The sequence below is a fragment of the Dreissena polymorpha genome, chromosome 9 (genome assembly GCF_020536995.1).
Source record: "Dreissena polymorpha isolate Duluth1 chromosome 9, UMN_Dpol_1.0, whole genome shotgun sequence".
NCBI lineage: Eukaryota > Metazoa > Mollusca > Bivalvia > Myida > Dreissenidae > Dreissena > Dreissena polymorpha.
Window position 1 is genome coordinate 79,755,820 of NC_068363.1, and position 72,089 is coordinate 79,827,908.

The following is a 72,089-nucleotide window of genomic DNA, read 5'->3' on the forward strand; positions in this document are numbered from 1 at the left end:
TTTCCTAGTTCTTAGAATAAAAGTTAGTTATTTTCGTTAAAGCTGCTTTGGTTTTCACTTATAGATTAATTCTTTGAGTGTATTCAGACGTATCTGACTTTAGTTAATTGAATTACAACCAGTCAGTGGTGTCATCTTGACCGGAAATAAGCGTTCATTGAATAAATATTTCCGCATTACGTAAGTGCTCACAAAGTTACATTACTCCTAACCGTCCCGTGACCGGTTCACTAGCGTAAGCGAACGAGACCGCACGACCACACCAGTAGTGCGTTCAGTTACAGCGAACGTTCGCTATAGTTCGCGAACGGTCGCGAACGTTCGCTATTGAACGCTCGGTTCGCAGCGAACGTTCGCGAACCGAAGCGAACCCTCTCGGGAGGTAGTTCGCTAGCGAAACCAAGATGGCGGATATATAAGTTGTCGTTGTTGTTCAGTGTAACTTCGATATTTTTTGTATTTTTTTGTAGTACATAGAATGAATTGAATTATAAACAAAGTGTATAGGAGGTTTGGGGGATTTCGATAATGACGTCAAGTTTGCGCATGTTCCAGTTTCGGCCGTCAACACTGCGGCCATTCTGCTATTGTTTGCGTTTGATGAACCGCATCGTGATAAGGTTTCAATCATATTCGCGACCCTTTTTGAGAACAAAAAAATACTCAGAAATTGAAATTCTTTCAGATTAAATAGAATCCAATGAACGGACGAAAACAAACAACAAATTGATTATTTTTATGTAATCAACATAAAGAAACTGATTTGAACCTATATGTCTGTAAAAACTTACCTTGTTACAGATTAACTAAATCCTCTTGATACATGTAAATGTTTTATTTAATTGTTCACACCAATATTGACACTCTTTATTTCAGCATTTTTAACCACCCAGTGTTTAATTGCTCCTTTGTTCATCACAAACCGATTATCTCGATATGATCGGATACTGTCCAGACAATTACTAAGAAAACAGGGTGTCATAAACCCAGGGACCTATACTTGTTTGTCTCTGTATGGGGTCATAAACCGCAGGTGTCTGGTCATTAAACACGATTTATGATACCTCCATGTCATCTCTTGGCATGTTAAGCCAAAAACTTAACAGTTGCTTTAATAAAATATTTGAACATATTTAAAAAAATAGACGTACATTTGTCCGAAATGGATGAACAGGAACTATTAAGTATATACAGAGACGTAGATAACACGCTTTATTATATAAAATGGGTGACCTTCCAGTCTCTGTTATTTACGTCTCTGGTATATATATTAGCCAGTTTAAACCAGAGACCTACGTCTCTGTTTAAACATAACAAAAACGTGTTTAATAATAACAATACATTAAAAATATTGTGGAAATTTACTGCTACACAATTAACGTATTTAACGGGTACCTGCAAATAAAACTTTGAAGTGAATGTGGACATAAATGAGATCAATTTACCATAAATAAAAAATCGTGTGCAGGGAACACATCGGGTTTCAACAAAATGGCCATGCCAGGATACTAGCAAAAGAAATAAAACATCTATTATCGGTCATTTAGTATTAAATGACGCGACCATTTACGTAAGAATGATTCATTTCAAATCAACATTATTTATTTCAACTAGTACGTTGTTGTAGTGTTGAACTTGAACGGTTAGTAAATTTGGACTGGCATTCGTACGTCGATCAGTTTCAGGGAATTATTATATCTTTTCAATGTGTCATTTATATTTGTCTGATTAAATTATAATTAAATACTTAAACAGTCAAGATGCGATGTCCTGTGTGTGTGTACTGCGAAAAATAAAAACACGTTATATGACGAACTTTAACAAGACAAAAGCTGATACCGTTTCCTTTGTTATGAACTCGTAGCAAGTGGTTAACTCATACGTCACTTCCGGTTTAAACAAAAATGTCGACTCGATCACGAAGTGCGAAAAATCGGCATAGTTATCGGCTGTATACTCGCTGGATACGATGGTTTTAATCGAATTATGATATGGAAATGCATTTAAACTTTATAATCTCCCATAATATAGGTGTATTTCAGGATTTTTAAATCGGATCCGTTGATCTTTAAATATCGTGCGTTACTGCAATGTTCGAAACATCATCGTGAAAACAAGCAATCGCGTTTGATCATAATATGGATATAAAATACTTGGGTAAAATAAATGTATAGATTTATGGTATAACAAAATGCCAGAATTTTATCGCTCATAACACTACAAAAGAGTTTTCAATATACATGTACATTCAAAGACAGTTCAATTCGCAAAATATGCATGTGTTTGTTTCCATTTAAATGCTAAAATTTATTAATATTTTCATTAAATGAAAACGAAACAAAAATTCATTCAATGTAAAAGAAAGTTACAATTTCATTTGAAGATTGAAATGTATTGCGCTATTTTAGGGCTTTATTTTATAACTGATTCAATGCACCTCTTACACTAAATTTCGATCGCTAATGAAAAATAACACTATCGCATCCACACCACTTATAATTATAATAAAACTATTTTAGGTTTAATTATTTTTGAAATATCTTTTATTTAAAGTCTTAATTTAAAAAAGAATACGGGTATTTATAGTTTTGTTTTTTGAAATTATCAGTATTTAGTCTTCCGACGACCTTTCCTCTGATACAATATTGTAATTCGCGATTTCCTCCATCAAAATCGCAATCAATTTTCTGGGAGCCGCCATCTTGAAGCGTTCGCGCCGAACTTATCGTTCAATAAGACCGAATCGGAAACGAACGATCATTGGCCAACGTACGCTGTAACTGAACGCACTACTGGATACGACACTTGAGTTCGAAAATGGTTTGGATCGGTAAAAAAAACATTGCCGCCAGGGAAGGGGGAGTCTTTTTCCTTATATTAATATAGTAAAAAAGCTTGTGAACACTCTAGAAGTCACATGTTTTGCCTAATAATCATGAACTTTTGTCAAAACATTAGTTATGTGGATGTTTCGGACGAGTTTGAATATGGTCGTGATCAGTGGAAAAACATGGCCGCCAGGGGGTGGGGCAGTTTTGTTTATAGGTATATAGTGAAAACATGTGAACAGTCTAGAAGACACATTTTTTGTCCAATCTTCATGAAATTTGGACATATCTTGGAAGGGTTCAAAAATGGTTCAGGTCTGTTAAAAAACATGGCCGCCAGGGGCCATTTGTTGTTCATTCTTCATGAAACTTGGTTAGAACACTTGATATCTTGGGCTGCAAAGAACAGGTCATTTGTTTTTATCTCAGGTGAGCGACTTTGGGCCTTTCAGGCCCTCTTGTTTGCGAATTAAGTTTCGGGCGGTGCGTTATGGTGCATTTCTTAATTTAGCGACGTGTGGTGTGAAGAAACGCAGTAGCTCCCGTAATTACCAATCTCATTTATTTGCAAACACAAAATCATGATTTAAAATAGCAAATATGCAAACGGGCATGGCGCATAGGATTACCTTTTATAAATGTCATGGTGTATATATTGAACCTGATACACGAGATACGTCATCAAATTTAATATGCATGCTTTGACATTGAGAAAAAACGGACTATATGCGTAGTACGGGATCGCTGATTGATAAATGTGCTAAAACTTTAACATATGGGCCGTGCTCTGTGAAAAGGGGTCTCAATGCATGTGCGCAGTTTGCACAGGCTAATCAGGGACGACACTTTCCGCCTTATCTTGACTTTTGCTAAAAAAAGACTATTGAAGCGAAAATATCATAAAATATCATAAAAGCGGAAAGTGTCGTCCCTGATTATTTATTGCTTTAGTAAACTTATTAAATTTTTACCAAACCTCTACGTCATTTCTACAAAGGGTCACATGAAATCGCTATCCATTCCCAGTGTGCTGTATATTTTGTATTTGTTAAAAAGTCGCATTTGTCGCTGTTCTAGGAAAACAGCGTGATTGAATTTTCGCGCGATTTGGGCATATTATATTTTAACGGCGGCTTCCTGATACATTTTCTGCGAAAATACTAGATATTGTAACCAATTATAAGGCATAGCTATGGTCTGTGCTAAATTCCTGGAAAACCATTGGTGAAAATGTAGCCGCAAAACTGCGTATTGTTTAGTTAACGGGTTTTTAAGACTAGAACAATGCGAATTATAAGTCGCGTATACTATGATCAACGGTAAACTTCTGGCAAAACGTGAAGTTTTAATTTTCCTTCATATCAATGTCCATGTCTCCTGAAAAATAAGAAGATATCTGACTCACGCGGTTTTCAAAAAAGGGCTAAGATTTTTTAGTCGTTTGATAATGTTCATATGCTTATTGCAAAATAAACATTTTTTTTGCAGCATTAAAGATTTGTGAAGAAAAGACGTATTGTGGATTGTCAATATTGTTGAATTTATTGAATTTGTGTCTGTAGATTAATATTTATGTTCATAAACTCACTTATTGTTACACTATGCATAGTTAAACGAAGACTTTAACAGAGGACCACGCCGAAAGGTTGATTTCAGTTTTTCTGCAGGTATCACAGCGCTAATATTGAACGATACTAACTGAAGTTGTTTTGGTGCGAAATACAAGCATGATTTCATGAATAAGCTCTTAACCCAAAATCCCAACGGCGTCACACATGATATGTATATACTCTATATATGAGCCTCGCTCTGGGAAAGGGGTGTTAAATTCATGTGCGCAAAGTGTCGCCCCAGATTAGCCTGTTCAGTCCACACAGGCTAATCATGGACGACACTTTCCGCTTTTATGATATGTTCTGTGTAAAGAAAGTCTCTTCTTAGCAAAAATACAATTTAGGCGGAAAGTGTCGTCGAAAGTGCACAGGCTAGTCTGGGACGACACTTTACGCACATGTATTAAACCCCATTTTCACAGAGCGCGGTTCATATACTTTCAATGGGTTTAATTTACTTTATTTATGCACACAGATACGCGTGTAGCCGGTTTGTACTTTATCATGTAAGGTACTCGAGGCAAGTTAAATTCTTAAACATTTGAATGAACGTGTACGTGTTGAAGAAATTGACAAACACCATGATATGATGCTTTCTTTTCTGTTCATTTCAACATTGTTTCGTTATAATAAAACGACGGTCGTTTCATGATATTTCGTTGCAGTCCTCTTCGGAGAATCTGAAATATAATATAATGACTTTAGTACATGTATACGGTGTACAAATATTTATTTTATTAGCTCTCTTGGACACGCAGGGCTCAAGGTGAGCTTTTGTAATCACCTTATGTCCTGTCTTTTAGTAAAATAAAAAAATTGTATCGCCGTATTTGTGGTATTCCAAAACAAAATGACAAAGAAACTAGAATCAAAATACTCTGCATGCACCGTTAGAACAATGATTATGTTATCGTTTTATAGCATAGTAATGCGCAATAAGCGACTCAGTATTTTTAAAAATAACCAAACTATGTACAATTATGCAAGTGGCAGTTTGATATTATAGAAACAAGGGCGCAAAAGGTCAATCCCTATACACCGAAACTGTGCACCTTAACTCTCTTTACGAGCTGTTCTTCAATGACTTAATCACATAAAGTGTGTTTGATGAGATTAGATCTATGCTCCGAAACAGTCAAATCTGTACGGGGAGGTTGACCTAACAAACGGTTGTCTATTGAAATCTGACCTCAATGTGAGCAGTTATGAGATTAACGATTACAACGAATCGACATCTCTGCATTGAAGCTATAGGTTTAATTTGAGCGATAACTTACGTCGTTCGTGGTGAAGGAACAAGACGATTCCGTATGGAAGCTGTACCATATAATTTGTGTTATAAAAAAAACACCGTATGTTGTGAAAGGAGCAGTAATTCTATGTGGAAATAAAGATATGATGAATACTTGCCATTATGGACGACCACCATAACCTTTGCAGCAAGATCTATATGGATCGTTTCACGTCTTTGCGCCCTCATCATGTTCACGACCTTTACAGACCGATTTGCACACACAGCGATTGTCATCCACTTAAACGGGATATAGAAAGCGAAAGTTGCGCAAGTCATAGAGGCATATCGATGTAAGTAAAGAAATATTATTTTTATATCAGATTTTTTTCTGTCGAAAAAACTACGTTCAGGAGTATGGATGCGTAGAAAAATAATTTCAAGTGCGACGTATCTATACTGGTTAGAGAGTAGTTTTCGGACGAAAAATATGTTTTTTTCTTGGATTTCTTCGTTAATAATAAGAAATATGTCATGACAAATTTACAGATATTCTGGGTTCGTTTTCTGCAAGTGAATATAAACAAAACAGTTGTTCATGTGCGCATGCGTATGTACGAGGTCCGTATTTGGGGTCAGTAAAGGGAAGTGATTTCACACTGCACAGGATTATTTTCAGGACACTTTATTAACTTAGGTAAATGAATAAAATTTAAAGTTAAAATGATACTTTTTTATCTGAATTGTTATTATGACTTGAATATTTTTATTTAAGGGTGCAAAATGTCATAAAACTCAAAGAGCCAATATAACGTAATATTCATCAACACTTTAATGAATAAACATGCTAACAGATACAGCTTAAATAAAGATAAATATAAAGATTTTATTGCAATATATATAGTATTGTGTTACATTACGTTAAATAGAACGTTCAGTTTCTAACGATGTGATAGGTTGTGTTTTAGCAAGTGCAGTTTTCGGTTTATTTTTACGGAATTTTTAAGAACTATTGCCAAACGCTATGGCTCCTTCCATAATCGTTGCATAAAAATCCAAATTTGATTACCTTCCTCTAAACAAATAGACACGCAGAAACAAAAAGGACAGACAGACAGACAGACAGCACATCGTCTTCATGCTTAAATTCACAAATTATTTTCTGTCACGTAACTAGGCATAACAACATTACATTATATAACAAAAACTAGTCATTGAACAACAGGGTCTGAAAGGCCCAAAGTCGCTCACCTGAGATTCAAAGGAACTGACCTGTTCTGTGCAGCCCAATATGTCATTAGAACAAAATGTTCTTACCAACTTTCATGACTAGTGAACACCCTGGCAGCCACGTTCTTGAACAAACCAGAACCATTTTCATACACATCCAAGATATCATTTAAACAAATATTCTGACAAAGTTTCATGACGTTTCATGAAGCCATATAAGGAAAAATGCCCCGCCCCCTGGTAACCATGTTTTTAAAGCAACTGGAACCAAACTTGTCCAAGATATCATTGGGACAAATCTTCTGACAGAGTTTCATTATGATTGGACAATAAATATGGCTTCTAGAGTGTTAACAAGGTTTTACTATAGTAATATAAGGAAAAATGCTACGCGCCCTTGGCGGCCATGTTTTTCCACCAACCGAAACCATTTTCGAACTCATCCAAGATATCATTGGTACAAATCTTGTGACCAAGTTTCATGATGATCGGACAATAATTGTGGCCTCTAGAGTGTTAATAAGGTTTAACTAAAGCAATATATAGCCATATTAGGAAAATGAACCGCCCCCTGGTGGCCATGTTTAAAACAACCGAAACCATTTTTGATCTTATCCAAGATATCATTGGGACAAATCTTCTGACCAAGTTTCATGAAGATCGGACAATAAATGTGGCCTCTAGAGTGTTAAGAAGGTTTTACTATAGCCATATAAGGAAAAATGCCCCGCCCCCTGGCGACCATGTTTTTCAACCAACCGGCATCATTTTTGAACTTGTCCAAGATATTATTGGGATGAATCTTCTGACCAAGTTTCACGAAGATCGGACAATAATTGTGGCCGTTATAGTGTTAACAAGATTTCACTATAACCATATTTAGCGATATAAGGAAAAATGCCCCGCCCCTTGGCAGCCATGTTTTTTAAGAAAAGGTAACCATTTTCAAACCCATCCAAGAAATCATTGAGACCAATCTTCTGAACAAATTTCATGAAGATTGGACAATAAATGTGGCCTCTAGAGTGTTAACAAGGTTTTACTGAAGCCATATATAGCCATATAAGGAAAAATGCCCCGCCCCCTGGTGGCCAAGTTTTTCAAGCAACCGAAACCATTTTTGAACCTATACAAGATAACATTGGGACAAATCTTCTGACCAAGTTTCATGAAGATCGGAAAATAAATGTGTCCTCTAGAGTGTTAACAAGGTTTTACTATAACCATATAAGGAAAAATGCTCCGCCCCATTGCGGCCATGTTTTTCAACCAACCGGCATCATTTTTGAACTTGTCCAAGATATTATTGGGGTTAATCTTCCGACCAAGTTTCATTAAGATCGGACAATAAATGTGGCCTTTAGTGTGTTAACAAGATTTTAATATAGCCATATATAGCCATACAAGGAAAAATGCCACGTTTACCATTTTCGAACTCATCCAATATTTCATTTAGGCCAATCTTCTGACCAAATTTCATGAAGATTGGACAATAAATGTGGCCTCTAGAGTGTTAACAAGGTTTTACAAAAGCCATATATAGCCATATTAGGAACAATGCCCCGCCCCCTGGTGGCCATGTTTTTAAAGCAACCGAAACCATTTTCAAAATCATCCAAGATATCATTGGGATAAATCTTCTGACCAAGTTTCAAGAAGATCGGAAAATAAATGTGGCCTCTAGAGTGTTAACAAGGTTTTACTATAGACATATAAGGTAAAATGCCCCGCAACCTGGCGGCCATGTTTTTCAACCAACTAGCATCATTTTTGAACTTGTCCAAGATATTATTGGGTTCAATCGTCTGACTATGTTTCATGAAGATCGGACAATAAATGTGGCCTATAGAGTGTTAACAAGATTCTACTATAGCCATATATAGCGATATAAGGAAAAAAGCCCCGCCCCTTGGCAGCCATTTTTTCAAGTAAACGTAACCATTGACGAACCCATCCAAGATATTATTGAGACCAATCTTCTGACCAAATTTCAAGAAGATTGGACAATAAATGTGGCCTCTATAGTGTTAACAATGCAAATGCTGACGCCGCACGACGGACGACGCACGACGGACGACGGACAAAAGGCGATCACAAAAGCTCACCATGAGCACATTGTGCTCAGGTGAGGTAAAATTACAAATACAGATGAATGAATTCGAAGTTGAGAACACGTAGTTTCTATCAAGGCGGTACTGAAGTTTATTGAACAGTATTATTAAGAATTGTATTTCTTTTAACAAACGCTTATTTAATCAATTAACACACATTATAAATTATTGATTTATCACATGCAACTATTAACTTGTGGAATTTATATACAGATGAATTGATATATAAAATTTACGGCTTATATATTTGATTTTATTTTAATTTTATTTATAAGTAAAAACGTAGAGTCGTCAATATGACTATTCGACGCCATCATCTCCAATCACGCCAATGTTTTATTGATAATGTTATTGTTAATATGAAAAGTTTCACGTGTAGTTGTTGTTACAATAATAATGAAGTTAAAAATAAACAAGCCATACATTGGAAAGACCTGGGTTATAACGAACGTACTTAGGTGATTTTTTTTCTCAATTTTAAGTTTTTCTCAATCTTTGAGATCAGTATGACCATCATGCTAAATTTGATGGTCAAAGATGATTGAGTTAGTATTGAGTCTGACTTAAACCTGAGTTTCAGGAAGAATATGTGCAGGACTTAGTATCTTGAGTTTCCTCTCAGCTGAGTTGGAAATATAGGTAGGCTCTCTCACAATCTCAAATCTCAACTACAAGAATATGACGTGAAATAACGAGCTCATAGTGCCATTACATGTATTTTTTTAAAGTTTAGCAGTGAATCGCTAAGACCAACTTTCATAGCCACGAGCTTTTCTGGGAATGCTATTCTATGCGTAGAGGTTACGTCAGTGCCTTCCCATTAGCCTGTGACTCCGATCCATGTACGAGACTGCCCACTATGGAACGGCAAAACTGCTTCTATTTGAAAGAACTCTATATGTTTGGTCAGTTAGCATTAAGTTTATAAAAGCAGGCATTTTATGTGTCAAGTTTGCTTTTCGTATTGTCCAGTTTTAATTGAGCCAAATTTGAATTGTGTTTTGTCATATGATAAATTGTGTTATGTCAATTAGGCGTAATGCGTAGTAACTTTGACATACTGTTAGGTCAGGTTAATTAAACGTTTTTTGAGGCAAAAATCACATATATGGCGTATAATTATTACTATCCTGGTTTCAAATTACATTTGGTTGAGGGACAATGGTTGGATATGCATTCTTATTGTATCCTTATAAAATAGTACTATTCTAAAACAATTTAAACAGTAGATTGATATTTCAATTTTAATGGGCGCTGTCCTAATTTTATTGCCAAATCAATTAATTCCCACGTTGAATGTTTTAAAATTGAATTTATGTTATCTGCTAACCTCGTAATATCTTATTAAAATGTACAGGACGTAATTAATGTGTTTGCGATTTAGGCAATTTCCCCATTTGTTGTGAATACTTTGCTGCAATTTCACATATATTGGTAATATATTAAAATATTTGATGATAACATTTTAGTTCTGTAGTTTTTCGTAATGAATCGCCTTCGCTATGATTTGATAGGTTTATCTTAAAAGACATGTAATGTACTTTAATGATCGGTGCCTTTTTGATGTTATATTAGGCGAGTCGGATATTGCTTATGAAAAGGTTTGATTTGATATCAAAAGTCATCAACCCATATTATGATAAATGGACCGTGCTCTGTGAAAAGGGGGTTAAATGCATGTGCGTAAAGTGTCGTCCCAGATTAGCCTGTGCAGTCCGCAAAGGCTTATCAGGGACGACACTTTCCGGTTTTATGGTACTTGTCATTTACAGAAAGCCTCTTCTTAGCAAAAATCCAGTTTAGGCGGAGAGTGTCGTCCCTGATTAGCCTGTCCGGTTTGCATATGCACATGCATTGAACCAACTTTTCACACAGCACGACCAAATATATATTATATTGTATACATAACATTTTCAACTAAAATAAATAAACAAATGACATTAACGCATATATGGTACGCAAATGGGCAAATGATGTGCAGATCATTGGATCTCCATATGTTACTCATACTAAATATTTGTATTAACTCTCTATATCATAAACATAAAGAACGTAACATGCATTTATTCCATAAACAACAAAAAAAAGCTTTAAAGCTAAAAAGTGTAACTTATCGGGAGACTGGACATGCTTGAAGTGGGTATGCACGATTTTGATATGTGTTAAATTGTAATATATTGATAAAAATATGTTACAATAACACACAATAGGCAAGAAAAAATATACATTGAAGACGAATTTCATAAAATGCAGCAAAGACAAATTAGCGCCCCGAGCCGATTGTGACGAAGATATTTCTTACATATTTTCCTACAATAACCGAAGCATTCGTCTTATTTATTAGGATCGGTGTTAGTGTTCGTGTGTCGTATGAATAGAAATCGTTGCAGGAAATTAAAATGATCCGTAAAACTAAATTCAGATTCACATATCGTACATGCATGATATACATACTGTCGAATTCGACCGTAGAGACATTTTAGATTTCAGAATTAAATATCTGGCTTATTTCGCATTTTCGACACATGTTCTTCTTAACTTTTATTTTAATTTATATTGATAAATATGTATAGTAAGTTTTTAACACATTTTATATAAATTCATAATTAAACAAGAGCACCGCCTTGCGGGTGCAGACCGCTCATCTATTTTCTTTTTAAAGGTGAAGGGACTCTCATTTTCAATCACAAAGGAGGGAGGAGTGGAGTGAAGAGGGGTGTGTATAGTGTGGGGTTGTGGACATTTATTACATTATCTTCCAAAAAAGCGAAAAAAAAAAAAAAAAAAAAAAAAATCGGGGGGGGGGGGGGTATAGTGTGAGGGTGTGGTGATAATTTGTGAGATGATCTTAAAAAAAAAAAAAAAAAAAAAAAAAATCAAAAAAAAATTTGGGGGGGGGGGGTGGGGGGGGTGGGGTGGGGGTATAGTGTGAGGGTGTGGGTGGTCATTTGTGAGATGATCTTATAAAAAAAAAAAAAAAAAAAAAAAATTAGGGGGGGGGGGGGAGGGGGGGGGAGGGGGGGGAGGGCACGGGGGATGGTTAATGGGTGAAGTCTATTGTGGTATGTCAGGTAAGAGTAGTTTCATCAAAGTATCAATCAAATCTAATCATAAATAAAGAAGTTATGGCAATTTTAGCAAAATTTAATAATTTGACCTTGAGAGTCAAGGTCATTCAAAGGTCAAAGTAAAATTCAAGTTGCCAGGTACAGTAACCTCATGATAGCATGTAAGTATTTGAAGTTTGAAAGCAATAGCCTTGATACTTCGAGTGGATCGAAACACAAAATTTAACCATATATTAAAAGTTACTAAGTCAAAAAAGGGCCATAATTCCGTAACAATGACAACCAGAGTTATGCAACTTGTCCTTTTACTGTACCCTTATGATAGTTTGTGAGTGTTCCAAGTATGAAAGCAATATCTATGATACTTTAGGGGTAAAGTGACCAAAACATAAATCTTAACCAAATTTTCAATTTTCTAAGTATAAAGGGCCCATAATTCCGTCCAAATGCCAGTCAGAGTTACATAACTTTGCCTGCACCGTCCCCTTATGATAGTTCATAAATCTTGCAAGTATGAAAGCAATAGCTTTGATACTGTAGGAATAAAGTGGACCTAAACACAAAACTTAATCAAATTTTCAATTTTCTAAGTATAAAAAGGGCACATAATTCTGTCAAAATGCCAGTCAGAGTTACATTACTTTGCCTGCACAGTCCCCTTATGATAGTTAGTAAGTGTTGCAAGTATGAAAGCAATAGCTTTGATGCTTAAGGAATAAAATGGACCTAAACACAAAACTTAACCAAAATTGTCAATTTTCTAAGTATAAAAAGGGCACATAATTCTGTCAAAATGCATGCCAGAGTTATCTAACTTTGCCTGCCCAGTCCCCTCATGATAGTAAGTAAGTGTACCAAGTTTGAATGCAATAGCATTGATACTTACTGAGAAAAGTGGAACTAAACGCAAAACTTAACCAAAATTTGCAATTTTTTAAGTACAAAAAGGGCACATAATTCTGTCAAAATGCACGCCAGAGTTATCTAACTTTGCCTGCCTAGTCCCCTCATGATAGTAAGTAAGTGTACCAAGTTTGAATGCAATAGCATTGATACTTTCTGAGAAAAGTGGACCTAAACGCAAAACTTAACCGGACGCCGACGCCAACGCCAACGCCAACGCCAACGCCAACGCCAACGCCGACGCCAAGGTGATGACAATAGCTCATAATTTTTTTTCAAAAAATAGATGAGCTAAAAAAATCGTGCATATCCGCTTTAAATTAAAAAAACAAATACCAGTATTTAAATATAGAACTAAATAATTAGGAAAATTAGAAGTTTAAAAAAATTCGTGGAAGGTAAATGGACTTTTGTAAAAACTAAATGATATTGACTTTCTGGAATATATTAATCAATATGATATTATTGTATTAAGTGGAACATGGACCAACAAAAAAGAGTGCAAAATTTAAGCAACCAAAACTTTTAAAGCACACATGTTTATGAACTTTTTGCGCTAAAAAAGGCCGACAAGCCGGAGTTATTTCTTTTTTTTTTTTTTGTACCTCTATAAAAGTTAATATATCAATAGTAAAAGTCAATGATTTTGGCAAAATATGGTACAAATTAGAGAGAAGAATGTTAAATTTTATTTAAAATGTGTACATTCCACCATCGAATCAAAAAGTCTTGAGAGATGTAGATTTTGATTTTTTCGAATAAATTGAGAATTTCATAGAACAATATTGCACCTTATTGTAGGAGATTCAAATTCAAGAACTGGCTTATTATCAGATATATTAGAATACAATAAACATTTAGATGATTATGTCAACGTTAATACAAATGCAAATGAACTAAATTTTGGACACATTCCGAAGCGAATGAACGAAGATCATACGACTGACTGTCAAGGCCGAGCATTCATCCCTTTTGTGCAAATCAAATAACCATATCATAGCTAACGACCGTATGCCTGGAGATAAAGCAGGTACACTTTCACCTCTTAGCGTAACCGATTATTTACATCATGACACATACCATTGGAATGTCATTTATGAATTTGAAACACTTGATTTGACCGAATTCTCTGATCATGCTGGGCTTTATTTTAGTTGCTAATAGAAAACAATATTAACTTCCAAAAACAAAAAGAAACAAAACAACAAGAAATAAAAATAATATTTGATAGTAACAAATCACAAGAATTTAATTTATTAATAGATGAAAATATACAATTATCAATCATTAGTTTTACTGAAATTAATGTAAAGTACCAAACTAACATTCTAACACAATATTTACACGAAAATAGCATTAAGATATTTGGAAAAGAATTAACAATTTATAACAATAAAAAATCGCTCCACAAAGCGCCATAACGGTTTGATAATACTTACTCAACTGCAAAATGCAACTTCCGAAACGCAAAAAATTTTTTTTAATAAGAATAAGTCCAACTCAAACAGACAACAATTTGTGCATAATAGAACAAAATATAACGCTATTCAAAGACAAGCAAAATATAGACTTAAGATTAATGAAAGCGCACGGTTATGTAACATTGCAAAAACACAACTAAAAACGTTTTGGAAAACATTTAAAAAAATCTATAAACCTTATATATAAATACAGATCAAGCGCACATTAACGAAATCTTTAATGATGTAAATGTCTTAATCGGGAACGATCCATGTGATAATATAGATAATGACATAAATGAACAAAAATTAAATAGACCCAAACCGAAAATGAACATCTTGATTCACCAATTTCAGAGTCGGAAATATATCAGGCAGTTTTCAAACAAATAATGGCAAATCTAGTGGACCCGATAATATTTCAGATGAAATAATTAAAATAGCACATAATTCTATTAAACCGTGTCTCACAACTATATTCAGTAACATTTTTGATGCCGCAAAATATCCTGATACCTTGGCAATGGGTTACATCAAACCAATATTTAAAGGCGGAGACCTGAGCGACGCAAACAATTATTGCGGAATAACATTAAATAATATTCTTTTATCAAAGATATATTATAAGGTTCTCTTAAAGCTACTGACCAAATGGTGTGATGAAAATAAAATTGTATCTGACTTTCAATCTTAAACTCCGGTAACAATTATCTTGCATTTTTATTGATTATGCTCAATGTTATGACAGTATAAATCGTTCTTTACGATGGTTAAATTTAATTATCGCACAATTAAGATCTAAAATGGCTTCCGCACTCAAAGCCATATATACATCATTGAAATCAGCGGTTAGGCTAAACAATCAAATATCTGAAAACATCAATTCATACTCTGGTGTTAAACAAGGCGACCCGTGCTCAAGCATCCTATTCATGATGTTCGTTAATTACATAATTGAAACTATTGAAAATATTAATTCTAATATTGAAGGAATCATATCGATCAACGATATACAATTCTTGTTATTATCTTATGCCGATGGTCAAGTCCTATTTTCAACTTTCAGCCCACATCAGCCCAACTAATCTAAAATGACATTGAAAACAATTGTAATAGATGTATATTGAAAATCAATAATAGCAAAACAACAGTTGTTATTTTCGAAAAAGTAATCGACAAACAAGTTTCAGCTTTATTCTATATGGTGAAACGTTAGAAGTCGTTACATCATTCAAATACTTGGGTGTAACTTTATTTAAAAACCCCGACACCCCTTATATGTAATACGCAAATTACACATATTAAAATTTTGGTGTAAATTGATATTATCATAAAAATAGCATATGTATTACTGTTAAATGACACAAATCAAAACATAACGTACAACAAAAGAAATTGGGCTTATCAAATGAAATCAATATGAAATCTCTTATGAAGCGAGTGCTTCGGGACTCGAAACCGGAATCCGACGCTTACGTTGCTAGTGCTCAGACCGGGGATGAAACCCTGAACCCAGTCGCTAACAAGGCAAGTGCTCAGACAGGGGCTCAATCCCGGGATCCATAGCTTACAGGGATAGTGCTCAAACCGGCTCTTGAAACCGAACACACAATAGTTTGAATATAAGGGTACTAACAGTAATAAAACGGTAAAGATGAAACGACTTATCTAATTGGTTAAACTATGTTGTGGTCCAAACTTAGTAAGTTGTTTCCACAACTAATTAAGTTGTGGCCTCAGCTTAGTAACTTGCGGCCAGAAGTTATTAAGTTAAAGGAACAACTTATTATGTTGAGACCTCAACTAAATAAGTTGTAGGAACATGCTATGAGTTGTGGCCACAAGTTAAGGCCTCAACATTTTATATTATTTTAATCTCTTTTTGCGTTCATCAATGCTATAAAATGTACATCATTGAATTATTCTATCAGCAAAAGTTTACGTTTCGTCAATTTACCTTAAAAAATACATGGCTACTGCTGTAGGTGGATGGTCCACGGCCGTCCACAAACTCAAATGACCATATATGGAGAAAAAGGCGGGACCAAACCAAATAGGCTTGCAATGCGCATGCCCGAGCATAAGCGCTTGTTAGCCATTTTGAATTGTTTGCGTGAAAAGAATGTGCTACATTTATTGGATATTTTAATATGATGAATATTCTAGGTAGAGACTTTGGATAGTATTATCATTATTACGTCAAAAAAACTCAACAATTGTATTGACTTGTTGACACAAAGAAAAAGCTATTTCGAGGTTGTTATGACCATTGAATCGCTAAGTTTGAGTAAGTAGGTCAAAGTTTATTGATCATGACTTTCATATTAATAATGTATATCTAGACTTTAGTAAAGGAATCTTTGAGTAATATTAACAAGAAATATCTTTAAAAAAGATATACGGTGTTGATTGTGGTCGATGTTTATGAACGATCAAAAGTTATCTCTATGAGATAAAAAGTAGCGGATGCCTTTTTTCTGCGCAGTTGTTAGCTACATCATAAGCAAATCAATTACGGGGTGTTGCGCCAGATTTCGTGGCTTATTTTGCTTTATGTGATTACTCAGATATCTATATTTACAGAATAGAAAAACACAAGAAACATGAAAATAAACGAGTGCATATAGGTCAGCCGGCAATACTCGAATCTTATTTAATTGCATAATAATAGTATAGCGAATTATTGTGGTCATGCTTAATAAACTGGTCTAAATGGATAAATATTTCTAATTAATTTTATCAAAATTGGTCCTTATCATGCAAATTTTGAAACCATATTAAAAATCGATGATTGACATACCACAATAATATCGCCGAATATCTTTATTTAGTATCTTTCTGATCAAAACAGACTTCAAGTGCACAAAGTTTACGAGACGGCGTTTATATAAAGATTTCTGCAACTGACCGCAAACTGACCTTGATACCTTGCGGATTGGAATGCAATGCATTACAGTCAGTACGTTATTGTCAGTAAGACACAATGATCGCAACCCCTTTTGCGAACTCCGGTGATGAACTGTATATAAACTCTGACTTTCACAAAATGACCGCGTATTGACCCGAAACCTCGCGGGTTGAAATGCAATGCAAGTAAGTACTAAATATGACAACATAGCCTTTAGTTAAACGCTTTTGCGCTGGTAATTCTCTGAAAATAAAAGGTGAACGCACAAACTGTATTTATGTCGAAAATTGATTGTAAAACTGTTCTATCTATTGGGCCTTTTCATTACAGATAAAATTGTTTCATGCAGTAAAACAGTGTTACAAAGACGCGGATATGTTTCCAATGTTCTGGTGTTATACTCAAATCAGCCAATGGAATAAATGAAGTGTATTCATTCGTACCTAGCCGCGGGAAATTTTATTTGAGTATTATTGGACACTTACAAAGGTCAAGTCAGGGTGAAAAGCTGGCTTATTCAGCTTACGCCGAAAAAATCTTTCGCAATCTATAGCTTAGTCATGTCTTGTTGTTATATTATAAACGTTTGTGCGTGAGCCATTTGAATATGCCCATGCCGTTTGCATTACTTTTTTAGTTGTTTCCCCTGGAAAATACTCTTCTTGCCTTCACCAATCGATAACATATTGCCGATTGTTGACTTGTTGTTGTTTTTGGGTAAAGCTGCATGCTTTTGTTAGATAATGTTTAATGTATCATTCACATTTTACATTTGATTCTGTTTAAACCATAGTTAATCGATGTTTTGGCGAATTTCGTACATGCTTAACTTTCCTTATTTCGGACGTAATTTACTTTCGGATACATGCTCCTCTTGTGTTTTTTTTGCAATGTTTTCTTATGTATGCAACTTAAAAATAGCCCATGCTAAAATGTGTTATTGAGCAAGTGACTACATATTAACAAAAAGTAAATATGGTCTCATATATCAGTAAGAATTTTACAGCCCTTCATTATATTAAATACACCGGTCTAGGCAATAAATTCATATATTTGCTGGTTTTAATTTAAATTGATGTTATTTTTAATAGAATGGAAATAAACCTGTAATTTTGTCTTTCATTATGGTGTGTAAAATCACATTTAATGGAATCCAACCTACTCGATTTCAAATACAGTAGGCGCTGTGACCTGGACGCAGATTCTAAGCAAGATGGGCCAAAAATGGGGGTAGCTTAAGAGACTTGCCCATAACAGACACGCCTGGAGGAATCTGGTTGGCGGCCTATGTCCCCAGGGTTTTTTTTTAGAAAAAGGGGAAGACGCTGGACGCTGGGTAAAAGGGGAAAATCGAGCGCGAAAGAGACATATTTGGGGAAAAAATAAAAACTGTTCATTTCAATGTCTATAACTGACCTACAGACTTCAGGTTTTTTTTTAGAAAAAGAGTCATGTCTCTGACCTTTTTGTTCTTAAACACATGAACAAGTATGATATTAAAGTCAAAGTCCTAAATAAAGTTGCAGGGGTAGATCTAATAATGGGAAATGTTTTCAACTTGGGCCGGGGAACGATGTCAATATTGTGATTTCAATTTCATGATGAATGGGTTGACGATCTAGATCTGCTACAGTATTGGAAGGGAAAGGTGCGGCAGCTGCCGATTGTCTACTTTCACTTTCACAATAATCCGACAGTATTAATCGATGTTGATTACATGTACCTCCGAATCCTGCTGGGTTTCGACGGTTTTTGATGATTCATTCTTAAAAAATACGTCAACGCAATTAATATTTTCCGAGTCCGAAAGTTTTATTTTGTTCGTGTATGAACGCCAATTGTGAGATTTTTCTGTTTTAACGTTTATATCTTGGCTTTCACATAACCCGGATGAAAATTCGACTGGTTTCCGGTAATTAATTGACGAAACACCCTTCTCGCGCAAGACCGGAATCCAGTAAAATAGTCACATGATTAATACGATTAGTTGCCCGGTTTCCATGACGTAATTTAAGAGCTATATATAGAATCACTGGGATTCCCAGATTTGAGTGTTCGTCGGGAGAGAGAGAGAGAGATCGTTGTACATGGTACAAATTGGATAAGCGTCGACTTCCCAAAAGAAAAAAAAATTTCTTCGAGGGTAAAATATTATATTTTGGTGAAAAATTATATTTTTGGAGGGGAAATGGTATTTTTAGGGGAAAAATTCTGGTAGGGGAAGACGCCGAATATCGGCGTCACTTTCTTAGTAAAAAAAACCCCTGGTCCCAGATGGGACAACAGGCGAAGAAAAGATGAACCTACTTGATTTGATAAACATTTTTGTAAGTCATTAAAGAATCAAGCAAACATTTTGTTTCCAATAAGCAACCATGTATATATCTGAAATACAAATAAAATGTTTCAGGTTCCTTGATCCTCATCTTGGTATTTAAGGGACCTTTTAACAGATTTTGGCTTTTATTGAAGTTTGTCATTAAATGTGTTATATTTATAAATGTAAACGTTAAAACTAAAAAGCTCAAGTAAAAAAGAAGAAAAAAAAGTAATCCTCATCTGGGCTCGAACCACTGACCTCTTGAGTAAAAGTATAACGCTCAGACCACTCGGCCATCCGTGCTCATACAATATTTAATACTTTCTATAATCTCGTAGTGTCACAAAATAAACTACAACAACAGTACTCCAAATTATTCAATTGTTTCGCTTTGCAACGCTTTATCATTTTCAGGTTGTTAATGTTAAGTATTACTGTTTTCTCACAAATATCAACTGCAACAAACATGTGCGAGTCTGAAACATTTTTTTTATTTTGTCAATTTACCAAAACATGCGAAGGCCCCTTAAAATACATGAAGTTATGTTTACAGTTGTCCATAACCACATATTGAAAAAGAATGTTCAAGCTCTATGTATTGGCATACAAACAAGTTAACAACGCCAATTGGACAGCCATCTTTGATAGTTACGTTAACAAGAAACAATGTGCTGAATCTGTTGGATTATTACTCTGGGCGAATGGTTCACGGCAAGCAATATAATGTTCTATAATAATGTGTGCGTACTTTAATCACATTAACATTTGCAATACTATGGAAGTACAAAAATGTCACAGGGCTCCCTCTGGCTCAAAATTTTCTGTAGCCAAATTTACCTTTTTATGTCTTAATTCTTATTATTTTGGATATTTTATGGGTGATGCAGAAAACCTTGCAGCCAAATGATTTTTTTGTAGCCAAATTTCCTTATTAGTAGCCATTGGCTAATTTGGCGAATGGCAGAGTAAGCCCTGCGTCAGAATGATAACAAACAGGTTTGTAATGGACATCATCTTGCAATTGCTATTTGTGTGAGTTGGATGGTAAAAAAATTCTGAATTTGTTATATGCAGGACATTTAGTAACTTAGCAACCCATGCATGTTGCAAGGGTGTCAATTGTCTGGATTATTTGGAAATCCCAATTTGAGTTCAGGATTGATTTTTAGATCAGTGTAAATCCAATGGTTTATTTTAAGGGGGTGAGAACAAATATTGTAAAAGCTTCCTGGACATGCCGGAAAAGTGCGTTTGGTATTGATTTTTCCAGGTCTTTTTATTATGCCCCCCTTTGAAGAAGAGGGGGTATATTGCTTTGCACATGTCGGTGGGTCGGTCTGTCGGTCGGTCCGTCCACCAGGTGGTTTCTGGAGGATAACTCAAGAACGCATGGGCCTAGGATCATGAAACTTCATAGGTACATTGATCATGACTCGCAGATAACCCCTATTCATTTTGAGGTCACTAGGTCAAAGGTCAAGGTCACGGTGACCCAAAATAGTAAAATGGTTTCCGGATGATAACTCAAGAACGCTTAGGCCTAGGATCATGAAACTTGATAGGTAGATTGATCATGACTCGCAGATGAACCCTATCCATTTTAAGGTCACTAGGTCAAAGGTCAAGGTCACAGTGACCCGAAATAGTAAAATGGTTTCTGGATGATAACTCAAGAACGCTTATGCCTAGGATCATGAAACTTCATAGGTACATTGATCATGACTCACAGATGACCCCTATTAATTTTCAGGTCACTAGTTATTGTCTGATTGGTATGCCGCTGACACAGACATGAAACGTAACTGACCAAACCTCTTGGCTACTTTCCGAAAATCTTACATACTACGAAATGTTGCATATGTCCCCCATCTTTAAATTTCCATTTTCTGCTGACAAACTAAATGCATATATTATTTCATTTTGCAAAAGACGTATCTGGATATATTTTTGGACAGTTGTTTTCGGATATGGTATGGTTAGTTGATTAGCATTTATTATCAATGTTTTTTATAACATTTATGTAAAATGGCAATTACACATTGAGTGTTGCTGGTGGTCTTGATAATAATATTTTGCATTTTACTCACCAGAAATAGAAACTAAAAGACTATAAAAAGAACAATAAACTATGGCTCGGGGGCTCTACCTGTAAGGGACCAACGGCCTCAGACTCCCGACTTTATTATTCGGATTTCAAATTTGGGACATTTGACACCCATGATGTTGTGTCATGTATCAAACCGTCTATATATAAATATTTATTTTATTTATAGGATATGTAGAAGATTTGGTGATGCAATCATTGGATTTCATTTTGTTGTTTGTCGACCTACTTTTAGTTTTTAGTGCTCAGCATAACTATGGCTGTCAAAACACAATCGTATTAAGATGTAAAAAATTAATAGTGCTTCAAATTATACAAGACTTTCTTTTTGTTTCAGATGTTTTTCAGTTTCACCTGAAGACGTTTCCCACCAACCATCCTGTCTTGAAAGAAATTACTTTTGAACCCGATTTTCTGGTAATACTACTTTTTAAAAATACAGTTAATATTAATGAATTATGAACATTTCATAAGGATCTCAAGGGTCACAACAGGTATATATATATAATATATATATCAAGATTTTCCATAGGCAGTTAGAGCACAGCCGGCTGGCATAGGCTGGACAAATTAACAAAAAAATTTTTTATATCTCATGTTTAAAAAAATACTTTGCATTGCAGAGAACATGGTTTTACAAAATTATATCCTGAATGCTTTTAGGGCCTTAAATGATATATGAAAACAAGCATATTTAATAATAAAAAGGAATTGTTGAGTTTTTAATTGGTACTCTTATTAAAGATTTACATAAAGACCGTTTTTAGCTCACCTGAGCACAATGTGCTCATGGTGAGCTTTTGTGATCGTCTTTTGTCCGTCATGCGTTGTGCGGCGTCAACATTTGCATTGTTTACACTCTAGAGGCCACATTTATTTCCAATCTTCGTGAAGTTTGGTCAGAAGATTGGTCTCAATGATTTCTTGGATGAGTTCGAAAATGGTTACCGTAAAACGCTGTGTATAAAGCGCATTTATGTATAGCGCGCATCAACTTTTCGAAAAAATATCGGGAAGGCAAAATTTCCGTACCATAGGCTCACTGAAAATTGTTTAATGTATATTGCCAATCTCATGTGTTATTTGATTTTTCAATAATTAATTATCTTAAAGACGATAACGATAAAGATACAACTTGTTTGTGTGTGTTTTTTTTAAATTATAATATTACGTGTAAATGTTTCGATTTAAATGAATTATGCATGAAATGCACAATTTCCACGAGGATACCATCGAGGTTTTCATCATAAGTCTCCAAAGTAACTGTCCACGATTTTATCATGGAGGAGTACACATTGCGGACCAATGAGTGTGCTTAGTATAACTAAGACACTGAAATTTTTTATTGGTATTGGCACGGGGTTATTCACACATGACTTATTCACAACCGCGCATTTTATTTACATTTCCCATCTCACACTTTCTTTTGGAGCGTCTATAATTGACAGGAGACTTTGACAACTCAAACTTCTCAACACCATTACTGACATTACCGGCGTTAAACAAACAATGGAGGTTTGAAGTCGTTTGATGGTTTGCATGTTTTGATAATAGCCCAGCTACACAAAATTTGACAGGTGACGCAAATTTCTCGATAATCACAACCCCAATCTTGACAAGACGTATGAAAACGTGTAAACAAACACAACATCAATTTTATTAACACTTTTGAAAAGCAAGAAAAATAATAATAAATGTATCCGGAAAGACCTTGCCGGCATACTATTGTAAATCGACAAGTGCCTCTTAATAAGTTGTGTAACCCTAGTACAGTTGGATATAATATTTTGGGAAAAAACAATAAAGTTTAAATAAAAATGGCTTCTTTGTTTTTCATTTTCCTCTTCAAATTCATTTGATTTCAATGCTCTGTATGTACCTGAAAAAGATAGAAAATATTAATGTTAACTTTATAATGTTTGTCCATCTTATTCAGATTGTAAATATAACACAATTATTAACATAGTTACAGTTAAAACACCGGGGAACAGAATGATGTGAAATACCGCAATTGGGTAACTGACAGTGAAAAAATGTCTTGGCATGGCTGTAGTTGTGCATAACACGCATCAAGTTATTAAAATTAAATTTGGGGGTAAAAATGTGCGCCTTAAACACAACCTTTTACGGTACGTTTGCTTGAAAAACATGGCTGCCAAGGGGCGGGGTTTTATCCTTACATGGCTATAGTAAAATATAGTAACACTCTAGAGGCCACATTCATTGTCTGATCTTCATGAAACATGGTCAGAAGATTCATCCCAATAATATCTTTGACGAGCTTAAAAATGGTGCCGGTTGGTTGAAAAACATGGCATTTAGGAGTTGGGGCATTTTCCTTATATGGCTATAGTTAAACCTTGTTAAAGGGGCCTTTTCACAGATTTTGGCATTTTTTAACTTATTCATTAAATGCTTTATATCGATAAATGTAAACATTGGATCGTAAAAGCTCCAGTAAAAAATCAAGAATAAAATTAAAAAAAGGAAAAGAACATTGCCCGGACCAGGTTTCGAACCAGTGACCCCTGGAGTCCTGCCAGAGTCCTGAAGTAAAAACGCTTTAGCCTACTGAGCTATTCCGCCAAGTACACATATCAGACGTTTTTTATACCTTATATAAGCAATCTTCGTAGTTTCACAAAATTTAACGACAAAAACAGAACTCTCCAAATTATTCAATCGTTTCGCGTTGCAACGCTTTATAATTTTTAGGTTTTAAAATCGTCAAAAGATGCATATAATGGCTATATTAGACCATGGTTAATGTTCAGTATTACTGTTTCCTCACAAATATCATAACTAAAACAAAAATTTGCAAATCTGAAACAACTTTTTTCAATTTTGTCAATTTACCAAAGTGTGAAAAGATCCCTTTAACACTCTAGAGGCCACATTTATTGTCTGATTTTCATGAAACTTGGTCAGAAAATTTGTCACAATGACATCTTGGATTAGTTCGAAAATGGTTTTGGTTGCTTTAAAAACATGGCCTCCAGGGGGCGGGGCATTTTATCTTATATGGTTATATACAGTCGAAACTGACCTAACGGCCACCTGAATTTACCGGTCACCTGCAGACAACGGTCAGTCTGGAATCCCCCCCCCCAACACTCTATATTACACTTGAATTTAACGGCCACCCGACCATAACGGCCAACGGCCACTATATTCCATTTCGAAAATCATGTTTGACCTGAAATCAACAGTCACGCGTCAGTCGTCTCGAGTCGCGAAAATTAAAAACACAGCACATTATTTGTCCGTCTATTTTGCGTTTAAAGCGTCTGAAAGCGGTAATTGTCTATGATATTATAAAAGCGGCCCGCTGCGAGTAAACAAATTATAAGGTGTTGAGAAGGTTTCTTTTCCGGGGAAAATTGTGATGGTATCTTTAAAAGAAAATATATCAGAGTTTATGACTTGTTGAAAGTAATTATCGCTAAATTAAATGACCGCTATTTCTTTGAATTAGAACGGTACAATTACACCGTACTATCGGTTTATGACACCGAATCCGCTTTTTAGACTTTTACCGACGTAACGTCAACGGAACTTGACAAGCTTTATTTACTGAATGAATGAGATGCATGAGTAAACAATTATACCAGCATTGATAAAGTCATTTTTTAATTTAACAATATGAAATTAAATCAATCTAAAATTATTCTCTATTATTCAATGTACAGGCGTAAGTTAATGCTGTTATTATGATTTGTTAATGCAATGAGCATTAGTTTTACACTGTATGCAAACAACTGGGTGGGGTAACGACGTAGTAATACTACCAACTGACCAACCTTCTTAAAATTGTGATCCGAATTCAACGGTCACCTGTGGACAACGGTCACTTTGATCATTTCCCTTGACTGACCGCTGAATTCAAGTTTAGTAAAACCTTGTTAACACTTTAGAAGCCACATTTATTGTCTGATCATCATGAAATTTGGTCAGAAGATTGGTCTCAATGATATCTTGGATGAGTTTGAAAATGGTTACGTTTGTTTGAAAAACATGGCTGCCAAGGGCGGGCATTTTTCCTAATATGGCTTTATATTGCTGTAGTAAAATCTTGTAAACACTCTAGAAGCCACATTTATTGTCCGATCTTCATGAAACATAGTTAGAAAATTCACCCCATTATATCTTTGACGAGTTCAAACCTGATGCCGTTTGGTTGAAAAACATGGCTGCCAGGGGGCAGAGCATTTTTCCTTCTATGGCTATAGTAAAACCTTGTTAATATTCTAGAGGCAGAAGACTTTTTGAAAATGATACAGAGCTCCAGACAAGGTTTTGTGAAATTCTTAACGTACTACCAGATTTTAAAAAAGAACTCTGAAATTTTATTCTTAACGTTTCAACTTAGTTTGGAAAATAATTCTTAACTTTTCTAAATGCCCAAAAAATAAATAATAATGGTTATTTTCATGCAACAAATCATAATAAACATACTAGCAACTTTACAACTTTATTTATACGAGTTCAATAGTGTCTATTCAGTATCATACAATTTTACTTTTCAAATACCTTCATATGCCCAAACTGTGCTTAGATCGCATGCCTTCGATGAATTTTTACATTTTTCACAATTAAAACGGGTCTCCCCTTCAATCTGTTCAACGATTAGCCACGTGAATTGTCCCTTCCACTCGTTCAATGTTTTGTTTTGTTTAAGTTTGGACCCGTCGTATTTTTTTTTTAGCTTTTCCAACTTTGTTGGCAACTGAACATACAACATCGTATAAGATCTTTACTATAATATCTTTCTTAACACTCAACTTCGGCTCACTTTGCGAACAATATGTTAAAAGCGTGGCTTTGCACGCTTTTCAGTTTTTTAGGACGCTCTCTGGAACCGCCATTGTTTTTTGACAGATAGACTGTACACGCCGCTTTTATTGGAAAAAATGCGATTTGTTAAACAAACCCGATAACCATTCTATATAAGCACCGAAAAGATCTTTCATGCGCGAAAAGAACTCAATCAAAATAGATACAAACCGATGCAAAAATAATATATTCGTAACTTGATATTGTAATTCATAATGGTACGTCAAGATTCTAAAATAAATACGTAACAGACTTGAAAATAATTCGTAATTACGAAAATACGACCCTTATCTGAGGCTCTGTGATATCTTGGATGAGTTTGAAAATCGTTCAAGTTAGTGGAAAAACATGGCCACCAAGGGGGCATGGCAATTTTCCTTATATGGCTATAGTAAAACCTTGTTAACACTCTAGTGGTCACATTTATTGTCTGATCTTCATGAAACTTGGTCAGAAGATTTGTCCCGATGATATCTTGGAATAGTTCGAAAATGGTTTTGGTTGCTATAAAAACATGGCCACCAGGGAGCGGGGCTTTTTTCCTTACATGGCTATATATATGGCTTTAGTAAAAGCTTGTTAACACTCTAGAGGCCACATTTATTGTCTGATCATCATGAAACTTGTTTAGAAGATTTGTCCAAATGAGTTCGAAAATGGTTCCAGTTGGTGGAAAAACATAGCCGCCAAGGGGGCATGGCAATAGAAGCCACTTTTATTGTCAGATCATTATGAAACTTGGTCAGAAGATTTGTCCCAATGATATCTTAGATAAGTTCGAAAATGGTTCCAGTTGCTTGAAAAACATGGTCACCTGGGGGCTGGGCATTTTTCCTTATATGGCTTCATGAATCTTCATGAAACTTGGTCAGAATTTTTGTTTAAATGATATCTTTGATGTGTATGAAAATGGTTCTGGTCTGTTGAAAAATATGGCTGCCAGGATGTTCACTAGTCATGAAAGTTGGTGAGAATAATATATGTTCTTATTACATCTTGGGCTGCACAGAAGAGGTCATTCCTTTGAATCTCAGCTGAGCGACTTTGGGCCTTTCAGGCCCTCTTGTTATTGTCAATACTAAGTATATCACTTAAACTGTCGCGTAATTTTATATTCAATCTAAATTTAAATTCACTCGTTATTTCTTAATATGAACAGTGCTCGATGCTCGCACATCACTTAGCTTGATCCATTCATGGTCTAATGGAATTCCCCATCCCACATTTCACTTTGTTTATGCACTTCCTTAAAATGGCAGAGGTCTGTTTTTATGAATATTTGTCATACTTTGTTTTTGAATATACACATGATAATTATACTGGATTACCGTAATTACTCTTAAGTTTTCGGACACCCTCTTTTTTAGCAAAAATAATTATGTTTGTGACTGTTAACTTTAGACATACAGCACAGGGTTTTTGTCCATTATTAAAGTCTCTTAAGTTTCAGACAATGTGTTTAACCGTGCGATTCTACATACTTTGACCCTGTTTTTGTCTATCTTGTGACACTTCGATCATAGATTCTTACAGCCGGATTGAGGTAATACAACCGGTCGGATGCATGACTGAGGGCAAAAATAACATTACATTAGCATTATTGTTTAATAGCCATGTATACACCTGTAGAATGTAATGGATACACCCAACAGCATTTTAAACAGAGTCGTCCTTTCTCGGAAGCAGAATGTTTTCATTTTTATTCCCCCTTTCGAAGAAAAGGGGGTATATAGTTTTCCCTTTTTCCGTCAGTCTGTCTGTCAGTCTGTCACACTTTTCGTGTCCGCTCTCTAATTCAAATAGTTTTGATCCGATCTTTACCAAACTTGGTCAGAAGTTGTATCTAGACAATATACAGGTCAAGTTCGAATATGGGTCATGCCAGGTCAAAAACTAGGTAACAGGGTCACTAAGTGCATTTCGAGGATTTAGCATGGTGTCCGCTCTCTATTTGAAGTAGTTTTCATCTGATCTTTACCAAACTTGGTCAGAAGTCAGAAGTTGTATCAAGAAAATATCTATCACGGATTTAGCATGGTGTCGGCTCTCTAGTTTATGTGGCTTTCTGATTTATTTTGATATTCTAAGACGTCCGAAGGAGGGCATATAGTGACCGGACGTCACAATTTGCGTTTAGATTTCTATGTCGCTTCAGATAGCATTTTAATATTTTGCATGCATGTGTATATGGACAAGGCCTTTTCATACGCACACAAATTTTGAATCCTGTGACCTTGAACTTAGGGTCAGTGTTTAGGTTTCGAAATCTGCGTTTTGGTTTCGAAAAAAGCTCATAACTACCAAGAGTTTATAGGGGGCATAAGTCATCCTATGGTGACAGCACTTGTTTGTTCTATATCATTTCAGGCAAGAAATAGCAGAGCTGTGAAGTTGTATTTATTTTTGAAGCAGAAAGAGAAGTGTTTATCACAATACAATTATTGTACATTAATTTGTTGTATATATTTAAACATAATTATCATTTTTGGACATTAATTGTTTTCTCTAAATTTTCGGACAACTGTAATTTTTTTACTAGTTTTCGTATCTAAATCGAAAAAAAAATGTGTCCAAAACATAGAATAATTACGGTATAGTGAAATTGATAGGGTTCGAACATATATATATCCAGGGATAAACACAAAAATAATTTGGTGGGGGATATCAATTCAACGAATATGCTTGTAAAAATTTGAAGTCATAGTCCGTCCGCCAGTCCGTCCGGATTATTTGTCATCAGATCTTCACCAAACTTCATGAAAATGTGTAAGGCAATAACATCTAGGTCAAGTTAGATAATGGGCCAAATTGACCCAGACACTCTTGAGTTATGGCCCTTGAATCATTGTAAAATTGGGTTTTTAGCTTGACTATTATATATGATATATAAATAGTGGAGCTATCCTACCAGGGCCCTCACACTACTTTGGGGGAAGGGGTCCGCAGCCCTTAGGAGGGGGAATTTTCGCGGCATTTCCCTTTTTGGGGGATTTTTTTTACTTACTCTCTCATTATTTCATTTTTACATGTTTGCACTATTAAGTATGTTTGAAAAGATTAAATTGAAATAGAATTGAGATATAATAATCATGAGACACATCTTTCTATTTAAAAAAAAAAAAAAAATTTTTGGGGGGGGATTTTTCCCCCAAAAAGGGGAAAAAAGTATACTTTTCAGGTGGGGGACTGCCGCAGATTTGATAGATTGAGGGCCCTGCCTACTCACCCTGGTGTCGGCGTTCCCGTGTGCGTGAGCGTTGGAATGTATAAGTTTGAGTACCACCTCAAATATTTCCTATTACCCTTGACATATTGCTTTCATATTTTGCATACTTCTTTACCAACATGACCCCAATCTATAAACAATAACAGACAACTGTAACAAGCATTTTGTAAGAATTGTGGCCCTTTTTATGCCCCCGGATCGAAAGATCGGGGATATATTTTTTTGGCCTGTCTGTCATTCATTGTGTGTGTCCCGAAACTTTAACCTTGGTTTAAGTTTTGCGATTACTTTAGGAAATATTGAACATAGCAACTTGATATTTTGCATGCATGAGTATCTCATGGAGCTGCACATTTTGAGTGGTGAAAGGTCAAGGTCATCCTTCAAGGTAAAAGGTCAAAAAAATACATTCAAAGCGGCGCAATAGGGGGCATTGTGTTTCTGACAAACACATCTCTTGTTTTCAATTAGAATATGCATATTATTGATAAATCTATGTTAAAGTTTGCGTACCATATCAAATATTCTTAATGTACATTGTTATATTGCTTTTATATTTTGCATACTGTGAAACCATTTATTTTCGTCAGCACGAAATTTTGTCCTTTAAAAAAAAATGACTATTTCGTCAGCACTTAAATTCATCCATTTCTGGTTTTGAAAAAAAAAGCGTCCGATTTGTTTGTATTACATGTAATACGCAGTTGCGAAAAATTCGTGCTGAGGAAAGAGGGGTGACACTTGGTAGTCACTTGCAAGAGGTGGGCCTTGTTTTGCATATGCCAATTAACAAGTCTGTTATTTCAGGTGATAGTAACTGTCCCTTATATTTTTAATAGTATTTTCTTTAATCCGGATTCGCAGCGTGTTGGCTGTATAAACTGCAACACCAATGAAACACACAATACACACAATGGGTAAGAAAATTGTTAACAATTAGCGCTAATCAACACTATTCTACCTAAACGAAGTGGATGCATTCGATACAGCCTTATTGCATTCGCGTTTTACAGGAAATGTCAGTTGTCAGTACACTGTATAATGTACACCCCTTTGTGTCAAAACCCGATTTAACTTGAGTGTGACTAGTCGACTGTTAAATGTTCTTTGTATTAATACCATCCAGGTATCTGTACTATAAGTATACCAGTCTACAAACAAGGTGCGCGCTTCCGCATATGGGTATTTGGACGTTAAAAAAATTGACCTACGGTTTAGCGTGCATGCCGTAGAACGCATTTAGCAATATAACTCGTTTTTTTCCCACTATTTCTTTACTTGCAAAAAATACTAGTGGCTTATAACTTACCTTGCAATCTTTTTTTACTCGCATTTTGCGAGTGTGCGAGTGTTAATTTCAAGCCCTGTGTGTATGCGTGGATTACGCTGGATATAAATGCCTCATGCTTACGGTAATTCAGTCTTATTTGTTTCAAATATGGGACATGATTGTTCGTTAGGATCTTGAATTGGTCCATCGGTTGAAGGACGAAAAAGACGAAAATTAAAGTCTGACGAATTATAATGGTTTCACAGTACTTCTTCACCAACATGATTGCAATCTATAAACATGAGCAGACAACTGTAACAAGCATTTTGTAAGAATTATGTTCCCTTTTTATACCTAGAAAAATGCAAATTTGGTTCAGTTTTGTGTTTAGGTTCATTTTATTCATAAGTATCAAAGCTATTGCTTTCAGACTTATAAAACTCGCTAACTATCATAAGGGGACTGTACAGGGCAAGTTGCATAACTCTTGTTGGCACTTTTAGAGAATAATGGCCCTTTTTTGTCTTAGTAACTTTGAATATTTTGTTAAATTATGTTTATATCGACTTTACTTATAAAGTATCAGAGCTATTGCTTTCAAACTTCAATTACTTTCTTCCTATCATGAGGGTACTGTACCTTGCAAGTTGAATTTGACCTTGACATTTGTATGACCTTGACTCTCATGGTAAAATTAAAAAAAAATGCTAATATTGCCATAACTTTTTTTATTTATGATCATACTTTGACAAAACAATACTTACCTGACACACCACAATGGACTCCACCTTACCCCATGCCCCACCCCAAATCCCCTCCCCCTACCCCCCAAAAAAATATAAAATAAATTCTTATTTTTGAAAGATCATCTAATAAATGCCCACACACCCCAAGTTCCCCATGATGGCTTACGACCAAATTGACCCAGATACTCCTGCGTTTTTTCTCGTTTCCACCCAATAACTCCTGCGATTGTCATTGTAATTTCACTATGCGTCATGAAAATGTGAAAGGCAATAACATCTAGGTCAAGTTTGATAATCAGTCAAATTTACCCAGACACTTCTGAGTTACGGCCCTTGAATCATCGAATAATCTAAAATATCCTGTATTAACATAATGTTTCCATCAAAGCAATTATCAGAGCATCTTCGGGGGCATGTCTCATCCTTCGGAGACAGCTCATGTTTGAAAATCCGTTTAGTTTTCAAGTCCTACTCTTCTTTAATCTTAAGATTTAATGATTGTTTAGCAATATTAAGTTTTAATCAAAATGTTTACAAAGGTTCACAATTTGCTGGAGATCTTTTAGGTTTTTGCCACGAATTGTTGAGAGACCTTCAGGAGATGGATGTTCAGCAGCTGTATGTTCATCTAGGCTCCAACTACTTTCTCGGTAATGAATTGGTGTTTTACTGGTACATAAACAAGAATAAAAAAATACATTTTCATGGCATTTCTATAAAATAAATATAATATAAATTTGCAAAAATAAAATGTTATTTCTCATAGAGAACTTACAGTGATTGTAAAATACATTCTAATTTATTAAATAAGCAGTTCACACTATTTTATTATGCATATAAATAGGACTGTGTTTTTCATGATTTGCTGTTTGCAAAGCCAATTCATTTTAAATTGACATAGGCTATTAGCAATAAATGTTTTATTTCAGCATACTATATACTTCATAATGATGTTTATTTGTTTATGTCTCTTTACTGGTCTGTAAGTGCAGTGATTTTTTTTGCTCAAATTTACAGCCGATTTTCGGCTGCTTCCCAATCGCAAAAATACACGTTTTTTCCAAAAAATCTGACCAAAATTTCCCCCCAAAAAAAAACAACTTCCAAAAAAAAATAAAATATTTGATGAGAAATAGCCCGGACAAGAATTGCACTATATGTACAATGGAAAAATTCAAAGGGCCATAACTCTGTGAAAAATCTTCCGACGATAACCGGCTGATAATATGCACATCTCCTTTTGGTAGTGAAGCTTCCCATAAAGTTTCATTGAATTCCAGTCATTAGTTGCTGAAAAATAGCCTGGACAAGAATTGCACTATATAAACATGTTAATGGAAAATTTCAAAGGGCCATAACTCTGTGAAAAAACATCCGCCCAGAACCGGCTGATAATATGCACATCTCCTCTTGGTAGTGAAGCTTCCCATAAAGTTTCATTGAATTCCGGTCATTAGTTGCTGAGAAATAGCCCGGACAAAAATTGTGCACGGACGGGCGGATGGACACACAGACAGACAAAGCAGCGACTATATGCTCCCCCCCAATTTTTTTTTGGGGGGAGCATAAAAATAGCAACAAGTAAATTTGATATATTGTATGAATATGGCATACACTTATTTTTCCAGGTTGAAATCTTATTTAGTTTCTGATATATAGCCCTAAAATGTTTGTAACAAACAGATGGATGGACTGACAGACTGACCTATGGAAAACGCCAAAACTGTATCTCTCTGCCTTTGGAGAGGATAATAATTCAACAAAAAGTAGAAATCATCAATAAAAACTTGATGCATCTAAGTTGACTTAGCATTGAGTGAGTTCATTATGTCCCTTAACTGAACAAAACAGCTACTAAACATGATTTGTTGCAATTATAAAGAAGCACTTACAGGTCCAGGGTTTCAATCACCAACATATGATAAAAATAGTTCTCAGTAACAAAGGGCACAGAAAATGCAAGAAAAAAACACTTAAAGGTTAAAATAAATATATACATGTATGGTTATTCAATAAACAATGTATAATTTGTCATAAAGTACCGGTCCTGGGTTTTTCTCAACATCATTTGAGAGCATCAACATCCGCTCGGACAGGTTAATATGTTGCTGAATACACAGCTGCATCATGATGTAATGAAGACCACCTTGTCCACACATATGACCCAGCATCATCAGTCCAAACATCTTCATCCACATGGTGGGAGGGAAATGTTCGTATGTTCCTACAGAACAAAACATGTTAATGACTTATCATTTAAAGTATAAAAGGCAAGCCTTAAAATTCTTAGAAAGCTTTAACTTCTGTATCAGGTTATATACCCATTAAAACATTCCTTACAGCCACACACCTTGAAATGAAATACATGGCATAGTAAATTTAAGTATAAATAAGAAACATATTTTATATTTGCCAATTAGAATATATCTGGTGGTTGCAAGGTAGAAATCCGTCTCTTTTGCGCTTTAAAACTTGCGCTTTGTCGAAATGGACATATACGTATAAAAATCCTTCTTTCAGTTTTAAAAGCGGTAACGTTTGAAAAATAATAAATTACTTGCTAACTAGGCTATAGATTTAATTTTATCTATGCCAATTACAATATATCTGGTGGTTACGTCTTTTTGCGCTTTAAACCTTAAAAATAATCGCGTTTTTTGAAATGGATGTATACATATAGAAATCCTTTCGGTTTTAAAATTTAGAAAAATAAATAAATTACTTGCTATCTATGCTATAGATTTGATTTTATCTATGCCAATTAGAATATATCTGGTGATTAAGGTAGAAATCCGTCTTTTTGCACTTTAAAACTTAAAAATAATCGCGTTTGTCGAATTGGACGTGTACGAATAGAAATCATTCTTTCAGTTTTAAAATTTAAAAAAATAATAAATTACTTGCTAACTAGGCTATAGATTTAATGACAATTTTGCACACTTTCAAATTGCATCTATATGTATTGATTAACATGTATTTCATTTCAAGGTGTGTGGCTTTAATGTAATATATAAAACATTGTTGAAATGCTCAGTTAAATAAAAATAAAAATAAGTAATATCCCTCAATGGGATCAAGTCACACAATAAACTTATAGACAATGCTTAATTTATTCACTTCAAACTGTTTTTCTTGACAGATATCAAAAGTTGAATCAAATTTTCTTTAATTTCATTCAAGATCTTATCACTGCATTTGATTAAAAATTTGAAAAATGCTAAAATTTGCCTTCACAATGGAAACTTCTATTTTCCAAGCATCCCTTCCACTTCCTTGAGCTGACTTCGTTGAGTTCTTGATTAGCAGATGCAATCTGTAGGATTAACTTTATAAATAACTCTAAAATAAGTGATCATTACCCAAAAAATAAAAAATATTAATTATTTTGCCTAATAAGACACTTTCACATCCATAAATGTGCCACAAACATAAAGGCCATTAACCATCCAATCAAAATATTCAGAAATAGAGGTGCTCATTATATTAACAGTAATGACAAAGTTTGTATACATGTATATATTTTCAACATACTATGTTCTGCAAAATATTCTCATGCAAACCAGGGTTGTCAATTTAATAAGCTACATTGCATGTAATAGAGGTAAGACAATTCTGAAAATAATCCTTGTTGTGTTTGTCAAATTGTGTTCGACAACTTCATTAATCACATATTAGCTAGATTTTAGGTTGCCATAGTGTAGTGGATATGGTGGCCACCTCACAAACAGGAGGTCATTGGTTGGATCCCAAACAGTGGAAGCATGCTTAAGATCTCCCCAAAAGACACCTATTAATGATCCTACGGACATATTAGCTTGATTTAACGTATCCATGTTGAAGTGGATATGGTATCCGCCTAGCAAACATGAGGTCAGTGGTTGGATCCCCACTGTGGGAGAATTCTTTAGATCTTCCGCAAAGACATCAAGTACTAATCTTACCCAGGCAACGGACTTGAGGGCATTTCAAGCAATCTGGCTAAAACAAACAGGTTTAATTAAAATAGAAAGATTAACTAAAATGGACATACCAGTTATATAGGGCTATAACTATCATATTGAGTATGTCAACACAAAATTGTGTCATTAGTTGCTAGAAGATACAGAAAACATTATATGTGAAAGTGCATGTGTAGACCTCCTTTCTTTTGTTACTTAATTAGTACATAAAATGCTTGTCAAGCATACGCAAGGCAGTGATTTAAAGTCATACCATGGGTGAAGCTATTAGCTTAATTTTACTCTCTTTTCCAGTCTCCGGTTGCTTGATGTGGCGACTGCAGAAGTGGCTCAGCAAAGCGTCTTCGTTGGTGCAAACAACCCTGCATTCTGGACACGAAATGTGCGCCTTCTTGAAATATAAAACTTAGTGAAACATAAAAATATATTAAACATTTATTTTTCATTATTTTAACCAATAAATACCTAATAAACACGAAATTTGAGATTAACTTAGATAAGAAAACATTTAATGTAAGCAAGTTAGTTCAAATAACAATGAACAAAATTGCAATATTTTTATCAATAAATCAATAATAATTATTTAAAAAAACAACAACCTGACAATCTCCTCACATTTATGTGGCTGAACTGTCAGTCAAAAAACGTTTGTGAGCTAACAGATAGATATCTGTTATGAGAGAAGATCCAAAATATTTTTGCCATTTCTTATATCATACTGCAAGTGTCAGTTCTTCTGGCTCTGGGCATTTTCTATTTCTATCAAACCACTAAATTCAATGCATTTTATTCAGAAAAGAATTAACAGACCATGGATGTTATCTAGCCTAAGAAGCATAATAATGCAAGGTACACTAATAAGTTACATTTCTTACCTTTTTCAGCTTCATCAATAAAGGACGACATGCGGGTGGGTTCTTCTGTCTGCAGGGTTGTGCCACTTCTTTCCTCTTCTTCTGCCAAAATATTAATTAAACATACTTGGTAACCAATATTATTTATAATGATGGAAGTAAATATATTTTTAATTTGCAGACAATTATTATATCTCTATTATGCTTTCTCACCAGGTATGTTCCACAGATATTTGAAGCCTTCACCTCCACTGCAACGGTCTGGGCAAGTTCTACAACTATACAATCCTTCGTACTGGTTGCTGTCGGACATCTGAATTATGGAAGAAATACACACATATATATTGCCAAGTTGTATGATTTTGATACAAAAGTGATTTATTCCTCTATCGTTATCACAAAAGAATCACAAACCCAACCAACAGCAGTTTTATTCCTATGCTCTCACCTTTAACTCTGCAAGGGGCTCAATTTCACATATCTTGTCAAATCAGAACAAATGTACTTCAAGTTTTCATTTAATTACATGTATATGGACTGGCAAACTATGAATAGTTTAAGAACTTAGAACTGCTTTCTGTCCAATATGCGCATAGCAAATAAGCTTGCATTGTAAATGTTAACACTACCAAAAACGCTATGCTTATTATGAGGACCATTCTTTAAACTGTCAATTAAGGGTGTTCACTGAAACATGCTGAACATAATTAAATGTTTGGAACTTTATAAGTGAAACATTCAATTATTTTAAAAAGAAAAATCACTTTAGTCAGTTCCATTTCTTAAGTGGTCTTCATGCATATGGTTTCATGCATGCTGTTTCGTGCATAGTGTTTCATTTATCTGAAAGCCAACTACATTATTAGAGGTCTTGTTTTATGCATATGGTTTTATGCATGGTGTTTCATGCAAAGGGTTTGATGCATAGTGTTACACATTTGGTTTATTTGCGTGTGGTTTATACACGAGGTTTAGTATAGGTTGTTTTCATGCATCTGGTTTTGTGCATGAGGGTTTAGAGTGTGTGGTTTTGTGTATGATGTTTGAGATCGAGGTTTTAATGCCTATCACTTTGGAGTATAGTGTGCGTTCATACAAACAGTTTTCATGGTAAAAGGTTCGAACCTGATGGGTCCTGGTCAAGTTTCATAAGAGAGAAATCAGCGCTGTAGTTTGAGGTTTTGATAATAATTGTTCTGTTCAGTTTCCGATCAATTTGGAAAGATAGCCACAAGGAAAATTCATTATAACCATTCTGTACGATTCGTCCGGAAAGCTAGCCGTTTCTGTGTACATAAGGGAGGGATCGTTACAAATCTTAATACCACTAAAACTTAAATTTGCAAACACAATAAGAATGTGAAACCCATTTTAACTTTTTTTTAAATAATCTATTAACATCACACATAAAAAGGTTTATAATAATTTAAAACTCATAGAAAAACAACACTTAACAATCAACACAACAACTGCAACTATTAACAGGTGTAACAAGATGGCCATGCATAATTTAGATTTGGATAACTATGTTTTGGCTTAAAACACTTTTTATGTTCACATTATCTTCACTTTTGGATTACGTTCATTTTCAATTGTTAATTTGCAGGTTTCTATATTAGAATGTGTGTTTTCGATTTTATTTCTTTGTTTTGATTTATCATTGATGCGTGACCCTGGCTGAATCTAGCTAGTGGATAACTTCAAATTACACATACTATGAACAGTGATCCTTAGCAAATTTTGGATAGTATATATGGCCTGGCTCTCACAACTAAAGGTAACATGTAACTTCATTAACCCAGAAACTTTACCTTTCATCAACAGTCTTAGATTTCTGGAACTTACATTCAACATGCACAATTATATAAGCTTAGGCTTTCGATGCAATCGAGCTAGAATAAATGGGTTTAAACTTAACATGAACAGTTATAAACATGCTTCTGTGGAAATCTTTAACTACTGCAAATAAAGAACACATTTATGATGTGGCCCGCAGTCCACAACCGAGTTTGAATAAAGCTGGCTTACATACTTTTTATTTATTGCAGGATCCAAAAGTTTTCAGAATGACACACAGGGCAAATGGAGTCTCATTCGGTGAAATCAATAGGGGACTTATAAATAATTACATATCACATTCAAAAGAAGGCTTGAATAAAAGATGGCTTAAATGAAAACTGTCATATTGAGAAGTTTAACATTAGTCTCAGTAAACTGCATACCTCCTTCCGGCCTAAAATTGGTCTTAGTTGACGTTTTCGTTCCTTGCAGACAACCACCATCTGCAAAAGACACATTCTTTATAAAATGACAGAATTATAAAAAAAATTAAAACAGTTTAACTTTAAGTAAAACTTATAATATAAAGTATAATGCTTCTTTTCTTTTTTTAACTTCACAATGTTTATGTTTTTTTCATTCTGTAAAAAAGCCATGAAAACGACTAACAATGACAATGGTATAATTGCTAATACCTTCTTCGTAATCTTGGGATGTAGTGAAGTCTTTTGAAGTGGCTTGATGACAGCAGTTGCAGCAGGAGCCTGAAATTATTCGTTTAAATACAAACTAGATGACAACCGGACATTGATTCCCACCACGGAATTTGCCCGGACAAGGACAAATCCAATAGTCAGTTAAAGATTAAATGCATCCATGCAAAAGCCATGCTATTTATTCTCAAAACTTGTAAAAACAGGACGAAGCGCCATAATTATGACAAAATCGGTTACAGCTAAAACTCCTTTTTTACCAATCTCTATCACCTCTAACGCCATTCAGCTGTGGAAGTATCAGTCAAGTTCTTCCACTATTAATGAAATATTGACTTTACAAACTTGCAGATTGCCAAGCAAGAGACGTGCTTAATACCTACCACATGGGAGGGGGGAGAGCTAGTAATAAAACTTCAAGCTGAAAGAATGCTCTAAAATATTAAATGACTTGGGTAATCAACAAAATGCATTAAACATTTTTATGAGTTAAGAAGAAAGAAATTTGATAAACAAGTGTGTTTAAGAACATTTTTCATAAAAGCCACAATGCTATCAACACATGACCACAATGCTGCCATTACATGGTAAGTGACAAACGTGGCCTAAACCCTTTCATAAAACAACATTTTTATTATAACTTGTTTTCATATAAACAAGCATACCATTCGAACAACATCTGCGTATGATTTGGTATTTGCATCAGACACCATGGCTGGAGTGGAAACTGGAGGCCAAACACAATCAAGAACAACAGGCTCAGCTTCAATCTGGTGGACATCAGTCACTGGCTGCATGTCGTCAAGGACCTTCTCTAAACAGCCACGAGCACCACTGGCATTAAGATGAAGGCCATCCCGGGTGAACATGTTCCTTGTCTATGATTGAATATACATGCAAGCATTTGATTAATTTTCATGTTTAGAAAAATACAAAAAATTTAAGTTGAAATTAATAAACATAATGAGTTTTTGTTTATATACAGTGTTCCAGATAAGTGTTCATGCAATACAAATAACTACATGAAATTTTTTGAAAAAACACCCATTAAAATAAATCTGTAATTTTCTCTGGTAAAATATAAATTATATGTTCACATTAAAATCACTTTATTACTAAGAGTACTTGAATACATATAAATAGACAATAGTCCCTGTCTCTGCTATCTTTTATTACTCAAGAATTCTGAAGTTCTGACACATGCCATATTTTGTTATTGGCTGTGAATAACATTCTTAATGTTTCTTTGTTTTGTATTTATTTTAAGTAGAAACCCTTTTATCACAACAGCAAATAATTACATCATTAAGTTGAAAAAATAATTGATTATAATTTATTGAACAAGAGATTGCCAATATGCTCCCCTACCGGTGAAACTCCACCATTGTCAGTAAAAAATAATTTTTTTTTTATATATTTGTTGCCAAAGCAACCAGAATTTTTGACATAGGAACAAAATAAAATGACGTGCATAATCTCCATATTGCCATCTATCCATGTTTCAAGTTTCATGAAAAAATATTAAGAACTTTTAAAGTTATTGCAGGATCCAGAAAAGTGTGACGGACCGACTGACAGACGGACGGACGGAGTGCAAACCATAAGTCCCCTCCAGTTTCACCGGTAGGGGACAATAAAGCTTTGGGAAAGAAGATACAAACAGACAAGAGCATTGCTTTGTGTCACTTTCAAAGGTGGAGCAGACATTTTTTAAATGATCTGAAAAACATAGAAACATGTTAAAGAAGTCAATTACCTTCTGGTACACCAAAAACCTAACAAACAAAACCCTACGACAGTAGTGAGTTGGCTCGTTTAATCCATTTCTGCATGGCAGTCAGACGTCCTTCTGGTATCCAACAACCTTGTCTGTAATCTGCACACCGAGGAAGCACTTCGCACAAGACAACCTCGGTGTCTGGACTGACCTGATGGACCACATCACACAAGTCAGCAACATCTCTGGAAATTTTTTAATACAATCATTCTCATTAATAATAATATGTAAAAATACAGTCAACAATTAAATAGTTGTTGTCACTAAGAATATACACTTCATGGCGACAACATATTATTTTCAACTAAATTGTTAAAAAATGTAGAGTAAAGTATACAAATGTGTTCTTTTTCTTTGCAGACTTACTAACCAACCAACATAGTTACATAAACAAATATGTATAATTATATTGTTAATAGTATGCGCATAAATAAAACATTTATTGCGTATAAATAAAACATTTATTGCTATTTCATGTAAAATTAATTGTAGACAGCAGGCCTTTTTCTGCCTATCTCACGCGTCCGATAGTCGGTGGACCCATTCCCAATGCTAAATATGTATATTTTTCTGACAGCAAATAATAAAAAACAGTAAAATTAACATGGATAATAGAAACAAGGGCTGTTTGTAAAACATGCATGCCCCCCCATATGGGCTGTCAGTTGTAGTGGCAGCCATTGTGTGAATACGTTTTTTGTCACGGTGACCTTGACCTTTGACCTAGTGACCTAAAAATTAATAGGGGTCATCTGCCACTCATGATAAATGTTCCTATGAAGTTTCAAGATCCTAGGCATAAGAATTCTTGAGATAGCATCCGGAAACCATTTTACTATTTAAAGTCACTGTGACCTTGATCTTTGACCTAGTGACCTGAAAATCAATAGGGGTTATTTGCCAGTCATGATCAATGTTCCTAAGAAGTTTCATGATCCTAGGCCTAAGCATTATTGAGTTATCATCCGGAAACCATTTCACTATTTCGAGTCACTGTGACCTTGACCTTTGACCTAGTGACCTGAAAATCAATAGGGGTTATTTGCCAGTCATGATCAATGTTCTTATGAAGTTTCATCATGATCCTAGGCCTAAGCATTATTGACTGATCATCCGGAAACCATTTCATTATTTCGAGTTACTGTGACCTTGACCTTTGACCTAGTGACTTAAAAATCAATAGGGGTCATCTACTAGTCATGATCAATGTACCTATAAAGTTTCATGATCCTATGCCTAAGCGTTCTTGAGTTATCATCCGGAAACTATCTGGTGGATGGACCGACATGTGCAAAACAATATACCCCCTCTACTTCGAAGGGGGGCATAAATATTGTGTAATGCTTTATTTATAAATTAGAAACTAGATCACACTTTTACAATGATTGTAAGTTCTCCATGAGGAATAAACCATGTAAAATGTTAGTATTGCAAATATATGTAGTTATGGGAAACAACTACATTAAATTAAAATAAGTTTTTTAAAATTATTGATTTATAAACTTTATGTACCGGTAAAACACCGCTTCATTCGTAAGAATGTCATTGGAGCCTAGATGAATATACAGCTGTTGAACATCCATCTCCCTCAGGTCTCTCAACAATGCATGGCGAAAACCCCGATGATCACCAGAAAATTTGGCACCTTTGAAAACAGAGTTAGCGATTATATTTTCTTAAAGAATGTCTCAGTAAATAAATCGTAAATATACAATGAATGAATACACAAGGAAAATGCATGTTTTGCCTCATGATTAAAATGAAAAGTTTGCAAATACAATTCTCTAAAATCTGTACAAATATCCCACGCGTTAAATATACAACCATGAAAATAAGTTCAAAAACGCAATTATGGCACATCAACATAATAAGTATAACTTTACATTCATGACAAATTTTGTAAGCATAAGAAGCTTAGGAATTAAAATCTTAACTGATTAAGTATCAAGAAATGAAATAATTATATCATATATAGAAACAAATGTGTAACTTTAATAACTGTTATATACCATTTCCATTACATATTCTCACCAGAGATTGGCAGGCATTTGACAGCTATATCGCCAGGAAGAATATCCTTAATCCGATGAACATTGGAGTCCCCAGCAATAAGGTTCACTTTTTTCCTGTCTTGGGCACCTGAAAAAATAAAAGGAAAACGCTTCCCGCCACAACGCTGCATCCTGTTTAGCTAAAGAAACTTCAGCGTACAGTGCGTCTAACTACAAAAAGAATACGATCAAAACTGGTCAATCACACTTCAAGAAAAATTAAGGTCACACAAGTGAATAAGCACTAGTTTTCAATAATCAATAAGTGTTAAAATTGCTATACACTGGTCAGTGTTAAATGCAAATATCACTTTGAACACGTAAAAGCGTCAATTATTGCACTTTAAGTGGTCAATCACACTTTAAGAAAAATTAAGGTCACACAAGTGAAAAAGCACTAGTTTTCAATAATCAATAAGTGTTAAAATTGCTATACACTGGTCAGTGTGAAATGCAAATATCACTTTGAACACGTAAAAGCGTCAATTATTGCACTTTAAGTGGTCAATCACACTTCAAGAAAAAGTAAGGTCACACTAGTGAAAAAGCACTAGTTTTCAATAATCAATAAGTGTTAAAATTGCTATACACTGGTCAGTGTTAAATGCAAATATCACTTTGAACACGTAAAAGCGTCAATTATTGCACTTTAAGTGGTCAATCACACTTCAAGAAAAATTAAGGTCACACAAGTGAAAAAGCACTAGTTTTCAATAATCAATAAGTGTTAAAATTGCTATACACTGGTCAGTGTTAAATGCAAATATCACTTTGAAAACGTAAAAGCGTCAATTATTGCACTTTAAGTGTCCAAATGCGCGAAGCACGTGTTTTTAACAGATCACGAAAGGGGTAATAAAACACACAGTTGAACTTGAAGTGAAAGTAAACACAAATCCTTCGTTCACGCACACTAGGTTACTAGGTCGCGAAAATTAATGCCACTTTGAATAATACACTTCACACCGTCGAAATACACCAAATCACAATAAAACGATTGCTATTGCAAGTTCAAAAACAAAACAGAAATATATTAACCGCCGAAATGACTTATTGATCTCAAAATAAGGTCACAAACGTATACGATTCCGTATCTCAACCGTTTGAAAGCACGTGGGAAATCAGAAGGGGAGATTATTCCAACGATGTTTTTTTAATTCTGCGATTGATTCTTCTCGAAAGTTATCGGTTTACGATTTCTCCATATATGGTCATACTACAATCATTCATAACGTTTATTTATAGATTTTTGTGTTGTTACATATATGGTTAGGATTACCATATAAGGTAAAGACGGCCAGGGACCAGAGTCCGTCTGTTAGTTGGGGAGAAATAGCCCGGACAAGAATTGCACTATATGTACAGTTAATGGAAAATTTGAAAGGGCCATAACTCTGTGAAAAATCATCCGACCAGAACCCGCTGATAATATGCACATCTCCTCTTAGTAGTGAAGCTTCCTATAAAGTTTCATTGAAATTCGGTCATTAGTTGCTGAGAAATAGCCCGGACAAGAATTGCACTATATGTACAGTTAATGGAAAATTTCAAAGGGCCATAACTCTGTGAAAATCATTAGACCATAACCCGCTGACAATATGCACACCTCCTCTTGGTTAAGCTTCCCATAAAGTTTCATTGAATTCCGGTCATTAGTTGCTGAGAAATAGCCCGGACAAAAATTGTGCATGGACGGACGGAAGGACGGACGGACGGACGAAGCGGCGACTATATGCTCCCCAAAAAATTGGCATAATAAAGTGGACCTAAGCACAAAAATGAACCAAAATTTCAATTTTCTACGTATAAAAACGTAACTTTGCCTGCCCAGTCCCCTCATGATAGTAAGTAAGTGTGCCATGTTTGAATGCAATAACTTTGATACTTAAGCGTACGCCGACGCAGACGCCGACGCTCATGTGATGACGATAGCTCCTTTTTTTTCAAGAAATAGATGTGCTTATAATTTTTTTCAAAAAATAAACATTGAATTACATAAACTTCATTTTGATATGTAATGACTACTGAAAAAGGCTGTTGACATTTTGCCCTCAACAGTCAATACGACTCTCGGGATTTGAAGAAAGATTCAGTGAAAGCCCTGTTCAAAAGTTAGCTAGAAGCATAACGTTTTTTTCGTGTTCTAACACAGGACGGTACACAAAAAACACATGCACGAATGCGTATCATAAAAAATAATGCATTCGAATGAGAATGTTATACGTTAAAATGCATTATGAAGGATAACTTTTCCTGAAAATGTGCGGCGCAAGAACAGATTGACAGAAACTAATGGCTATTTCAGTGTACAATATATATAATAAATTGTTAAAACCAGTTTGCGCAAGGCAGATCCGGCTAAAACTGGTTGGGCCAAATTACATGTATCTGAACATAGGAAGTTGCAAAAGTACATCAACAGCTTGGGCAACAACTTTGTGTAAAGAGTGGCGTCAGCATGACATTAAATTAGATACTAATTGCATTCATTTATTTGTTCAAAGAAAACTTTATGAGATACTGTCACATCTGCTCAACAGTTAATTACATTTAAATTGACAATTAATTGCATTCATAATGTTCACAGATTTGTTTCTGAGATACTGCCACATCTGCTGAACAGTTAACTACAATTTTATTGACAATTAATTGCCTTCATTATATTCACATTAACATTTGTTACTGAAATACTGCCACATCTGCTCAACATAAACACCTATTCTCACAAAATCTAGACAAATAGCCTCGTTGATACTCAAACTACATTAACTTTATTGTTAATGTTCGGATATATACAAATACGCCTGCTATCAAAGTGAAACAAATATTATGTACATATGTATACATATAGGATCTGATATGTTCCCCTTGATAACACTGGTGGATAGTGTGTCTTGGATAGCACATGACCATGGAAAAAGGCCATATGAAACTTTTTTAGAAGCATCGTAATGCATTGCAAACATATGAATGACAACTTGTATCATTAATTTGAAGTCGGCCATTTGATACATATACATTTTTATTCAATATCTATCATATCCCCCAGTACCGGAAAATATGGCAAGTTGTTTTATCCCCACGCTTTTAAAAGCGTGGGGATATTGTATTGATCTCCGCTGTCTGTCCGTTTGTCCTGGACACAATCTCCTCCTTCACTATTAGCACTAGAACCTTGAAACTTACACACATGATAGCTATGAGCATATGTGCGATGGTGACGGCGACGGAATTTCGATCTGACCCCTGGGTCAAATTTCACGGGTAAATAAATGGATAAAATGGGTAAAAAAAACAACTCATTTTACTAACAACATGCCACTCACATGATAATAACTTTTGACCCAGGGGTCAGATCAAAATTCCAAATAGTTCAACGTCGCACATATGCTCATAGCTACCATATAAGTTTCAAGGTTCTAGTGCTAATAGTGTAGGAGGAGATAGTGGAGAACCACGACCACCCAAAATTTTGTTTTAGCATAACTTTTTCATTTATTCACCAATCGACTTCAAATTTATACTTGACATCTCTTATGACAACACGGTCTATCTCGACCATCCATGTCCACATTACCCACCCCAGGGCCCACTTTGGTGGTAAAGATCCTGAGCTATTTCAGCATAATTCAAATCCAAGCCAGTTTGGTGGTCAAGACCCCGACCCTTCTCAGCATAATTAAAATCCAAGCCAGTTTTGTGGCCGAGATCCCGAGCTATTTTAACATAATTAAAATCCAAGCCAGTTTAGTGGTCAAGATTTTTAACTATTTCTGTATAATTAAAATCCAAGCCAGTTTGGTGGTCAAGACTCCGAGCTTTTTCAGCATAATTAAAATTTAAGCCAGTTTGGTGATCAGGACCCCGAGCTTTTTCAGCATAATTAAAATTCAAGCCAGTTTGGTGGTCAAGATCCCGAACTATTTCAGCATAATTAAAATCCAAGCCAGTTTGGTGGTTAAGTTCCCGATCTATTTCAGCATATTAAAATCCAAGACAATTTTGTGGTCAAGACCCCGAGCTATTTCAGCATAATTAAAATCCAAGCCAGTTTGGTGGTCAAGATCCCGAACTATTTCGGCATAATAAGAATCCAAGCCAGTTTGGTGGTAAAGATCCCGAGCTATTTCAGCACAATGAAAATTCAACCCAGTTTGGTTGGCAAGACCAAGAGCTATTTCAGCATTATTTAAGTCCAAGCCAGTTTTGGGCAAGATCCCGAGCTATTTAGGCATACTTGAAATCCAAGCTTGTTAGGTTGTCAAGATCCCGAAAAATTTCAGCATAATTGAAATCAAAGCCATTGTGGCGGTCAAGATCCTAGCTTTTTCATCATAATTAAAATCCATGCCAGTTTGGTGGTCAAAACCCCGAACTATTTCAGCAAAATTAAAATGCAAGCCAGTTTGGTGGTCAAAACCCCCGAGCTATTTCAGCATAATAAAGATCAAAACCAATATGGCGGTCATGATCCCGAGCTATTTCAGCATAGTAAAAATCCAAGCCATTTTCGTGGTCAAGACCCTGAGCTATTTCAGCATAATTAAATCCAAGCAAGTTTGGTGGTCATGACCCTGAGCTATTTCAGCATAATAAAATCCAACCCAATTGAGTGGTCGAGACCCCTAGCCATTTCAGCATAATTAAAATCCAAGCCAGTTTGGTGGTCAAGACCCCAAGCTATTTCAGCAAAATACAATCCAAGCCGGTTCAGTGGTGGAGACCCCGAGCTTTTTCAGCATAATTAAAATCCTTGCCAGTTAGGTAGTCAAGACCCCGAGCTATTTCAGAATAATTGAAATCCAAGCCAGTTTGGTGGTTAAGACCCCGAGCTATTCAGCATAATTTAATCCAAACCTGTTTGTTTGTAAAGACCCTGAGCTATTTCAGCATAATTAAAATCCAATCTACTATGTTGGTCAAGACACCGAGCTATTACAGCATAATTAAAATCCAATCTAGTTTGGTGGTCAAGACCCCGAGGTATTTCAGCATATTAAAATCCAATCTAGTTTGGTGGTCAAGACCCCCAGCTATTTCAGCATAATTAAAGTCCAAGCCAGTTTGGGGGTCAAGAACCCGAGCTATTTCGGCATAATTAAAATCCAAGCCAGTTAGGTTGTCAACATCCCGAACTATTTCCACATAATTATAGTCATTTACGGTGGTCATAGTCGACTTTCAGTAATGAACGATGGTGTCATTTTAAGAGTCATTTACTGTGGCCATAGTCGACTTGCAGTAATGAACGACGGTGTCGACTTGCAGTAATAAACAGTGGTGACATTTTAAGAGTCATTTACTGTGGTCATAGTCGAATTGCAGTAATGAACGATGGTGTCATTTTAAGAGTCATTTACTGTGGCCATAGTCGACTTGCAGTAATGAACATTGGTCTTATTTTAAGAGTCATTTACTGTGGCCATAGTCGACTTTCATTAATGAACGATGGTGTTATTTTAAGAGTCATTTACTGTGGTCATAGTTGACTTTCAGTAATGAACGATGGTGTTATTTTAAGAGTCATTTACTGTGGCCATAGTCGACTTTCAGTAATGAACGATGGTGTCATTTTAAGAGTCATTTACTGTGGCCATAGTCGACTTGCAGTAATGAACGATGGTGTCATTTTAAGAGTCATTTACTTGGCCATAGTCGACTTGCGGTAATGAACGATCGTGTCATTTTAAGAGTCATTTATTGTGGCCATAGTCGAATTGCAGTAATGAACGATGGTGTCATTTTAAGAGTCATTTACTGTGGCCATAGTCGACTTGCAGTTATGAACAGTGGTGACATTTTAAGAGTCATTTACTGTGGCCATAGTCGACTTCCAGTAATGAATGGTGGTTTCATTTTAAGAATCATTTACTGTGGCCATAGTCGACTTGCAGTTATGAACGATGGTGTCATTTTAAGAGTGATTAATTGTGGCCATAGTCGACTTGCAGTAATGAGCAGTGGTGACATTTTAAGAGTCATTTACTGTGGCCATAGTCGACCGCCAGTAATGAACGATGGTGTCGTTTTAAGAGTCATTTACTGTGGCCATAGTCGACTTTCAGTAATGAACGATGGTGTCAGTTTAAACGTCATTTACTGTGGCCATAGTCGGCTTGTAGTAATGAACGATGGGTGTCATTTTAAGAGTCATTTACTGTGGCCATAGTCGACTTTTAGTAATGAACGATGGTGTCATTTTAATAGTCATTTACTTTGGCCATAGTCGACTTTTAGTAATGAACGATGGTGTTAATTTAAGAGTCATTAACTGTGGCCATAGTCGACTTCCAGTAATGAACGATGGTGTCATTTTAAGAGTCATTTACTGTGGCCATAGTCGACTTTCAGTAATGAAAGATGGTGTCAGTTTAAGAGTCATTTACTGTGGCCACAGTCGACTTTTAGTAATGAACGATGGTGTCATTTTAAGAGTCATTTACTTTGGCCATAGTCGACTTTTAGTAATGAACGATGGTGACATTTTAAGAGTCATTAACTGTGGCCAAAGTCGACTTCCAGTAATGAACGATGGTGTTATTTTAAGAGTCATTTACTGTGGCCATAGTCGACTTTCAGTATTGAACGGTGGTGTCATTTTAAGAGTCATTTACTGTGGCCATAGTCGAATTGCAGTAATGAACGATGGTGTCATTTTAAGAGTCATTTACTGTGGTCATAGTCGAATTGCAGTAATGAACGATGGTGTCATTTTAAATGTCATTTACTGTGGCCATAGTCGACTTGCAGTAATGAACGATGTTCTCATTTTAAGAGTCATTTACTGTGGCCATAGTCGACTTTCAGTAATGAACGATGGTGTTATTTTAAGGGTCATTTACTGTGGCCATAGTCGACTTTTAGTAATGAACGATGGTGTCATTTTAAGAGTCGTTTACTTTGGCCATAGTCGACTTTTGGTAATGAGCGATGGTGTTATTTTATGAGTCATTTTCTGTCGCTATAATCGACTTTTAGTAATGAACGATGGTGTCATTTTAAGAGTCATTTACTGTGGCCATAGTCGACATTTAGTAATGAACGATGGTGTCATTTTAAGAGTCATTTACTGTGGCCATAGTCGAATTGCAGTATTGAACGGTGGTGTCATTTTAAGTGTCATTTACTGTGGCCATAGTCGACTTGCACTTATGAACAGTGGTGACATTTTAAGAGTCATTTACTGTGGCCATAGTCGACTTCCAGTAATGAACACTTGTGACATTTTAAGTGTCATTTACTGTGGCCATAGTCGACTTGAAGCAATGAACGATGGTGACATTTTGAGAGCCATTTGCTGTGGCCATAGTCGACTTTCAGTAATGAACGATGGTGTCATTTTAAGAGTGATTAATTGTGGCCATAGTCTACTTGCAGTAATGAACAATTGTGTCATTTCAAGAGTCATTTGCTGTGGTCATAGTCGACTTTCATTAATGAACAGTGGTGACATTTTAAGAGTCATTTACTGTAGCTATATTTTATTTGCAGTAACGAAATATTGTTTCATTTTCAGAGTCATTCACTGTGGCCATAGTCGACTTGAAGAAATGAGCAATGTTGTCATTTTAATAGTTATTTACTGTGGCCATAGTCGACTTGCAGTAGCGCTCATCACATGCACGCGCACTATCAAGTTGCCTGATTATATATTTATTATCGATGTACATTAAACTTATAAACCATACGTGTAGTTTATTTATTTATTAAGTACACATCCATATTTGACCATTGCAGATAGAAGACTAGTACCAGTACATATAATTTTATTCGTATTTAAGAATGAAATTTATGTTATTACTATTTACTTTTTATCTTTTAGTCATTCGATGTCTTTCTAAAACTTAATGTTCTATAACCGGTCTTTCTCTTCCATAACCGGTCTTTCTCGTCTATGGCCATACAACTATTTTCCATAGCCGAAACAGCCAATCGAAACAGCGAATGGAAATTCAGGAAAATGGAAAAGAGTGTTTCCCGAATTCATGAGGGCTTATTCTCCTGCTGGGAAACATAATCGCCATTGCAATGCACTCATGTGTGAACCCTCTTGACCAGTAGGAACTACAACTGCGTTCATAGATGCAACTGCATCGACCAGGCTTCTAGGAGGCCAATCTTTTTTCCTTTTTCGCTGATGCCATTCAAACAGCTGATCTTTTACTTCACATGGGAAGCCTCGTACATAGTCCATCTGCAGATCTTCAACATCATGAATGTAATAACAAGGCATCATATCTCGCAAAATGTTCATTTTGTTTGCTATTTTAACGAAAGCTGGTTCTTTCCTCTCTATGAAGGTGGTACACGTGCTTAAAGGTCCTTTGCTGTATGGAAACATATCATCGTTTCGACTCATGAATTTGTGCGCCGATATGATAAGAGTACATGTTTTAAAATGTTGGAATAAAGTTTACAGATGTTTCTCAACATATAATTTATATTAACTGATTTATCTAATGATATGGCTTTCAAATGTATCGACATATGTTGTTTGTCAGACTTAACGATGGAAATTACATTTGAGTATTCCTGAAATATCATAATCAGACAAATATATCTTTGTGACATATGTTGCTATTGTACCAGACAGTACATCCATTTAAACAACATATGTAACACTAAAATTACGAGTATTTCAAATAGATGAAAACTTCAATCCTCTCTCTCCATTAAATATCCATTAGCAATAATTTATGAAACATGCTAGGATAAAACAAGATTCTACGTGGACAATCGGCATGCCGTTATGTTACTTCTAATTTGTTAAGCCAACCTCCTGTTAATATTTATGTGGATATGCATAGGTTTTTCTATTAATCATTGGCACAACATATGTCATTTTTAATGTAATGGAATCAATGTAGATGTGCCTCTACAACTTTGTCGCTACCAAATTAAATTAATGTTTGTGCATAAAGTGTAATAGAAAGATCAGAAAATGCACATAAAAAGACTTGAGTAAAAAGGATTACAGCAGATGGTCCAGTCGTTCAATATACATGTTTACATAACCATATAACCAGATTAAAAGAGAACAAACGCTCTTAAACCCCCGAGGAAAATTGTACCTTTGCCCATTGCATCTTGCTGCTTCAAATTATAAGCATGGTTATCACAGGACTTTGTGTCATATTACGCAATTGAAAACTTGAATCAGGTGAACTTGGAAAAGGGTTGCATTTGTTTTTATTCAATGTGTGTGTTTTAAATCTACAGTTTATGACAGTATCTGACTTTTATGTAAAAATGGTAAAGGTTTAAATATATTGTACTGTTTTTCCAAAAAGACATCAAACCGGAGTTTGCATAGCAATAAATTTATTTGACATAATGTGTAATTAAGCTCCGTTCTTTGTGATATTTTATGTGCTTATTTTTTGCGTTTAACAATAAACACAGTGTTCAGTTGAGCGTCGACGTGGTAAATGTATCTGCGTAAAGTGTCGTCTCAGATGCGGTCTGTATGTGTCGTTGAAAGGAAGTCTATTCTTAACGAAAATTCATTTAAGGCAGAAAGTGTCTTCCCTTATAAGCCTGTGCGGACACTTTAAAACATTTAACGCACATGCATTAAACCCAATTTTCCCTGAGCGAGGCTAATTTGCATTTTTCAGATTATAGTTAGCTATAAATGAAGTTTCAGTTTGAGTGTGTAAAGTGGTGTGGTGAAGAGTGGTGCTGTGTAGAGTGGTGTGGTGTATAGTGGTGTGGTGTAGAGTGGTGTGGTGTAGAGTGATGTGGTGTAGAGTTGTGCAGTGTAGAGTAGTGTGGTGTAAAGTGGAATGTTGTGATGTAGAGGTGTATGGTGTAAAGTGGTGTGGTGTAGAGGTATGTAGTGTATAATGGTGTGGTGTAGAGTTGTGTGGTGTAGAGTGCTGTGGTGTGATTTTGACAGTTGTGACGTAGAGTGGTGTGTTCTGTTCAGGTTTACGTTCTTGTTCTTGTCAAATTATATTCTACCATAGTCTAATATAATTCAGTGCATTGCAGTGCATTGCAGTCCAGTGCATCTCAGTGCAGTCCAGTGTAGTCCAGTGCAGTGTAGAATAGACTAGAATAGTTAAGTCAAGTCTAGTCTAGTGTAGTTTTGTGTAGTGTAGTCCATGTAAGTATAGTGTAGTCTAGTGTAAGTGTGGTGTCGAGATCGGTCATCATTTGCATTATGTGTAATTATGGTATCGGGACAATAAGGTAATGTGTGGTCTTCACGTGCGTTATGTGTTAGTGTTGTATCGGACCAATACCGTAAGGTGCGGTCTTCACTTTTATTATGTGTAAATGTGGAATCGAAACAAAACGGTAAGGTGAGGTCTTTACGCGCAGTGTGTATAAGTATGGTATCCATATAATATGGTAGGGTTAGATCTTCACGTGCATTATGTTTAAGTGTGATATTTAGACAATAAAGTAGGATGCAATCTTAACTGGTTTTTTACCCTACTGGTTATCATACTGGTCATCAAGGTGGTCATCGCTCTGGTCATCTTACTGGTGATCAATATGGTCATATCCTTCTGGACATCAAACTGGGCATCATACTGGTCATCACTCTGGTCATCAGTCTGATCATCACTCTGGTCATTACTCTGACCATCACTCTGGTTATCATACTGGTAATAATAATGGTTATTTTCTGGTCATCATACTGGTCATTATCCGGGTCACCATAGTGATCATAATGCTTGCCTCTATTATGGTTGTTTCACTCTGGTCTTCATACTGAGCATCATACTGGTTATAAATATTGTCATCAATATGCTCATCACTCATCATAGTGGTAAACTAGTTAAAATACTGGTCATCATTTATGGCAAGCGGTTCGACGCATAATTCCAAGAAACTAGGTTTTTACCTTAGAACCTAGGTTCTCGCTTGAAGATTGCACATCGCTTCCAGAACACAAGTTTTTAGTCGATATCATAGGTTTTCACCAGAACCCAATTTATCATAAAATGTGCATCAAACGGCGATAGCCTAGATTCTTATTTGAAAACCAAGGTTTTTAACAGACGTTAAATAATCTGCGAAAACCATAGTTCTCATGACGAGAACTTAAGTTCTCATCTTTAATACTAAATCCGTGGTTTTCATTTGGGAACCATAGTTCTCATGAGAACCCAGCTTCCCAGAATTACGCGTCGGACGGCGTACATAACGGCGTAAACTTAGTCTCATTTGATCTCGTTTGAAAACCTTAGTTAACGCTCGAGAACCCATGTTCTCGGCGAGACGACGCACATAGACACATAGAACTTAGGTTCTCATGAGAAAATAAGTTATCATTTCAGAACCCCGGTTTTCAGTCAGACATTTAAAGAATATTTATAAAAATACACATTTTCATGTCTAAAACTAAAGTTATCAGAAAATAGAGCCAAAACAATTTTCGAGAACCAAAGTTCTCGTTTGATATCCAAAGTTTTCACAAGAACCTAGGTTCTCGACAGCTTTTCGCGTCGTTCGCTCGGATATCCTTAGTTTTCATGAGAACACAAGATTTCATCTGGGATCATAAGTTCTGGTAAGAACCTAAGTTCTCATTCTGAGAACCTAGGTTCTCAGTAAAAACCTAATTCTTGGGATTATGCATCGAACCGCTTGCCATAATCATTCTTCTCATTATACCGATAATCATACTGGTCATCAAACTGGTAAGAATAATGGTTCTCACTTTGGCCATCAATCAGTTCATCTTTCCGGTCATCATACTGGTCATCATGCTTGTCATCACTCTGGTCATGATATAGGTCATCATGCTGGTCATCACAATTGGAATCATACTGGTCATCATAAAGGTCAACACTATCGTCATCAACATGGTCACCACTCTTGTCATCACTGTGCTTCTTACTCTGGTCATCTCACTGGCCATCATTCAGGTCATTATGCTGGTCGTCATACTGGTCATCTTGCTGGTCATCGTGCTGGTCATCATACTGGTCATCATGCTGGTCATCGTACTGGTCATCATACTGGTTATCATACTAGCCATCATACTGGTCATCATGCTGGTCATCATACTGGTCATAATACTAGCCATCATACTGGTCATCATGCTGGTCATCATACTGGTTATCATACTAGCCATCATGCTGGTCATCATACTGGTTATCATACTAGCCATCATACTGGTCATCATGCTGGTCATCATACTGGTCATCATACTGGTTATCATACTAGCCATCATACTGGTCATCATACTGGTTCTCATACTAGCCATCATACTGGTCATCATACTGGTCATCATACTGGTCATCATGCTGGTCATCAAACTGGTTATCATACTGGTTATCATACTAGCCATCATGCTGGTCATCATACTGGTTATCATACTAGCCATCATACTGGTCATCATGCTGGTCATCGTACTGGTCATCATACTGGTTATCATACTAGCCATCATACTGGTCATCATGCTGGTCATCATACTGGTCATCATACTAGCCATCATACTGGTCATCATGCTGGTCATCATACTGGTTATCATACTAGCCATCATACTGGTCATCATGCTGGTCATCATGCTGGTCATCATACTGGTCATCATATTAGCCATCATACTGGTCATCATGCTGGTCATCATACTGGTTATTATACTAGCCATCATGCTGGTAATCATACTGGTTATCATACTAGCCATCAAACTGGTCATCATGCTGGTCATCATACTGGTCATCATACTGGTTATCATACTAGCCATCATGCTGGTCATCATACTGGTTATCATACTAGCCATCATACTGGTCATCATGCTGGTCATCATACTGGCCATCATACTAGTTATCATACTAGCCATCATACTGGTCATCATACTGGTTATCATACTAGCCATCATACTGGTCATCATACTGGTCATCATACTGGTCATCATACTGGTAATTATGCTGGTAATCGTACTGGTCATCGTACTGGTCATCATACTGGTCATCATTCTGGTCATTATGCTGGTCATCATACTGGTCATCATACTGGTCATCGTACTGGTTATCATACTAGCCATCATACTGGTCATCATGCTGGCCATCGTACTGGTCATCATACTGGTCATAATACTTGTCATCATTATACTGGCCATCGTTCTGGTCATCGTACTGATCATCAAACTGGTCATCATACTGGCCATCGTTCTGGTCATAGTACTGGTCATCCAATTGGTCATCATACTGGACATCATACTGGTCATCGTTCTGGTCATCGTACTGGTCATCATACTGGACATCGTACTGGTCTTCGTACTGTTCATCATACTGGTCATCGTACCGGTCATCATACTGGTCATCAAACTGGTCATCATACTGGTCATCAAAATGGTCATCTTACTGGTCATCGTACTGGTCATCATACTGGTCATCATACTGGTCATCATACTGGTCATCAAACTGGTCAGCTTACTGGTCATCAAACTGGTCTTCATACTGGTCATTATGCTGGTCATCATACTGGTCATCGTACTGGTCATCATTCTGGTCATCAAACTGTTCATCGTACTGGTCATCATACTGGTCATCATACAGGTCATCATACTGGTCATCTATACTCTATATCATACTATATGATACGCTGCTTTGCATCCGGTTGCAATGTGTTTATGTAAAAATTACAGAAACCAGAATATAACACGATATGATCTCCAGTTCAGGTAACATCTGGATGAGTAGATATTTCGCATTACTCGTCTTGATTAGACTGATTCGAGTCCCTGAAACTAAACTGCTAAAACCATACAAGAAATATAAAGGTAGACAAGTCCTATTCACATTATATGTCCTTTCCAAAGTTATCATGTTTATGTCTTTAATAGTTCAAAATGACCAGCATGTTATAGTACAAGCAAAGCAGATTCGAAGAAGCATATTATATAACAAAAACAATATTCGACACAAACGTCCCTTTTCACGACCATCATGATCAGGTTGCATAATAAGGTATCGCATGCAGAAACTATAAGATAAATGTATTATGTTTCTCTAAATCAATGTGTTTGTATGTTCTTTTGATTTCGAATACTTGTCTGTTAGAAACGATTTTCTACAATGTTTTGTTAAATAAATATACATATTTAAGCACTGCGTATTTAACTCCATACACAAGTCATTTTACTGCAGGCCCGGTACGCTGTTTAAGCATGAATTAGATCAGACTTAACCCAATCACACTCAGAAGGAAAGTGAAAATGCGCAAACAGCATAAAACCAGAACAGCCTGCGAGTAACTCACAGTCTGTTCAGGTTTTATGCTGTTTGCTGCTCATCAGTATCTAAGGGTTGGAAAGAAGCCTTTAACATTTGAATCTAGTAAGAAAGGTCTTTAATTAAAATTACCTTTCTAATGGACTACAAATGTGTCAAAATACGTATCTAAGTGGTAAAGGGTTAAATACGTATCTAAGTGGTAAAGGGTTAAATACGTTTCTAAGTGGTAACGGGTTAAATACGTATCTAAGTGGTAAAGGGTTAAATACGTATCTTAGTGGTAAAGGGTTAAATACGTATCTAAATGGTTAAAGGTTAAAAACGTATCTAAATGGTAAAGGGTTAAAAATGATTACACATAAAACATGTGATTCGTGTGTCGTTCCGAGATAAAATGGTGGATATGGTCATTAAGGAAATATTAGCAAAGCTAGCTATGAATCATAACTCCAAACAGTCGCAGTTCAATATGGGAACCTGAATGCATTATTAATAAAATAAATGAGAAAATGCTGAAAATGGAGAATACAAATAAGCCTCGTTTGGAAAAACGGGTTTTAATGCTGGTGCGTTTAGTCTCGTCCCAAATCAGCCTTTGAAGTCCGCAATCAGGGACGACACTTTCCGTCTTAACTGGACTTTAGATAAGAAGATACTAACTTAGAACGACACATACAATTAAAGCTGAAAGTGTCGTCCCTGAATCTGTCACGACACTTAAAGCACTTGCATTGAGCCTGGTTATGCCAACGCGAGGCTCAAATAAACAGTTTTTTAAACGCAAAAATGAGTCGCGTTCTGGGAAAACTGGGCTTAATACATGTTCGTAAAGTGTCATCGCAGATTAGCCTGTGCAGTCCGCACGGGCTAATCAGGGACGACACTTCCCGCTTTTATGGTATTCTTAGTTTCAAGGAAGTCCCTCCTTACCGAAAATCAAGTTTAGGCGGAAAGTGTCGTCCCTGATTAGCCTGTGCGGATTGCACAGGCTAATCTGTGATGACACTTTACGCACACGCATTATGCCCAGTTTTCTCAGAACACGGCTCAAATAATAAACGCTTAACACCAAAACAAAACATCACCAAGAAGGGAGCTTAATACCATGTTATGTAAAATGAACGGATTCCTATACAAACGTGGGTTTATTGTTATTTAGCAAAACGGTACAATAGGTGCCAAACCTTGACCATTTGTTCATAAAACTACTGTCATAAATTTTAGATTTAAAACACAAAAAATTAATAAGCTTGAACTGTCTTTCAGCTAGGTATTTTAATAAAAAAATTGCATACCCCTTTAAACGGTACATTCACTTTATTTAGGTTCGCAATTGCGCCATAGAAAAAGACCTCGCTAGATCATCCTAAATATACCTTGATACAGAATTGACATGCAAACGCTGTCTCTCGGATGTATTAGGACGTGTCCTTTAATGTGATTGTATGGCTATGTAAAAACAAACATAGTGTTTGCAATTTGACGACTGGACCATCTGGAAGTCATCCCTTCAACTCACAACCACCATCAACTCCTTTTATGTGCGACCAAGTTTTTTACTCGAATTTACATTTGTTCGATTACATTTCAAATACCAGATGTTGTGCCGATGGTTGATGGAAAAGCATACGCATTTCATCAAGAATCGATTGAGCATAACGGCACGCCGACTTTCCACGTAGAATCGCACAATGAAAAGCCTGTGCGAATAATGTATCAACTGTTTAAAAACCATTTAAATAATATAACTTTATATCTTTCTTGATTAGTTACTGAATTAATTCTCTTTGCTTAATGTTCAAATTGCGTAAGCAAAATATGTATCTATGTTTCAAAATATATACAATTTATATTAATATATAACTCACAGATGCAAATAGGATGAAATTTGCAATACAAAGAGCTAATTAGCTAGTTCATTAATATTTACGGAGGAATGCCCTTTATTTTTTTGTGTGAATCAAAACTACATCGTTATTGAAGGGATCCAAAATTAAGGTAAACTGATGAATACACATTGACATATTGAGTCTGGACGCTGTTTCTTCTTCGACTTAATATGTAAGTTACAGCTTATTAATTTGGAGGCTACTTACTCAAAACAAAGTTCGATTAAACATCCTTCTGTAGCAATAATTAACGCGTTTCCCAAGTATATATGGACCTATATACATTGTATTATATTACAGGTACAATACGCGCATCAATTTAATACAAAACGACATTAACAAATTTCGAATGCCTTACTCTTTTTTATCCAGCTGTTTTACTAGCACTACCATTCTAGTGGACAAATTTAATGACGTCATCAAAGAAATATATCCAGTTTAAAGACAATCGATTGTATGGTAAGCATGTCTCCAAAATTATTGTTGCTGGATATAAATTTGAGAAAGCAGTAGATTGAAGCTTGCATATATTTAAAACAGTTATTGTTTAATTATGTATTTAAAACCTGGATTTGAAATGTGATCACATGTATGATATTTAATGAATATGCAAACGTAAATACCATCGTTTATGCGTGTTTGGAGCGTTTTTTGCTGTTCGTGGTGATTGTTCAAACACATAAGTCAAATGAAATACGTTAACTGAAAACAGAACTAGACTAAAATCCATTCAAAGGTTTTATAATTATCAGAGAGACAAAACACTCTAATAACTATCATCCAATTGCTTCAATTAAAAGGTCCAATACAGCTTGATTAGTGTTTTCCAATTGTCATAATTGGAAGGGATGCTGAATGTTTTCGCACCATCTGTGGTGTTTTAATGAGAAAGTTACATCCAACTTTAAATAAAATATATTATTAATAATCTCTGCTGCTGTTAGAAAATGATCAGTAGCTCAGATATCTTTCTAATTGAGAAGGCGGTTCCTGATGGGCCATTATTCGTTTACGGTAACATGACCGATGATTTCGATTGGCTGAACCGCTGGGGGCGTAACTGGTTATGTCATTCGGCTGTAAAAAAGAGAGAGTTCTGTTGGTAACAAACACTTTGGTTTCGATACCCGAATAAGTGCTTGTGAAGCAATAGGAATTCTACGTGTAAGTGTTGAACATTTTAATATCTTTGTGTCATTATATTATTGGTCGTGTTGTATGTTAACAGCTAGGCACTCAAACTAAGCATGATGTGGATACTCAGTAAGTTTCTGGCTTGTGATGCATTTAATAATTAGACATGGAGTGTTTTCTATTTAAATGATTAAGCAATAATAATAATAATAATAATAATAATAATAATAATAATAATAATAATAATAATAATAATAATAATAGTAATAATAATAATAATAATAATAATAATAATAATAATAATAATAATAATAATATTTTCAACAGTATTTTATTACGTGTAAATTTGCATGTGCTGTTTGTGTTGTAATGGAGGCATTCGTTTAACCATTGTAGAGTTGTTGTGGTTAGTGCTTACATTTTCATTTGTTGTGTGTTTGTATTGTTTGCTTCTTGTCATTACTCATACATTTTATATTGTGAATAATTAGTTTGAAGTGCTGTTATTCCTCTATTGATTAAGCAATCACCAGAGCATACTTTCTATATTATCACGTAATTGTTAGTTACGCATTAAAAATAGCGTGCTCCTGTAGTATACTTATAGAGTGTTTTCTGTACAGACCACTTCCTGAAACTATTTTTGTAGAGATGTCGCCATAAATTAAGTTAATACAATTTGGATCTGACGTTTTGAACACTTAACAGGTTTGATGGGAAACGAGCATATAGCAACAACTAACACAATAATGTTGCATATTTACATTTAACATCTTGCCCTCAAATACACATTCCATAATAATGCATTATGATAATTGTCATTTTACGAGTTGGTATTTACAGCATTATTGCAAATAGAGAATATTGATTTTATTGTTTTATACCAGTTTCCGTTTTTTAATAAAGTTACACCCAAATATTTGAATGATGTGACAATTTCTAACGTTTCACCATATTGAGTAAAGTTAAAACTTGTTTGTCGATTACTTTTTTTTCGAAAATAACAACTTTTGTTTTGCTAATATTGATTTTCAATATATATCTATACAATTGTTTTCAATGTCATTTTAGATTAGTTGGGCTGATGTGGACTGAAAGTTGAAAATAGGACTTGACCATCGGCATAAGATAATAACAAGAATTTTATATCGTTGATCGATATGATTCCTTCAATATTATAATTAATTTTTTCAATAGTTTCAATAATGTCATTAACGAACATCATGAATAGGATGCTTGAGAACGGGTCGCCTTGTTTAACACCAGAGTATGAATTGATGTTTTCGGATATTTGATTGTTAAGCCTAACCGCTGATTTCAATGATGTATATATGGCTTTGAGTGCGGAAGCCATTTTAGATCTTATTTGTGCGGCAATTAAATTTAACCATCGTAAAGAACAATTTATACTGTCATAACACTGAGCATAATCAATAAAAATGCAAGATAATTTTTACCGGAGTTTAAGACTTTGTGGATCATACTGTTAAATATAAAGATACAGTCGACTGTGCTCTTTCCTTTTTGGTTAAAAAATTGAAAGTCAGATATAATTTTATTTTCATCACACCATTTGGTCAGTATCTTTAAGAGAACCTTAGAAAAATATTATTTAATGTTATTCCGCAATAATTGTTTGCGTCGCTCAGGTCTCCGCCTTTAAATATTGGTGTGATGTAACCCATTGCCAGGGTATCAGGATATTTTGCGGCATCAAAAATGTTACTGAATATAGTTGTGAAGCACGGTTTGATAGAATTATGTGCTATTTTAATTATTTCATCTGAAATATTATCGGGTCCACTAGATTTGCCATTATTTGTTTGAAACTGCCTGATATATTTCCGACTCTGAAATTGGTTAATAAAGATGTTCATTTTGGGTTTGGGTCTATTTAAATTTTGTTCATTTATTTTATTACCTGTATTATCACATGGTTCGTTCCCGATTAAGTCATTAAAATGATTGAAGATTTCGTTAATGTGTGCTTGATCTGTATTTATATATAAGGTTTGTAGATTTTTTACTGTTTTCCAACACTTTTTTAGTTGTGTTTTTGCAATGGTACATAACCGCGTGCTTTCATTAATCTTAAGTCTATATTTTGCTTTTCTTTGAATAGCGTTATATTTTGTTCTATTATGTACAAATTGCTGTCTGTTTGAGTTGGACTTATTCTTATTAAAATTATTTTTTGCGTTTCAAAAGTTGCATTTTGCATTTGAACAAGTATTATCAAACCGTTATGGCGCTTTGTGAAGCGATTTTTTATTGTTATAAATTGTTCATTCTTTTCCAAATATCTTAAAGCTATTTTCGTGTAAATATTGTGTTAGAATATTTATTTGGTACTTTACATTAATTTCAGTAAAACTTGTGACTGATAATTGTATATTTTCATCTATTAATAAATTAAATTCTTGTGATTTGTCACTATCAAATATTATTTTTATTTCTTGTTGTTTTGTTTCTTTTTTTGTATGTTAATATTATTTTCTATTAGCAACTAAAAATAAAGCCCAGCATGATCAGAGAATTCGGTCAAATAAAGGATTTTAAATTCATAAATGACATTATAATGGTATGTGTCATGATGTAAATGAGCCGCGTTCTGAGAAAACTGGGCTTAATGCAAGTGTGTAAAGTGTCATCCCAGATTGGCCTGTGCAGTCCGCACAGGCTAATCAGGGACGACGCTTTCCGCTTTTATGGTATTTTTAGTTTCAAGGAAGTCCCTCCTTACCGAAAACCACGTTTAGGCGGAAAGTGTCGTCCCTGATTAGCCTGTGCGAACTGCACAGGCTAATCTGGGATGACACTTTAAGCACATGCATTAAGCACAGTTTTCTCAGAACAAGGCTCAAATAATCGGTTACGCTAAGACCACGCGGTGATGTGAAAGTGTACCTGCTTTATCTCCAGGCATACGGTCGTTAGCTATGATATGGTTAGTTGATTTGCACAAAGGGGATGAATGCTCGGCCTTGACAGTCAGTTGTATGATCTTCGTTCATTCGCTTCGGAATGTGTCCAAAATTTAGTTCATTTGAATTTGTATTAACGTTGACATAATCATCTAAATGTTTATTGTATTCTAATATATCTGATAATAAGCCAGTTCTTGAATTTAAATCTTCTACAATAAGGTGCAATATTGTTCTATGTAATTCTCAATTTGTTCGAAAAAATCAAAATCTACATCTCTCAAGACTGTTTAATTCGCTGGTGGAATGTACACATCTTAAACAAAATTTGACATTCTTCTCTCTAATTTGAACCATATTTTGCCAAAATCATTGACTTTTACTTTTGATATCTTATCTTTTACAATGGTATGGAAAAAAAACACAGAAATAACTCTGGCTTGTCGGCCTTTTTTTTAACTCAGTAAGTTTTATGTCCATAAACATGTGTGCTTTTAAAGTTTTGGATGTTTAAATTTTGCACTCTTTTTTGTTGGTCCATGTTCCACTTAATACAATAATATCATATTGATTAATACATTCCAGAAAGTCAATATCATTTAGTTTTTTGCAAAAGTCCATGTACCTTTTTAGCTCACCTGAGCGATAGCTCGAGGTGAGCTATTGTGATCACTCAGCGTCCGGCGTCCGTCCGTCCGTCCGTATACAAATTTGTAAACATCTTCTTCTACTAAACCATTGAGCCAATTTCAACTAAATTTCATGTGGAGCATCCCTAGGTCATGGGACAAAAGAATTGTTAAAAAAAATTTGATCACATAACCAAGATGGCCGCCATGACCATATATGGTAAAAACCTTAAAAAATCTTCTTGTCAGAAACCGCTCATCAGATTTTCAAAAAATTTCACAGGGATGACCTTTGAGGGCTCCCCTGAAAAAGTTGTTCAAAGAAATTTGATTCGTCAAAAAACATGGCCGCAGGAGCTCGTTGAACTTTGCATGTTTATTCGTTTTTGCGTTTTTGCCTATTTTGTGAAAACTTTAAAAAATCTTCCACATTTTTTGTCCGATCCTTTCCAAATTTGCACAGTGTCTTTATATCAATGAGGACACAAACCCTACAAAAAATGAGCATTATTGGTCCATGAAGTACAGAATTACCTCCCCTTGAATTGAGAAAATGGTGTTTATGCAATAAAGTCCAAATTTTTCATCCAATTCTTTCCAAACTTGTAAGGATTTAGCATGGTTCAAACAAGGGAAACAACTACGGTTTATGCATGTTCTTTTTATTACAGATTTGCCTCCCTTTAATTCATTCAAAATCTCATTTTACAGCAGAGATACCAAATCTGACCTGTAAATGAGCCCCATATTTACTGCTGGTGCTATGTTACCTTTTCCCATTTGATCATTCTTAAGTATTGGTCTTGTAATGCTGCTACTGCTACTGCTACTGCTACTGCTACTACTACTACTACTACAACTACTACTACTACTACTACTACTACTACTTCTACTACTACTACTGCTACTACTACTTCTACTACTACTACCACTACTACTACTACTACTACTACTACTACTACTACTACTACTACTACTACTACTACTACTACTACTACTACTACTAGTACTACTACTACTAGTACTACTACCACCACCACCACCACCACCACGTCTACTATTACTACTTCTACTACTACTGCCACTACTACTACTACTTTTACCACTACTACTACTACTACTACTAATCCTACCACTACTACTACTACTACTACTACTACTACTACTTCTACTACTACTTCTACTACTACTACTACTTCTACTACTACTACTACTACTACTACTACTACAACTACTATTACTACTACTACTACTACTACTACTACTACTACTACTACTACTACTACTACTACTACTACTACTACTACTACTACTACTACTACTTCACCACCACCACCACCACCACCACCACCACCATTCACAGTGACAAAAAACGTATTCACACAATGGCTGCTACTACAATTTATAGCCCATATAGGGGGGCATGCATGTTTTACAAACAGCCCTTGTTTCTATGGGATTTTAACCACAACTGTTCATGTTTATCTCCGACACATACTTTTAGGTCACCTGTCATGAAGTGACACAGTGAGCTTATGTGATCGTGTGATGTCCGGCGTCCGTTGTGCGTGCCTGCGTGTGTCCGTGCGTCCGTCCGTCAACAATTTGTTTGTGTAGACAGCAGAGGTCACAGTTTGCATCCAATCTTGATGAAATTTGGTCAAAATGTTTATCTTGATGAAATCCGGTTTGGGATTGTATTTGGGTCATCTGGGGTCAAAAACAAGGTCACTAGGTCAAATAATAGAACAACCTTCTGTAGACAATAGAGGTCACAGTTTTCATCCAATCTTTATGAAATTTGGTCAGAATGTTTATCTTGATGAAATCTGGGTTGGGATTTTATTTGGGTCATCTGGGGTCAAAAACTAGGTCACTAGGTCAAATAATAGAAAAACCTTGTGTAGACATTAGAGATCACAGTTTTCATCCAACCTTTATGAAATTTGGTCAGAATTCTTGATGAAATCTAGGTGGGATTGTATTTGGGTCATCTGGGGTAAAAATCTAGGTCAAATAAATAGAAAAACCTTGTGTTGACAATAGAAGTCACAGTTTTCATCCAATATTTATGAACTGTGGTCAGAATGTTTATCTTGATGAAATCTGGATTGGGATTGTATTTGGGTCATCTAGAGTCAGGAACTAGGTCACTAGGTCAAATCATAGAAAAACATTGTGTAGACAATAGAGGTCATAGTTTTCATCTGATCTTAATGAGTCAGGTGAGCGATTCAGGGCCATCATGGCCCTCTTGTTTGTAACTTCTAATTGTCCTTATTATTTAGTTCTATATACAAATACTGGTATGTGTTTTTTATTTAAAGCGGGTATGCACGAATTTTTTTTAAATATTTATGAATTTATATAAAATGCGTTAAAAGCTTATTATACATATTTATCAATATAAATCTAAATAAAAGTTAAGAAGAACATGTGTCGAAAAATGCGAAATAAGCTAGATATTTAATTCTGAAATCTAAAATGTCTCTACAGTCGAATTCGCCAGTATGTATATCATGCATGTACGATATGTGAATCTAAATTTAGTTTTACGGATCATTTTAATTTCCTGCAACGATTTCTATTCATACGACACACGAACACTAACCCCGAGCCTAACAAAAAGACGAATGCTTCGGTTATTGTAGGAAAATATGTAAGAAATATCTTCATCACAATCGGCTCGGGGCGCTAATTTGTCTTTGCTGCATGTTATGAAATTCGTCTTCAATGTACAATTGTTCTTGCCTATTGTGTGTTATTGTAACATATTTGTATCAATATATTACAATTTCACACATATCAAAATCGTGCATACCCACTTTAAGCATGTCCAGTCTCCCGATAAGTTACACTTTTTAGCTTAAAAGCTTTTTTTGTTGTTTATGGAATAAATGCATGTTACGTTTTTTATGTATATGATATAGAGAGTTAATACAAATATTTAGTATGAGTAACATATGGCGATCCAATGATTGGCACATCAAATTTGCCCATTTGCGTACTATTTATGCGTTTATGTCATTTGTTTATTTATTTTAGTTGAAAATGTTATGTATAAAATATAATATATATTTGGTCGTGCTGTGTGAAAAGTCGGAAAGTGTCGTCCCTGATAAGCCTTTGCGGACTGCACAGGCTAATCTGGGATGACACTTTACGCACATGCATTTAACATCCTTTTCACAGAGCACGGTCCATTTATTTTAATATGGGTTGATGACTTTTGATATCAAATCAAACCTTTTCCTAAGCTATATCAGACTCGCCTAATATCACATCAAAAAGGCACCGATCATTAAAGTATATTACATGTCTTTAAAGATAAATCTTTCAAATCATAGTGAAGGCGATTCAATACGAAAAACTACAGAACTAAAATGTTATCATCAAATATTTTAATGTATTACCAATATATGTGTGCAATTGCAGCAAAGTATTCACAACAAATGGGGAAATGCCTAAATCGCAAACACATTAATTACGTCCTGTACATTTTAATAAGATATTACGAGGTTAGCAGATAACATAAATTCAATTTTAAAACATTCAACGTGGGAATTAATTGATTTGGCAATAAAATTAGGACAGCGCCCATTAAAATTTAAATATCAATCTACTGTTTGAATTGTTTTAGAATAGTACTATTTTATCAGGATACAATAAGAATGCATATCCAACCATTGTCACTCAACCCAATGTAAATTGAATCCAGGATAGTAATAATTTTACGCCATATATGTGCTTTTTGCCTCAAAAAACGTTTAATTAACCTGACCTAATATTATGTCAAAGTTAAAACGCATTACGCCTAATTGACATAACACAATTTATCACATGACTAAACACAATTCAAGTTTGGCTCAATTAAAACTGGACAATACGTAAAGCAAACTTGACAAAACCTAATGTCAGCTTGACACATAAAAATGCCTGCTTTTATAAACTTAATGCTAACTGACCAAACATATAGAGTTCTTTCAAATAGAAGCAGTTTTGCCGTTCCATAGTGGGCAGTCTCGTACATGGATCGCAGTCACAGGCTAATGGGAAGGCACTGACGTAACCTCTACGCATAGAATAGTATTCCCAGAAAAGCTCGTGGCTATGAAAGTTGGTCTTAGCGATTCACTGCTAAACTTTAAAAAATATATGTAATGGCACTATGAGCTCGTTATTTCACGTCATGTTCTTGTAGTTGAGATTTGAGATTGTTCGAGAGCTTACCTATATTTCCAATACTCAGCTGAGAGGAAACTCAAGATACTGAGTCCTGCACATATTCTTCCTGAAACTCGGGTTTAAGTCAGACTCAATAATAACTCAATCATCTTTGACCATCAACTTTAGCATAATGGTCAACCCTATCTCAAAGATTGAGACAAACTTAAAGTTAAGAACAAAAATCACCTAAGTACGTTCGTTATTACCCAGGTCTTTCCAATGTATGGCTTATTTATTTTTAACTTAAAAATCATTGTAAAAACAATTACATGTGAAACTTTGCATATAAACAATAACATCACCAATAAAACATTGGCGTGATTGGAGATGATGACGTCGAAAAGTCGAATTGACGACTCTACGTTTTTACTTATAAATAAAATTAAAATAAAATCAAATATATAAACCGTAAATTTTATAAATAAATTCACCTGTATAATGATTCCACAAGTTAATAGTTGCATGTGATAAATCAATAATTTATCATGTGTGTTAATTGATTAAATAAGCTTTTGTTAAAAGAAATACAATTCTTAATAGTACTGTTCAATAAGCTTCAGTACCGCCTTGATAGAACCTACGTGTTCACAACTTCAAATTCATTCATCTGTATTTGTAATTTTACCTCACCTGAGCACAATGTGCTCATGGTGAGCTTTTGTGATCGCCTTTTGTCCGGCGTCAACATTTGCATTGTTAACACTCTAGAGGCCACATTTATTGTCCAATCTTTTTGAAATTAGGTCAGAAGATTGGTCTCAATAATATCTTGGATGCGTTCGTCAATGTTTACGTTTGCTTGAAAAACATGGCTGCCAAAGGGCGGGGCATTTTTCCTTATATGGCTGTATATGGCTATAGTAAAATCTTGTTAACACTCTAGAGGCCACATTTATTGTCCGATCTTCATGAAACTTGGTCAGAAGATTTATCCCAATGATATCTTTGATAAGTTTGAAAATGATATCTGTTGCTTTTAAAACATGGCCACCAAGGGGCGGGGCATTTTTCCTCATATGGCTTTATATGGCTTTTGTAAAACTGTGTTAACACTCAAGAGACCACATTTATTGTCTGATCTTCATTAAACTTGGTCAGAAGATTCATCCCAATAATATTTTGGATGAGTTCGACAATGATGCCGGTTGGTTGAAAAACATGGCCGCCAGGGGGCGGGGCATTTTTCCTTATATGGCTATAGTAAAACCTTGTTAACGCTCTAGAGGCCACATTTATTGTCCAATCTTGATGAAATTTGGTCAGAAGATTGGTCTCAATGAAATCTTGGATGATTCGAAAATGGTAACGCTTGCTAGAAAAATATGGCTGCCAAGGGGCGGGGCATTTTTCCTTGTATGGCTATATATGGCTATAGTAAAAGCTTGTTAACACTCTAGAGGCCACATTTATTTCCGATTTCATGAAACTTGGTCAGAAGATTCATCTGAATAATATCTTGGACGAGTTCAAAAATGATGCCTGTTGGTTGAAAAACATGGCCGCCAGGGGGCGGGGAATTTTTCCTTATATGGTTTTAGTAAAACCTTTTTAACACTCTAGAGGCCACATTAATTTTCCGATCTTCATGAAACTTTGTCAGAAGATTTGTCCCAATGATATCTTGGATAAGTTCGAAAATGGTTTCGGTTGCTTTAAAAACATGGCCACCAGGTGGCTGGGCATTTTTCCTTATATGACTATATATGGCTTTAGTAAAACCTTGTTAACACTCTAGAGGCCACATTTATTGTCCAATCTTCATGGAATTTGGACAGAAGATTGGTCTCAGTGATTTCTTGGATGAGTTTGAAAATGGTTACGTTTTCTTGAAAAACATGGCTGCCAATTGGCGGGACATTTTTACTGATATGGCTATATTTGGCTATAGTAAAATCTTGTTAACACTCTAGAGGCCACATTTACTGTCCGATCTTCATGAAACTTGGTCAGAAGATTTATCCCAATGATATCTTTGATGAGTTTGAAAATGATTTCTGTTGCTTAAAAAACATGGCCACCAGGGGGCGGGGCATTTTTCCTTATATGGCTTTATGAGGCTTTTGTAAAACATTGTTAACACTCTAGAGACCACATTTATTGTCCAATCTTCATGAAATTTGGTCAGAAGATTAGTCTAAATAAAATCTTAGATGAATTTAAAAATGGTAACGTTTGAAAGAAAAATATGGCTGCCAATGGGCGGGGCATTTTTCCTTGTATGGCTATATATGGCTATGGTAAAATCTTGTTAAAACTCTAGAGGCTACATTTGTTGTCCGATCTTCATGAAACTTGGTCAGAAGTTTTATCCCAATAATAACTTGGACGAGTTCAAAAAATGATGCCGGTTGGTTGAAAAACATGGCCGCCAGGGGGCGGGGTATTTTTCCTTATATGGTTTTTAACACTCTAGAGGCAACATTTATTTTCCGATCTTCAAGAAAATTTGTCAGAAGATTTGTCCCAATGATATCTTGGATAATTTTGAAAATGGTTTAGGTTGCTTTAAAAACATGGCCACCAGGGGGCTGGGCATTTTTCCTTATATGGCTATATATGGCTTTAGTAAAACTTTGTTAACACTCTAGAGGCCACATTTATTGTCCAATCTTCATGGAATTCGGTCAGAAGATTGGTCTCAATGATTTCTTGGATGAGTTTGAAAATGGTTACGTTTTATTGAAAAACATGGCCGCCAAGGGGCGGGGCATTTTTCCTTATATGGCTATAGTTAAATCTTGTTAACGCTATAGAGGCCACATTTATTGTCCGATCTTCATGAAACTTTTTCAGAAGATTTATCCTACTAATATATTGAACAAGTTAAACAATGATGCCGGTTGGTTGAAAAATATGGCCGCCTGGGGGCGGGGCATTTTTCCTTATATGGCTATATTAAAACCGTGTTAACACTCTAGAGGCCACATTTATTTTCCGATCTTCATGAAACTTGGTCAGAAGATTTGTTCCAATGATATCTTGGATGAGTTCGAAAATGGTTTCGGTTGCTTAAAAAACATGGCCACCAGGGGGCGGGTCATTTTTCCTAATATGGCTATATATTGCTGTAGTAAAACCTTATTAACACTCTAGAGGCCACAATTATTGTCCGATCATCATGAAACTTGGTCACAAGATTTGTACCAATGATATCTTGGATGAGTTCGAAAATGGTTCCGGTTGGTGGAAAAACATGGCCGCCAAGGTGGCGTGGCATTTTTCCTTATATAGCTATAGTAAAACCTTGTTAACACTCTAGAAGCCATATTCATTGTCCAATTATCATGAAACTTTGTCAGAAGGTTTGTCCCAATGATATCTTGGACAAGTTTGAAAATGGTTCCAGTTGCTTGAAAAACATGGTCACCAGGGGGCTGGGCATTTTTCCTTATATGGCTTCATGAATCTTCATGAAACTTTGTCAGAATATTTGTTTAAATGATACCTTGGATGTGTACGAAAATGGTTCTGGTCTGTTCAAAAACGTGGCTGCCAGGGTGTTCACTAGTCATGAAAGTTGGTAAGAACATTTTGTTCTAATGACATCTTGGGCTGCACAGAACAGGTCAGTTCCTTCGAATCTCAGGTGAGCGACTTTGGGCATATCATTCCCTGTTGTTTAATTACTAGATTTTGTTATTTAATGTAATGTTGTTATGCCTAGTTACGTGACAGAAAATGATATGTGTATTTAAGCATGAAGACGATGTACATTTGTCTGTCTGTCTGTCTGTCTGTCTGTCTGTCTGTCTGTCTGCCTGTCTGTCTGTCTTTCCTTTTTGTTTCTGCGTGTCGCTTCGAACATACGATGCTTCGTTGGAAATGGCCCCGTCATTCTTTTTTGTGTACTATTACAGCTAAACCATGAACAAACTCGTCCTGGTGCTCCTGCTTGTAGGCTGCGTCGCTCTGCTGACACTGCCAAAAATTACTTATGGAGGACGTAAGTTGACTCGCTCTGGTCGACTCGAGTTGACTCGACGCACAATACGACAGTTTAATTAGGCGAGAGTTTTTATATCGTGCAAATATTGGGAAATTGTCGATTGTCGCCAACGGCACACCACACACGGCATTCAAAACTACGCACGACATTCTTTCGAAGTT

The 72,089-nt window shown here is 35.4% G+C and overlaps 2 protein-coding genes and 1 long non-coding RNA gene across 3 annotated transcripts; 1 reads left to right on the plus strand and 2 right to left on the minus strand.

Moving 5' to 3' along the window:
* The first annotated feature begins 19,619 nt into the window (after positions 1–19,619).
* LOC127844349 (uncharacterized) lies at positions 19,620–32,515 on the plus strand. The gene is made up of 3 exons (XR_008032684.1): positions 19,620–19,679; positions 22,114–22,193; positions 32,418–32,515. It is a non-coding gene; the product is annotated as an uncharacterized LOC127844349 (long non-coding RNA).
* A 1,345-nt stretch (positions 32,516–33,860) lies between these two features.
* Positions 33,861–40,953, minus strand: LOC127846210 (uncharacterized). Its single transcript, XM_052377382.1, has 9 exons — positions 39,822–40,953; positions 39,139–39,207; positions 38,887–38,946; positions 38,476–38,504; positions 36,878–36,977; positions 36,686–36,766; positions 36,064–36,201; positions 35,080–35,164; positions 33,861–34,075 (listed from the first exon to the last, which is right to left on the minus strand). Exons 1-9 carry the CDS (start codon positions 40,023–40,025, stop codon positions 33,861–33,863), a joined length of 981 nt encoding a protein of 326 aa, XP_052233342.1. The 5' UTR covers positions 40,026–40,953.
* LOC127846211 (uncharacterized) lies at positions 40,947–43,476 on the minus strand. The gene is made up of 4 exons (XM_052377383.1): positions 43,362–43,476; positions 42,965–43,208; positions 42,446–42,578; positions 40,947–41,118 (listed from the first exon to the last, which is right to left on the minus strand). The coding sequence occupies exons 2-4, from the start codon at positions 43,113–43,115 to the stop codon at positions 40,947–40,949; spliced, it is 456 nt and encodes a 151-aa protein (XP_052233343.1). The 5' UTR covers positions 43,116–43,208; positions 43,362–43,476.
* Positions 43,477–72,089: the final 28,613 nt, after the last annotated feature.

What these genes read in the sequence shown, in the direction of transcription:
- LOC127846210 (XM_052377382.1), bottom strand. Translation starts at nt 40,025, where the DNA reads ATGTTCACCCGGGATGGCCTTCATCTTAATGCCAGTGGTGCTCGTGGC. An exon ending in CAATTTTAGGCCGGAAGGAG is followed by an intron (nt 38,505 to 38,886) that starts GTATGCAGTTTA and finishes GTTGAATGTAAG; the next exon opens with TTCCAGAAATCTAAGACTGT. An exon ending in TCTAAGACTGTTGATGAAAG is followed by an intron (nt 36,978 to 38,475) that starts GTAAAGTTTCTG and finishes TCCATAATTCAG; the next exon opens with ATGTCCGACAGCAACCAGTA.
- LOC127846211 (XM_052377383.1), bottom strand. Translation starts at nt 43,115, where the DNA reads ATGCAGCGTTGTGGCGGGAAGCGTTTTCCTTTTATTTTTTCAGGTGCC. An exon ending in CAAATGCCTGCCAATCTCTG is followed by an intron (nt 42,579 to 42,964) that starts GTGAGAATATGT and finishes CTGTTTTCAAAG; the next exon opens with GTGCCAAATTTTCTGGTGAT. An exon ending in AATGAAGCGGTGTTTTACCG is followed by an intron (nt 41,119 to 42,445) that starts GTACATAAAGTT and finishes AAAAATTTCCAG; the next exon opens with AGATGTTGCTGACTTGTGTG.